This window comes from Lactuca virosa, chromosome 1 (assembly GCF_052849685.1).
Source record: "Lactuca virosa cultivar CGN04683 chromosome 1, Lactuca_virosa_CGN04683_v6, whole genome shotgun sequence".
In the NCBI taxonomy this organism is placed as follows: domain Eukaryota; kingdom Viridiplantae; phylum Streptophyta; class Magnoliopsida; order Asterales; family Asteraceae; genus Lactuca; species Lactuca virosa.
In genome coordinates this window covers 227910923-227983011 of record NC_136426.1, presented here as the reverse complement: position 1 = coordinate 227983011, position 72089 = coordinate 227910923, and the positions used below count along the sequence as shown (strand labels likewise).

The 72089-nt window shown below is 39.4% G+C and overlaps 1 protein-coding gene and 1 pseudogene across 2 annotated transcripts; both read right to left on the bottom strand.

The window, feature by feature from the left end:
• Nucleotides 1-4194: 4194 nt before the first annotated feature.
• LOC145127719 (uncharacterized) lies at nt 4195-4761 on the bottom strand. The gene has a single exon (XM_079062865.1). It carries the CDS (start codon nt 4759-4761, stop codon nt 4195-4197), a length of 567 nt encoding a protein of 188 aa, XP_078918991.1.
• A 46441-nt stretch (nt 4762-51202) lies between these two features.
• On the bottom strand, nt 51203-63307 carry LOC145165045 (small ribosomal subunit protein uS2-like; annotated as a pseudogene). The gene is made up of 6 exons (XR_013739886.1): nt 63075-63307; nt 62313-62553; nt 62052-62237; nt 61749-61962; nt 61530-61671; nt 51203-51844 (listed from the first exon to the last, which is right to left on the bottom strand). The product of XR_013739886.1 is annotated as a small ribosomal subunit protein uS2-like (transcript).
• Nucleotides 63308-72089: the final 8782 nt, after the last annotated feature.

Genomic DNA, 72089 nt, shown 5'->3' with positions numbered 1-72089 from the left:
GAAAGGAGTGATCCGATTCAGGAAGAGGGGCAAGCTGTGGCCCCGGTACATTGGTCCGTTCAGGGTGACCGCCAGGGTAGGCAGGGTAGCATATCGTTTGGATCTACCTGCGGAGTTGGGTCAGATTCATGATACCTTCCACGTGTCTCAGCTGAGGAAGTGTATAGTCGACGAGTCGGCGGTGGTGTCGTTGGAGGATATTCAGGTGGATGTGAGCCTGAAGTATGTTGAGAGGCCAGTTGCGATTATGGATCGAAAGATCAAGGTTCTGAGGAACAAGGAGGTGCCCCTGGTTCAAGTCGAGTGGCAACATCGGAGAGGGTCCGAGCTGACTTGGGAGCCGGAATTAGAGATGCGGGAGCAGCATCCAGAGTTGTTTGCAGGGCAAGACTTCGAGGGCGAAGTCTGATTCTAGTGGGGGAGAATTGTAACATCCGGATTTCCAGGTACTATGTTTGATCATTTATTTTGAGTTAAAGAGAGGGACTCGACGAGTTGACACTTAGACTCGTCGAGTAGGATCGCGATTGCTGACTGGATTAATGAATGGACTCGACGAGTCGGAAAGGGTGGACTCGACGAGTCCGCGCTGTGGGCTGAAACCCTAAATCCCCGGGCCTGTACCGTATTTAAAGGACCTTATGGCCCTTATTTGCGGCTACCTTCGTCCTTGAGAGTACCAGAGCATCTGTGAGTCTTGTGAGTGAGAAAGGAGGCCATTGTTCACCATTTCCTGTGTGTTTTAGCACGAAGGAAGGGGGAAGGACAAGCTAGGCGGGTTTGGGAGTTTGGATCTACTTCCATTTTATCAGAGGAAGCTGTTGAAGGTATCAATCTCTGCTTATTCTCGTATTTATGATGATTTAGTTGAATCTAGGGTTTCTTTATGCATTATTTAGCTTGAATCTGGAGTGTGTGAGGTCCCAAGGTGAAATGATTCTTAGATCTGGACCTTAAGAGGTCCAGAGAGTCCCTATCACTCTGCTTTATGCCATCCCTTTGGAGTTATGAGCCTAGGTGGCCATTTTAGTAGTTATTTCACCAAAAGAAGCCTTGGGTGCGTTGCATGTGAGCCAAGATTCGACCTTTACATGGTTATTGGTCGTGGGGAAGTCAGATCTATAGTTTAGAGAAGCGGATCCGACCTCAGAAGGTCATTTGAGTGTTGTCATGGGAGCAACTCGCCGAGTTCATAAGTGGACTCGACGAGTCGAGTCGGGGTTGCCCCGCGATTCGTTGTAGAGTAACCCGGTGAGTGGAGGAGGGACTCGACGTGCCAAGTGAGGCTTAGAAGGATTCAGAGGACCCGCGTGGACTCGCCGAATCGCCCGTATGCACTCGACGAGTCTGGTCAAAGTTTGACCTTTGACTAGAGTTGACTTCGTTGACTTTTAGGGTTGAGTCAATGTTTGGACTTGTGAGCCATTGGAGGGGTAGAATGGTCTTTTACCCTTCTTATAGAACTTAGAGAGGGATTAGCCTAGTCTTTGAAAGTCGTATTAATTAGAGTAATTATTTTATGTAATTAGGCAAAGGCTAGATCAGTATTTCCGAGTTCGAGGTTTACCGAGTTATCCGAGGTGAGTCTTCTCACTATACTTTACCTTGAGTGGTAAGTAGAGTTATGTGACAGAGTATCTTTTATGCTATGTATGTGATGTGTTGCACTGCGTTATTTCTATGTGATTTATGCTGTGTGTATTCCAGAGTTTACAGAGTTAGGACCGGAAGGTCCACAGAGCTAGGACCAGAGGGTCCACAGAGTTAGGGCCAGTAGGCCCACAGAGTTATAGCCTCGAGTGGCTAATATGTGTTATATGTGGTATTTTGGGGAACTCACTAAGAATTTATGCTTATAGTGTTTTGTGTTATGTGTTTCAGGTACCAGTGAGGATCGCGGGAAGGCGCCGGCATGATCAGTATACACTTGTGGAGTTTTTATGTATTGTGATCTTGGGATGAATTTTATGGATTTGATATGTGATACATTAAGATTGATAATATTTATGAATGAAATTATATTTGTAAAAGTGAAAAATTGTTTTGGAATTTACGTTGTTACACCCACGTTGCATAAGTACACAGCCTAAAGCCCTAAACCCTGATTTGAAGCGTCGCAGTAGACTATAAAGTCTTCAGTTCCCTCTGGTAATGATAGTACATGCGTACTACAAAGGGCTCGCGCCAGGGTTTGGAAGGCAATCTCTTGCTTCTCGGTCCAGTGAAAAGGTACGCCTTTTTGTGTCAGAGCTGTAAGGTGTTTGACTATCTTGGAAATGTTTTGGATGAACCTACGATAATAACTTGCGAGACCCATGAATTCGCAGATTTCTGTGGGTGTCATTGGAGTTGCCCAGCCTTCAATGGCTTTGAACTTAGAAGGATCTACATGTATCCATTCCTTGCTGACAACATGACCTAAAAAGTTTACTTTGCAGAGCCAAAACTCACATTTGGAGAGTTTTGCATACAACTTTTCAGCTCGCAGGGTCTCCAAGATTTGACGAAGATGTTGACTATGTTCTTCTTCGCTTCAGGAATACACAAGAATATCGTCGATGAAAACTATCACGAAATTATCAAGGAATGGGCGGCAGACTCGACTCATCAGGTCCATAAATGCGGCGGGAGCATTCGTTAGACCGAAAGGCATTACGACAAACTCGTAATGACCGTAACGAGTTCGGAAAGTAGTCTTTGGGATATCCTCCTCTTGGACCTTGAGTTGATGGTATCCAGACCTCAGATCTATTTTTGCAAAATAGCTAGCCCCTTGTAGCTGGTCGAATAGATCGTCGATTCGTGGGAGTGGGTAGTGATTCTTGATAGTGAGCTTATTTAGTTCCCTATAATCGATACACATCCTGAAGGATCCGTCTTTCTTCTTAACGAAAAGGACCGGAGCTCCCCAGGGCGAGAAGCCGGGTCTGATGAATCCTTTATTCAGGAGCTCGCTTAATCGGCTTGATAGCTCTTGCATTTCGGCGGGTGCCAACCTATAGGGTGACTTGGCGATTGGAGTGGCTCCTGGTACAAGATCGATTCGAAATTCAACCTGTCTATCTGGGGGTATTCCTAGAAGATCCTCAGGAAATACGTCTGGAAAATCGCACGTCATTGGGATATCTCGAATGTTGATCTCCTCCTTGGACTTATCCACAATGTGAGCTAGAAATGCGAAGTTCTTCTTGTGTAGACACTTTTGTGCCTTGATGCATGAGATAAGACGAAGATTGATGCCGGGTTTGTCTCCATAAATAATTAGGGTTTCGTGGTTGGGGAGGTGAAGGCGAACGGCCTTCTCGTGGCACATAATATCAGCATGATGGGGCTCAACCAATCCATGCCAACAATCACATCAAAACTCCTAATATTTACTAGCATCAAATTTATTTGGAATGTGTGGTTTTTTAAGGTTAATGTGCAACCTACATAGATATCCTTAGCCGATTCTGTTTTCCCATTAGCCATTTCCACCGTGAAGGCTTCATTAAGCTGCTAGGGTTGTTGTTTTAGCAAATGTTTGAACTTATTACTCACAAAACTTCGCTCGGCCTCACTATCAAACAATATGCATGCATATGTGTTGTTAAGTAGAAACGTACCGGTGACAATAGTGGGGTCTTGGACCGCTTCTCTTTGTCCTAAAGTCAGAACCCACCCGTAACAGGTATGGGTGGCCCCATCGTTGTTGTTATTGTTGTTGTTGTTGTTGTTATTATTACGGTTGTTGCTTTTGTTGTTGTTGTTGTTTCCTTGTTGTTGGTTCTGGGGAGGATAGGTCCTACAATACCTTGCCGTGTGACCTTTTCGGTTGCAACTGGTACAATGCATTTCCCTGCATTCATCGTGGTGATGGAGATTGCATTTATGGCACTTTGGGAGGCTTCCAGAATACTGTCTAGGGGCACCCGGGGTAGATGAGGCTGGTGCATGTGGTGTTGGGGGAACTTGGGTGGTTACAGCATGGGCTGTGACTGTCTGTTGTTTCTTTGACGACTCCAAGCTTTGTCGTCCTTTCCTCTTGTTATTCTTTCCCTTCTTGTTCTCACTCTCCTTCTTGCTTTCACTTTCCCTATCTTTGTCACCCTTCTTATTGTCATGATCGTACAGCTTATTGGCCAACCTCTTGGCACTGTCAAAAGTTTCTGGATTCGCAGCTATCACGTTTCCTTGAATCGGGGAGGTTAATCCTCAAATGAATCGTTCAATCTTCATCCCCTCAGAATTGATCATTCTCGGACATAACAAAGACAGCTCACTAAACCTTGAAATGTAGGTATCAATGTCAGAGTTGTGGACTGTGAGGTTCCATAGTTCCTGCTCCATTTTCTGTACTTCCCCTCTTGGGCAGTATTCTGTCCTTAGCATTTCCTTCAGTTCCTCCCATGGCATAGCATTTGCCACAGGGAGTGTCATAGCCTCCACATGCCCATTCCACCACGAGAGAGCTTGGTCAACGAACGTGCATGCTGCAAATTTCACCTTACATTCCTCTGTACATCCGCATATTTTAAATACCGACTCCACCTTTTCTATCCACCTCTTTAGGGCTATTACGCCTCCCGTCCCATTGAAGGTTCGTTGTTTGGCGTTGATGAAGTCCTTGTAAGTGCAGGCCTTGGTTGGCCCTTGGTTCATTCCCTGGTTTGAACTGTCGGCTCCGTTTCCATTGCCTCCACCATTGTTCCCATTATGGATGTGGGCTAAGGCTGTTGTGACTGTCGCCGAGACAACTACTTGAAATGCAGCCGAGTTCATTTCTGGTGTAGGCGGGGGGGGGGGGGGTGGTGGTGGTGTATTATTGTTCACTAGTGGGTGTCTTCGAGGCATCTTCTGTCATGGAACAGAAATGTCACAACTAAAAATTTTGGTGCCTTGTAAATACAACACTTATAACAATTATGAATCAACAATGTGAAAGCATGAATGATGCTTATTCAATAACAACAAAACTTCATCAAATACTTCATTCTAGCACTACAAATAGTCAACAAAGAATTGGAAACCCTCGAAATCCCGGTTTAAGTCCATTTTGGATTAGGATTCCCTTATTGGGCCTAATGGACTAATAAGTTTCCAATTTGTCTATCTTGAACCTAGAACTCTCAAATGGGCCCTAATTGGACCTATATACATGAAACTTAATATTTTTGGGCCTTATGAACCCAAAATAAACTAGGTAAATCTTAATGGGCCTTAATGGGTCACAACCAATTTAATTTAGCCCTAGTGAATCATAAAAATTATACCTTGATTTATTTTGGACCAAAAATCATCTAATAAGTCATGATATGGGCTTAAGCATGCAAGGCCTAATCATCTTCTCTTTTCCCCTCTCCATTCTCGGCCCAAGCCCACAAAGAAGGAGGAGTTGACTTTTAGTGTGCCACCTCATTTTTACTTAATGGTTTTCCATGCAATTCCCATACTTCCAAGTAAACATCTCATCAATCTTCTCTCTTCCCCTCTCTCTTTTTCCTTCGGCCGAGAGCAAGAGAATAAACACACACACCTCACAAAACTCTCTCTAAATCACTCAAGACTCATCCCTTCTTCTTCATCCAAAAATCTCGAAATTTGCTTGTGTTTCAAGAGGTTTTCATCAAGTAATTCATCATCTAAGGTAATTTGATGACTAATCCATGATCTAGCTACTTCATTTCATCAAAATCTCTTCTAAATCTAATCAAACTTGTGATCTTGCACCTTAGAAGCATCTAAGTTCGAGATCCTCCAAGAAAGCTTACTAGGATCGAAATTTCCTCATCTTCTCTCTTCAAAACCGAAAACACAAATCAAGGTGAGCTTCATACCCCTCTCTTTTCGGTTTTCATATGTTTTATGGGGGAGAATACAAGAAAATGTGTAGATCTATGTGTATGTGTATGCTATATGTGATTTTATGCATGTATGTGTTTGATTTTATGTGTTTTTGTGATGAATATGCAACCAAAAAGGAGTGTAACTCGAGATCTAGGACATGAGAAGGGAAACAAACATAATCTAAGTTATTCAACACTAAACAAGTCAAGAATAATAACTTATAAGATTTTGATGAACATATTTCAACATAAAAAACCCATTTTGGGCTTAAAATGTCAAATATGCAAAACTAGGGTCAAACATGGTCAAGTCACGGCTTCTTGAGGGTCAAAAGGGTCAAAAAAATTTCTATAATCAATTTTCTGAATATTAGAATTTTCAAAGGACTTGAAATGCAAATTTTTAGCTTAATGGGCTAAATTTGGGCTTTTTGGCCCAATAAGCCCATAATTGCGAAAATGATGTTTTGAAGGGGCTGAAATGAAACTTTCTGCAAAACAGGGGACAAAAAGTGTAATAAAACTATTTCAAAGGTCAAAAATACTTTTCAATTCCAAAAAGGATCAAAAATGTAAAGTTTTTGGATTTTGGGCCAAAACTGTAAAAGTTGCGAAAAATGGGGTTTTAACCGAGAAATACTATTTTGAAAGGGCTGAATCTGTTAACAAAATAAAATTTTGGATTAAAACTATCATTTCAACAAATTTATGATGCAAAAAGTGTCAAGAAATTGTTTTAAGGACTAAAAGTGAAGTTCTTTTATTTAAAGGACTTAAATTGTTATTTTTATAAAAGAAAGGAAATGAAAAGGTCAAACTTCTATTTAGACCAACTATTTCATTAAGTCAAAATACAAAACTACGACTACCGACAATTTGAAAGACGAATACACGTTTGACTCCAAATATCGTGATACACGAATCGATTCGGTCTCGAATCGATACAATATAACCAACGTTTAAATCAAACACTCCAACGATACGCGATACCTACGATGAGTAAACTTACAAACTTTGGGCTTATGAGTTTCAAATCATGCATGTTGGGCCTTGCAAGCCCATCAGTATGATCTTTGGGCCCAAAGGGATAACACTTATATGTTATTGGGCCTTCAATGACCCAATATTTTATAAAAGGACTTTCAATAGCTTTTATGTGCTAGTGGGCCAAAGTGTCCCATTAGAAAAGCTAGTAAGGTCACAGTAATCAAATGCGAGTTGGACCATCGTGTCTTTCGCATCGATGACAGCCTAAGGTACTTACGATAGTAGCAGGACATAGTGTTCCTCTTCTCTTCGTTCGCTAAGGCTTATGAGTATTCAAAGTAGACGAAATTAGGACGATATTCATTCGATATGACGATACAAGAACTAGTAACTACGTACATCTTTCGACATCGGAAAACGTCGGGTTTTCCGGGGAAATCAATACTACTCGCTCGAAAATTATATAACAAAAATACAAAACACCTTTCATATATATGTTTTGAAATCATTCATACATCAACTATGGATCTTCACACTTTGATAAACAAATGTCTTTTTTCTGAAAATATTGGATTTTCTGGGTTTTACAAACTATACAAATCATTTTATTTACAACTATGCTTATGAACTCACCAACATTTCATATGTTGACGTTTTTCCAAAATAACTTGTAGTCTCAGGGAACAGATAAGCGGAAGGGTAATACCAAGTATGTTAGATTATTTTGTGTTGGAAACTTTGAAACACTTTGTGTTATGATGTGTAATATTTGAAAACAATGTACTGGATGTAAAACAATATCAGTTGTAATGTATCGATGCATGGTGATGTTTGTGTTATGATTCATGTATATTCATTGTAATGGTATTCAATTTAAGTCACACGAGCCCCCGGACGTTTCCGCCGTCTGGTTTCGGGGGTGTGACAGGATGGTATCAGAGCACTGTTTATAGTGAACTAGCATATCTAACCATACATTGATATGCAACTATAAACCAAAGAGGGACTAACCCAAATCTGAACAAAACAAATAAAACACAACGATAAAACATCTTTGCTTATGTGACATAGGAAAGAGAACATAATACAAAAATCAAACAAAATAACACTGACATCTCGGTTAAGTCGGGACTGTTTATGGTTGTAGTAAGGGGTGAGTGTAGCCTGATCAACTACACTTTCTCCGAAGTGCAACTATCACAAGCTCCGAGAAAGCCTCGGTGGTCAGTAAGCTCAAAAACATACCCGTGATTACCAAGAAAAGAATATTAACTCAAATTACATAATAACTAAATCATACTAGGAGTAATAATAGTTTACTTATATACCCCCCCCCCTCAGTCGACATGGAAGGAGAAGACCAGGGCATTCAGTTTCATCAGGTCCTAGTAGCCCACGGGATGATCGAGGATGAGCCAGAGGTAGAGCAGGGAGGAGCACACGACGTGGGGCCTGACGAGTACACAGACACGGACTATGAGTTTGATGATACTGACGACGACATGGATGAAGAACAAGACTCAGGAAAGGATTCTGCCACATCACCGGCCAGCGAGACGCAGCAGGACCACCCCGCCCCACCAGGAAATTCCACAAGGGAGAATCGCTCCCCGGAAGCTGAGATTGCTGCTCTGCGGCAACAGCTATTTGCCATGGAAGCACGCGCAGTGCAAGCAGGACAGGAAAGGGATGAAGTCATTGGAGAAATGACCGAGATGGCCCAGTTGTTGGCACAACACTTCGGTGTATGACCTTACCTACCACCAGCGAGCGCATCTTAGAGTGCTAGGACTAGCCATATCTACCTTTAGTATTAGGCTTATGTGATCTATGCTATGTACCGTCGACTCTATGTTTAAGTGATTAAACTACTCATAGAGCCGTTACGCTGCCGAACTTACACCACTCATGACCTGGAACTGGGAGCAGTGGTCTTCGCCCTGAAGATTTGGAGGCACTACCTCTACGGTACCAAGTGCACCATCTTCACCGACCACAAGAGTCTCCAGCACATCTTGAATAAAAAAGAGCTAAACATGAGGCAACGAAGATGGGTCGAACTGCTGAACAACTACGAGTGCGAGATCAAGTACCACCTAGGCAAGGCTAACGTGGTAGCCGATGCCTTGAGTCGGAAAGAATACTCGAATCGTCGTTTGAAGACTCTCTCCATAACCATTCGATCCCACCTAACCTCTCAAATCAGGGCAGCCCAGTTTGATGCTATGAAGGCAGAAAACAAAATAGGCGAAGCGCTGCGTGGAATGGAGAAGAACTTTGAAGTGAGAAAAGACAGAACAAATTACTTCATGAACCGCATCTGGGTCCCTAAACTCGGAGGATTCAGGGAAGTAGTCATGAACAAAGCCCACAAGACGCGATACTCCATCCATCCAGGTTCAAACAAAATGTACTTGGATGTGAAGCAACATTATTGGTGGCCTAATATGAAGGCAGAGATTGCCACTTACGTTAGCAAGTGCCTCACTTGTGCTAAGGTAAAGGTGGAATATCAAAAGCCCTCCGGATTACTACAGCAACCAGTAATTCCAGAGTGGAAATGGGAAAGGATTACCATGGATTTTGTGACCAAACTACCCAAGTCGACGGATGGTTTGGACACAATCTGGGTAATAGTTGATAGATTAACGAAATCCGCCCATTTCCTACCAATAAAAGAATCATACAAGATGGAGCGTCTGACAAGAATCTACATCAAAGAAATCGTGAGACTCCACGGAGTACCGGTATCTATCATCTCAGATAGAGATAGTAGATTTACTTCACGCTTTTGGCAATCGCTTCAGAAAGCTATGGGAACACAACTTGACATGAGCACTGCCTACCACCCACAGACGGATGGTCAAAGTGAGCGAACCATTCAAACGCTAGAGGATATGCTTCGCGCGTGTGTGATAGACTTTGGAAAATCGTGGGATACCCACTTGCCTTTGATCGAGTTCTCATATAACAACAGTTATCACTCGAGTATCAAAGTTGCTCCTTATGAAGCATTATACGGGCGTAAATGTAGATCACCATTGTGCTGGGCTGAGGTAGGAGACACCCAGCTAGCAAGAGGGCAAACGTCGAACAATGCCTTAACGGGACCGGAAATCATACGCGAGACGACCGAGAAGATAATTCAGATCAGAGCACGACTACAATCATCACGAGACAGGCAAAAGAGCTACGCCGATAAAAGACGAAAGCCCTTGGAATTCAGAGTCGGAGATAGGGTGTTACTAAAAGTCTCTCCTTGGAAAGGAGTGATTCGTTTTGGGAAGCGGGGCAAACTGAACCCTCGATACATTGGACCCTTCGAGATTCTTGCCCGAATCGGTCCAGTGGCGTATAGACTGCAACTACCCGCTAAGCTCAGCAGTGTACACCCTGTGTTCCATGTTTCCAACTTGAAGAAGTGCTTATCCGACGAGACTCTCGTCATTCCATTAGAGGAAATAGAAATCAATGAGAACCCTCTGTTCATCGAGGAGCCAGTTGAAATCATGGACAGAGAGGTGAAGCGTACCAAGCAGAGCCGCATTCCAATTGTGAAAGTTCGATGGAACGCGAGACGCGGACCAGAATTCACATGGGAACGTGAAGATCAAATGAAGCATAAGTACCCTTCATCTATTCTCGCATTCTCAAATCTAGCTTTCAAAAGAATTTCGAGACGAAATTCCCTCTAACGGGGGGATGATGTCACAACTAGAAATTTTGGTGCCTTGTAAATACAACACTTATAACAATTATGAATCAACAATGTGAAAGCATGAATGATGCTTATTCAATAATAACAAAACTTCATCAAATACTTCATTCTAGCACTACAAATAGTCAACAAAGAATTGGAAACCCTCGAAATCCCGGTTTAAGTCCATTTTGGATTAGGATTCCCTTATTGGGCCTAATGGACTAATAAGTTTCCAATTTGTCTATCTTGAACCTAGAACTCTCAAATGGGCCCTAATTGGACCTATATACATGAAACTTAATATTTTTGGGCCTTATGAACCCAAAATAAACTAGGTAAATCTTAATGGGCCTTAATGGGTCACAACCAATTTAATTTAGCCCTAGTGAATCATAAAAATTATACCTTGATTTATTTTGGACCAAAAATCATCTAATAAGTCATGATATGGGCTTAAGCATGCAAGGCCCAATCAACTTCTCTTTTCCCCTCTCCATTCTCGGCCCAAGCCCACAAAGAAGGAGGAGTTGACTTTTAGTGTGCCACCTCATTTTTACTTAATGGTTTTCCATGCAATTCCCATACTTCCAAGTAAACATCTCATCAATCTTCTCTCTTCCCCTCTCTCTTTTTCCTTCGGCCGAGAGCAAGAGAATAAACACACACACCTCACAAAACTCTCTCTAAATCACTCAAGACTCATCCCTTCTTCTTCATCCAAAAATCTCGAAATTTGCTTGTGTTTCAAGAGGTTTTCATCAAGTAATTCATCATCTAAGGTAATTTGATGACTAATCCATGATCTAGCTACTTCATTTCATCAAAATCTCTTCTAAATCTAATCAAACTTGTGATCTTGCACCTTAGAAGCATCTAAGTTCGAGATCCTCCAAGAAAGCTTACTAGGATCGAAATTTCCTCATCTTCTCTCTTCAAAACCGAAAACACAACTCAAGGTGAGCTTCATACCCCTCTCTTTTCGGTTTTCATATGTTTTATGGGGGAGAATACAAGAAAATGTGTAGATCTATGTGTATGTGTATGCTATATGTGATTTTATGCATGTATGTGTTTGATTTTATGTGTTTTTGTGATGAATATGCAACCAAAAAGGAGTGTAACTCGAGATCTAGGACATGAGAAGGGAAACAAACATAATCTAAGTTATTCAACACTAAACAAGTCAAGAATAATAACTTATAAGATTTTGATGAACATATTTCAACATAAAAAACCCATTTTGGGCTTAAAATGTCAAATATGCAAAACTAGGGTCAAACATGGTCAAGTCACGGCTTCTTGAGGGTCAAAAGGGTCAAAACAATTTCTATAATCAATTTTCTGAATATTAGAATTTTCAAAGGACTTGAAATGCAAATTTTTAGCTTAATGGGCTAAATTTGGGCTTTTTGGCCCAATAAGCCCATAATTGCGAAAATGATGTTTTGAAGGGGCTGAAATGAAACTTTCTGCAAAACAGGGGACAAAAAGTGTAATAAAACTATTTCAAAGGTCAAAAATACTTTTCAATTCCAAAAAGGATCAAAAATGTAAAGTTTTTAGATTTTGGGCCAAAACTGTAAAAGTTGCGAAAAATGGGGTTTTAACCGAGAAATACTATTTTGAAAGGGCTGAATCTGTTAACAACATAAAATTTTGGATTAAAACTATCATTTCAACAAATTTATGATGCAAAAAGTGTCAAGAAATTGTTTTAAGGACTAAAAATGAAGTTCTTTTATTTAAAGGACTTAAATTGTTATTTTTATAAAAGAAAGGAAATGAAAAGGTCAAACTTCTATTTAGACCAACTATTTCATTAAGTCAAAATACAAAACTATGACTACCGACAATTCGAAAGACGAATACACGTTTGACTCCAAATATCGTGATACACGAATCGATTCGGTCTCGAATCGATACAATATAACCAACGTTTAAATCAAACACTCCAACGATACGCGATACCTACGATGAGTAAACTTACAAACTTTGGGCTTATGAGTTTCAAATCATGCATGTTGGGCCTTGCAAGCCCATCAGTATGATCTTTGGGCCCAAAGGGATAACGCTTATATGTTATTGGGCCTTCAATGACCCAATATTTTATAAAAGGACTTTCAATAGCTTTTATGTGCTAGTGGGCCAAAGTGTCCCATTAGAAAAGCTAGTAAGGTCACAGTAATCAAATGCGAGTTGGACCATCGTGTCTTTCGCATCCACGACAGCCTAAGGTACTTACGATAGTAGCAGGACATAGTGTTCATCTTCTCTTCGTTCGCTAAGGCTTATGAGTATTCAAAGTAGACGAAATTAGGACGATATTCATTCGATATGACGATACAAGAACTAGTAACTACGTACATCTTTCGACATCGGAAAACGTCGGGTTTTCCGGGGAAATCAATACTACTCGCTCGAAAATTCTATAACAAAAATACAAAACACCTTTCATATATATGTTTTGAAATCATTCATACATCAACTATGGATCTTCACACTTTGATAAACAAATGTCTTTTCAGAAAATATCGGATTTTCTGGGTTTTACAAACTATACAAATCATTTTATTTACAACTATGCTTATGAACTCACCAACATTCCATATGTTGACGTTTTTCCAAAATAACTTGTATTCTCAGGGAACAAATAAGCGGAAGGGTAATACCAAGTATGTTAGATTATTTTGTGTTGGAAACTTTGAAACACTTTGTGTTATGATGTGTAATATTTGAAAACAATGTACTGGATGTAAAACAATATCAGTTGTAAGGTATTGATGCATGGTGATGTTTGTGTTATGATTCATGTATATTCATTGTAATGGTATTAAATTTAAGTCACACGAGCCCCCGGACGTTTTCGCCGTCTGGTTTCGGGGGTGTGACAAGAAAGATGGTGAGTGCATAGTATATCTTAGGTTTAAGGAAATACTACCTCGGTGATTCGATTTGTGTATGTGATTAATTTCAAAATTTTTAACATGAAACAAAGAAATAAGTCACGTAGCAGAATACATAAAAGGAACACGGTACTAGTAAAGATACTATTAATCCGGTTCACACTAAGGAGTATCTAACGGTGGTAGTGAAATCATATCCCAATATGTTGTGCCAATAACTGAGCCATCTCGGTCATCTCTACGACGACCTCATCCCTCTCCTTCTCAGCTAGCATAGCTCGCGCCTCCATAGCAAATAACTGTTGCCGAAGTGTGGCAATCTCTTCCTCTAGAGAGTGAGTCCCATTAACGGGATCCCCTGATGGTGCAGGGTGGTCCTGGTGTGCTGCATCTGTAGATGGTTCGGCGGGGACCTCATCTGTGTCCCTATCATCCTCCTCATCTTTGTCAGTCTCGTAAAACTCGTAGTCTGTATCTGTGTACTCGTCGGTCTCAACACCAGGGGATACCCCCTGTACTTCCTCGGGGTTCTCCTCAAGTGTTCCATGGACCACTAAAGCTTGATGAAAATGGATTCCTTGCTGAGCTTCATCTATGGTAACTGTGCGAGAAACTTGGGTGAGAAAGGTGCAAAGAGAGTAGATTTATAGTATTATAATTTGGTTTCATTGTCCATCTCAATCACACCGGAACACATGTCAGTCGTACTTTGGATGAATGTAGTTGATCAAGCTACATTCACCCCGAATACGACTACATAATTGTTCGAGTACAATCGAAACATTCAAATCCTCCAAAGACTTTTATTAATAGTTATTATGTTATTATTCTAATATTTGCACATAAGTGTAGAAATTTTTATTTTGTTCAGAGTTATTTTTGTCCCATTAGGTTTATAGTTGCATATCATGTATGGTTAGATATGCTAGTTCACTATAAACATTGCTCCGATACCAACCTGTCACACCCCTAAACCAGACGGCGGAAACGTCCGAGGGCTCGAGTGACTACCAATTGAAATATCATCACAATGCATATACATGAAACATAACATAAACATAGCCAAACATTACATAACACAACAGCATTGTTCACATCAAGCACATTGTTTAATATTACATATTCAAAACATAAATTGTTTGAAAGTTATCATTTCACAAAAGTAGGATTCCCAAATTTCACTTGATGGTTGTTCGGCTTATCAATTACCTAAGAATACAAGTTATTTTGAAAATGGTCAACATATATAATGTTGGTGAGTTCATAAGCATGTTTGATTTAAAAACCTTGTATCGTTTGTATAACCCAGAAAATCCGATATTTTCTGTAAAATTTGTTTACGACATGATGTGATGATCCAATATAAATATGTAATTGTGATTTCAAAATATGCATAAATGAACGAATCTAAAAGTTTTTCCTTGTTCTGTATTTGATGTAAGTAAAATGAAGTGAATGATAGTATTTTCCCAGAAAATCCGATATTTTCCGATCTATAACAGCATTGTGGTACATGCATTTATCGTATGGATTGTTCTGTATCGTCACGATGTATGAATTTGATTCCCATATTTGTTTAGATGGTAATGGATCTATATGTGAGTCGTTATAACCATGCATGATAATGACTAATTCACCTGTCTTGGCATTTTTTCAAACGCCGGTTTTGATCAAGATTTTGTCACCCTAGACTGGCCGAGTCTAACTGTAGCGAACAGCTCAGGTGTGGGGGAGTCACCCCCGTATAGATCTATACACAAACTCTCGCTCTCCCTCCAGGGGACTCTGATTATAACTACAGGCTACGGCCAAACACTCGTTGGTGTCAACCGATAATTCTCACTAAATCCCAATTATTACCCCACGAATATGAATAACATTAAGTGTATTTTGATTATAACTCATTTGATGATTACATGGATATGAATAAAGCCCAACAAACACGAAAAAGGTCAACTGTGGTCCACTAGTCATGTATGTTATTTCCAAGCTGTCGAGTATGCGACGGACACGTTATAGCCCATCAAGCATATGATGATTATTCTAGGCCAAATTAGCAATGCAAGTGGGCCACTAAGGCCCAATAGCATGTAAAAGCTAATCCAGGCCCAATTAGGCATGTAATTGGGTCACTAAGGCCCAAAGAACATGTAATGATTATATTGGGCCCAAAAATCAAGCAATTGGGTCACAAAGGCCCAATATGCACGAATATGAATTTCTAGTATTTTGATCTGTTTTTGTATATTAATTGTGGTGTAGGGTTTGTTTTACATGGAGCATTTAATTACGAAGTTAAAATACTCAATGTTTGATTTATAACGATATTATTGTTTTATAAAAATATACAAATTTTAAATCCATAAGTTATAAAAATTTATATCTTTGGCCCAATAGTTTTAAATATTAACATATTTGATCCAAAATATTTATTTGACCATTTCAGCCCCTTTTTCACATGAAGTAACATTTTCAGCCCCTTCTTAGTGTAAAATGACATCTTTAGTCCTTTTTGATGAAAAATGACATTTTTAGTCCTTAAATCATTTTACTTGACATTTTTGGCCCAATTTCAATTTAAGTTGTAAATTTCAGCCCAAATTTCAATATTTGACATTTTTTCAGCCCTTATTTATGAAAAGTTTACACTTTTGGCCCACTTCCCATGAAATTTTACATTTTTGGCCCAAATTCCAAAAACTTTGCATCTTGAGCCCAGTTTAGAAATGAAAGACACTTTCAGCCCCTAAATTAGTTTATTTATGTTTTTGACTCAAACTTTGGTCAATTTACAATTTTTAACCCGAAAACTCCTTATTTTCGCAAATTTTAGGCCCAAGACCGTGAGGCCCAATTATTAGGCCCATTAAGCTAAAATTTATATTTTTGGCCCTTTTAAAAGCATGATTATCATAAAAACCCCTTTTCATTCAAATAATACCTTTTTGATCCTTGTAAAAACCGTGAATGTCATAGTTTTTCTCATCTTTTGTTTTCTTGCCAAAAATATCCCATAAACAAGACTTTTGTTTTGATTCTTTCATTTTAGGTATGTTTAACACTCTTTTCTTGGTAATAAGATGTATAAGTGTTTTGTTTCATGTATTTTACTCATTGTTATTCAAAATTTTGAGTTGTATCAAGATCTAACACTTATTCACAAAACAACCTAGAAAATCACACATAACATACACAAAACACATAGATCTACACATTTTACTTGTATTCTCCCCCAAAATCATGTAAAAACCGAAAAACAAGGGGTATGAACTCACCTTGGGGGGTTTGGATCAGTTTTGATTGAAGAATGGAAGAAGATGGTGTGGTTCTCGGCCCTAGTAAGCTTCTTGAAATGATTTTGGACACTATAAAATATAGATCACGAAAAGACATGAGTTAAGAGGGGATTTTTGGAGTAATCAAGAAACTAACCATGGATCTTAAACAAAACTTACTAAGGTTGATGATCTTGGTGAAGAATCCTCTTAATAGCACCCACAAATCTCGAAATTTTGATGGAAGGAGGAGGAGTTCTAGAGAGTGTTTTGAAGTGGCTTAAAATGAGAAAATGGAGGTGGGTGGTGGGTGTCTCGGCCGTGGGTAGAAGAAGGGGGAAAAAAGAAGAGAGTTTGCCTTGATACATGCAATTTTGCATGGTGTAAGGTCCTTGATGGAAGGATCTTCACCAGTGATTAATCAAGCATAAGAAAACAAAGAAGAAATGGAGTAGAAGTATAATGAAACTTGAGCTTGCATACAATTCACACTAGGAAATGTCTGATACAACTCAAAGACCGAAAACTAGCAGTGAACAACTGTGGATCAACTCCGACTACTAACAGCCTGACAACCTATATATACCAACAAGGACCGAAAACAGTTTTTTGTCAGCAGACCGAAAACTGGTTTTCGGTCACACCTTAACCGAGAACTTGTCTAGACCGAAAACTACAAACATACACAAAAGACTCCAAAATACAATGACAAATGCCCTAACTCATCTATACATTTGATGCCTAGCCCAAACCATATATATTGGCTCTTCAATCTCCCCCTTGGTTTGGGGCTAGCATGATTCAGTCTTTTTCAACCACCAGCACATCTGACTTTCCTATAGCTCCATTCCACATCTCCTTTTGAATGATATCAGCAACCATGGCAGTGTACTCCTTAGCAGCAGACTCAAAAAGGTCTTCAGCCACCTTGATCTGATGATGAGAAAGTTGATGTATGTCCCACCTTCCAAATTGTAACAGATCCCTCTTGTCATACAAACGAATACATCCATGTTCAAGTTTGATGACAGCGGAAGCTGTAGTTTCACCAAACACCCAGTATTGCATGGATTTTAGAGATCCATCTGGATGGTTCTTAAGGATAGGAATATGCTTTACTTGATTAGTGGCAGGCCACATCACAGACCGAAGAGGCTAATTGGTTTTGGGATCAATTACACTTGGGTATATCTTGATGATAGACTCTGCAGTCTTCATTGAGGGAAAGCCCTTCGCCACTTGATCTTCCAAAAAGGACTTGAACTGAGTCGCCTTGGGTTCATTTGATGGATTTGCAAAAGGAGCCTTAGACAACTCCGTAAGGTCAACCTTGGTCCAAGAGTGGAAGTCGTGAGCATCTTTATATAATTCGGTATTTCCACTCTTCCTTCTCACGATCCACATGTTCAGAGTCTCGTGGAATCCCCAAGAGATGATCCCGGACCTATCACCATATACGTCCCTGAAGCGATTGTCTCCAAGATCCGTAAAGGTGATGTTTGGTTGACCCCCGGGAGCATTCTGATCCGAGCTCCTCTTGAACAAAAATTGACCCTTTTCAGCAGACTTGGCAAGCTTAGCACGTTTTAACGCCACGACATTTGGAGCCTGCGTTGGTTCTTTGTCAAAACGATTGACAACAGTGGTTGTTCTTGTGGGTTGTGGAACTACGGGAGCATCTTGATTTGGAAGATAGACCCTTGGCTCATCGACAGATGACTTGAATTTATCGCCAAGTTCTTCTTCCAGTTTCTTCTTCAGATCATAATAGCTGGCGGTCAACAAACCGAAGTGCGTCTGAAGATCGGTGATCTACTTTTTATTCAGAGCTTTATCTTCAAGAAGATCGGTAACTTGGATATTGAGCTTGGCGTTCTCAGTTTGAAGGTCTGCAACCTTGATACCAAGCTCGATATTTTTCTGGTTTAGCACACCAATCTCCTTTCTCAGCTCAGGCACTGAGTCATCATCATCTCCAGATATACCTTCCTCAAAGGATATTCCCTTTCCGCATGAGGAGTGAGTTGGACTTAAATTCTGGGCCAGATGCGTGGCTAGCCTCTCAGAGGCAGCATCATGATAGACCCTTGGAGGAGACGAACTCAGGCCTGCAGATGAACCACCAGCTTCATGAATAGAGCTGGGGCCTTCTTGAATGGGCACATATGAGGACGGGGCAACTGTTGTAGATGGAGGAGTCTCTGTGGTTTGAGTTTGATCAGGAAAAATTACTCCCACCCTTGGATCAATTATGCGTCTTTTCATCGGGGGCTGGGAGGTCAGGACTGTCTGGGTATCACTTGTAATTGGCTCGGATGTAGGAACCACATTATCAAGGGGAGGAATACCTGATGATGTGTCCATATGAGTTGAAGAATCAGCCGCTTGAACGGTAACCGGAGGCTCGACTTCTCGATCGTCAGCTTTCTCCCTTATCTCCGGTGTTTGATTGGCACCATCATCGATATTTTTGAGGAAGTCATCGAGGTTTTCATTTGACAAAGGGTGCTCAAGTCCAGTAAACTGCATCGAAACATCATCTTCGTCGTAACCGGACAGATCAAGATCCTCATACTCATCCTCTTCTCCTCCTTCACGGAAATCACTTTGAACTGTCACATCCTCAAGATTATGATCTTCAGCAACAATGGTGGATGGAGTAACAGTTTCAATCTCATGGTCTGACGCATCGATAACATCGTCATTCACATTTTCATGTTCTGATGATGCTTGATCAGTTGACACTTGTTCAGACGACCCATGGGATTCTGAAGAGTCTGACAGCTCAGCGAACTTTCCAAATTTCACAAGAGGGTACTTCCCTTGGAACATGATTTTTCCCTTACGGTTCTGCTTGATGAGGCTCACAGTGTTTGGTCCGAAAGCTTTCATGTCAAGTACTTCTCCTGTCTTGACCAAATTGGGAAATAGGCTGTTGATGAAGATTTGAATAAATCTTGGATAGAGCAGGAACTGATCCTTCGACTTCTTGTTAGCATTAGTAACCATATCCTCCAAGATAAACCTTGAGAAGTTGAAGTCAATCCCGGCAGCCAATGCAACGATCGCCTGAGTATTTCTCGAGGATATTTCGTCTGAACCACCCTTTCTCCCAGATATACAGTTGACAAAAACATGGGCTAGAAACCTCCAATAGGGAGGTAATAGCTTCTTTAGGGTTGGTGGAAAGACTCCTTCGTATCCCATCTTCTTGAGATACTCATCTACAAGTCTCAGATCTACATCAGTCGGATAAGCAGCTTTGTCATCAATCTTCAAAACATCTCTGATGAATTGCTCAGAGATAACAACTTTGCATCCTTTGACAGTAGATTGGATGATTACCGAGCCATCTTCTCCTTTTTTAGTGTTAGCCGACTTCCAGAATTCATTGATCAGGTTCAGATAAATGATGGGGTTCCAGGTCAGTGCAGTTGAGATGCGGCATTCCCTTAGCCTGTACATCATTGATTTGAACTCGTTGTGTGCTACTGGAGGATCATCAAGAAGAATGGACACGTTGTGACTTTTAGCAACTTTGAGACTTGCCATTTTATCTGCACAAAACAAGCCAGGTGAGAAAACATTTGATTATAACAAATTAAAATTATTTTCTCAATTAAATCCATTGATTTTGGCCATTTTAATTGAATTTTATTAGTTAAACATGGGTTCTCGGTCAAGGCAGTTAAACCGAAAACTCATGGACCGAACACATGTTGACCGAAAGCCACATTGGACCGAAAAAGGCTTCGACCGAAAGCCGTCTAAGCCGGCTAGACCGAAAACGGCTCGGCTCGACCGAAAGCCGGTTTTCGGCTGAAAGCTTGGACCGAAAGGTCGCCGACAGTTCTTGTTTTCGCGATTTAGCCTCGATTTCACGGTCGATTCTCGGTGAAAAACACATAGCTGGGGTCGGAATCTTCACACCTTCAAGAAAATCAAGTTGATTCGAAGAAATAACACAAAAAGTTTTCGAGATTTAAAGAGGATTTAGAGGTTTTCGGCTAGAGAGGAGAAATGAGGAGGGAAGAACTGAATTCGGGGTCCCCTTTCCCTTATATGTCCGGCCCAAACCCGGTACTTCACCCATGGGCTGATCCCGATTTCATTAAGCATTGAGCCCAATACTCAAAAATTTTAAAAATAAATCACTTTGAGGATTAATTCAAAATAAAATAAAATAAAATTTTCTAAATTTACCAATCCTAAAAATTTAAAGAATAAAAAATAAAATAATAATAATAATAATAAAAATAATAAAATAAAAACATTTTCTAAAATTTATCAATCCTAAAAAATGAAAATAAAATAAAATAAAAAATACTTAAATTTTAATTCAACCTAAATTTAATCCTCTATCTTAAAATTGATTTACTTTTTGTGATATGGGATCAAAGTTGTTAGACAATCATTTTCCATTTATCAGTACTTCTCCTTTCATGAATAGATCTGGTCGATCGCCGGTATTGTGGTCCACTTAAGCACGAGAAATTGTGACAAATTTTAGGGATGCTATCAGTGACAGGACAGATTGATCCTAAGTTACTAGATAAAATTACCTAAGGACCATTTATCTGACGACGACCAAGGATATTGTTGTCCACCTAAATTGAGCAGCGAGATCTACAGACAATCTAGAATTGTTCAATTTTAGATGTACTAGAACATGTTTCCCGCTTCCTGACATACCCCAATAATCAAGAACTTCCGAGATACTCCTTACTTTAGGTGAGCAGACGATTATTCATAGAGAGGATAGATTTAGAATGCATATGATGTACACTCAGGTCGGATCTTTCAATCACGCAGAGAGTGAAACATATGACTGACTAGAATTTCAGAGGGATTGAGAAGTAGAAGGTTGCATATGCTATGTACCAGGTCAGATTGTTAATCACGCAAAGGAGACAACATATGGCTAACAGATAGGAAGAATTACATAGATAGAAGATGCAGAGAAATAGAGTTGCATATGCTGCAGTCCAGGTCGGATCTTTCGATCACACAGAGGAGGCAACATATGACTAACAGTAGGAGAGAAAGAAAATAATTTTCTATAGACCTACTTTATCGGAATTCCCTAGTCGCCCTGTCAATACCGGAATTAAGGACAGAATTCGTACATCGAGGAAAAGTTAATCCACAGTTCTAGATACGGGTTCTTTAATGTGACTGGTGGATTCTCATGTATATCTCCCTGCTCAACCTATCCAAGCGTCGTATTGTCAGGCTAAATGGAACTATCTAGGTCAGAATTTATCAAGTCTCTAGATTCCTTAAGTTCATCTGCACCTAGTCAAGTCCATTAAATTTTTCGTGCCTACCAGCGCATCGAACACAGAGCCTAGACAATTTAGCTTTGGTACTTTACACAGACTCAGATTGTCTGTTATCACAAGCTGATATCACTTCCCTATACATCACTTCTCAGTAATATTTTTGATTTTTCTGTTTTTCTAATGTTTTTTTTTGGATTTTCTGATTTTCTATTGTTTTTTGATTTTTAATTTTCTAATTTTTGTTTGGTTTTTGTTTATTTCTCCCCCTAAATTTGTGCATGGGTGAGAATGAAATTAAAATGCACAAATTTAAACTAACCTAAACAAAAATTAATCCTCAAAGCGAATCATTTTCAAAAAGTTTACCAGCACATCGAATCGAGCTTTGTTAAACGGCTTGGTGAACAGATCCGCCACATTATTAGCAGTGTGAACCTGTTCTAGCCGAATGAGCGAGCGCTCATAACAATCTCTGATAAAATGAACTTTGATGTCGATGTGCTTGGTTTTTGAGTGCTGGACCGGATTTTTAGCAATTTGGATCGCAGCCTCATTATCACAAAATATAGGGGTTTCTTGAAAGTTCAAACCGTAATCCAACAGCTGATGTTGGATCCATATGACTTGAGAACAACAAGCAGACGCAGCTACGTATTCTGCTTCTGCTGTTGAGGTCGAGACAGTAGTCTGCTTCTTGCACTGCCAGGAAACCAGCCTATCTCCGAGAAATTGACATCCGCCTGAAGTCGATTTCCTGTCAAGCTCGTAGCCTCCGTAATTGCTGTCTGCAAAAGCATAAAGATCAAATTCGGAATTTTTCGGATACCAAAGACCCAGTTTTGGGCTGCCTTTGAGGTACCGAAAAATCCTTTTAACAGCAATAAGATGAGACAGTTTAGGATTAGGCTGGTAGCGCGCGCATTGACAGACCGCAAACATAATATCTGGGCGACTTGCAGTCAGATACATCAGCGATCCCATCATCGATCTGTAGTACGTTTGATCTACGGATTCGCCTTCAAGATCAGGAGTCAGCAGTGGTCTCTCCGCCATGGGCATCAAAGCAGGTTTGGTGTCTCTGAACCCGAACTTCTCGAGCATATCATCCACATATTTGGCTTGATGAATTAGGATTCCGGCTGAAGATTGTTTGACTTGAAGCCCCAAAAACGTGGTCATTTCCCCCAATGAACTCATCTCGAACCGCTTTTTCATGACGTCCTCGAACTCCTTGCAAAGCTGAGGACTCGTCGACCCGAAAATGATATCGTCCACGTATATTTAGACAAGAATCTGGTATGCACCGACATGCTTGATAAATAGGATCTGATCAATAGTGCCGCGTGAGTACCCATGATTGAGCAAGTGATGTGTTAAGGTAGAATACCAGGCTCTGGGAGCTTGATGCAGCCCATACAAAGCCTTGTCTAACTTGTAGACATGGTTGGGAAGTTTTGAGTTAACAAACCCAGGAAGTTGGTCAACATAAATCTCCTCCTACACCTTGCCGTACAAGAAAGCTGTCTTGACGCCCATTTGGTATACGGTGAAGTTCATGTAGGAAGCATAGGCGAGGAAGATACGAATAGCCTCCAGGCGCGCCACTGGAGCATAGACTTCTGTATAATCAAGACCCTCAATTTGCCTGAACCCACGGACCACCAATCTCGCCTTATTACGTACAATTACATCCGAATCGTCTTGCTTGTTCTGAAACACCCATCTGGTGTCGAGAGATTTCTTGCCTTTAGGCAGCTCCACCAACTTCCAAACCCCGAGCTTTTCGAACTGATTCAGCTCATCATGCATGGCATCCACCCAGCTGGGCTGATTCAAAGCCATTTCGACATTCTTGGGCTCTATTTGAGAAATAAAGCAAGAATAGAGACATGTGTTGACGTCTCCACTCTGACTTCGCGTTTGAACACCGTCGCCCAGGTGGCTAATTACGTTTTCTATCGGATGATCGCGCTGTATGCGAGAGGGGATTTCGTGACAGATGTCATTGACTGAAACGGGAAGATTATGGATATTAATAGCTCCTTCATTTGCTGAAGAATCCACGGTAGAGGTACCAGCTTCGTTTGGTGAATTTGCTACAAACTCATCTGCGATTTGTTCGGGAAAGAGAAGGTCCATCAGATTTTGAGTGACAGCGGAAGCATCTTGATTCATGAACTCTCTTTCAACTGGAGTTAGAGGAGTAGCATCAGCATCTGGAGCAGATTGTTGGGTTGATGACTCAGGAGAAGCGATTGGAACAGTAGACACCACCGGAGGATTAGTAGCAGAAACCAATGGTGGTCTGTAGACAACCTCTTCATCTTCGTCTTCAATGATAGTCTTCGAGCCAAAGGTAGACCCAGCTTGCTTATCGGACGACACACTAAAAGATTTGAATAGTGATGTGTAGTCAAATAGCCAATCAGGACCCACCCTAGCGTCCGACTCATTCTCTTCAAGCCAGCGAACATCGAAAGACTACACGATTTGTTTCGTCTTCTTGTTATATACCCGGTAAGCAGTACGAGCAGCGTATCCGACAAAATAGCAATCATCAGCTTTTGCATTAAATTTTGGGTTGGATTCTAAGTGGAGAAGGGTGCAAGGGCAACCAAATACTCTGAAATGGCTGACAGACGGCTTGTGTCCATAGAGAATCTCATACGGGGTTTTCATCTGGGCTTTGTTGATCAGGACACGATTTTGAACGTAACAAGCTGTATTGATCGCCTCCGCCCAAAAGAAAACTGGAAGTTTAGAATCACAAAGCATCGTCGTCGCTGCGTCTTGTAGCGTCCGATTCCTCCGCTCAGCAACACCGTTTTGTTGTGGTGTCCGAACAGAACTGAATTGACGCACAATACCCTTCTCAGCGCAAAAATGATCAAGAACAGTGTTCTTGAACTCTGTTCCATTATCTGTGCGTAGCACTTTCACTTGGTGGTTGGTTTGGTTCTCGATCATTACAATGAACTTCTTGATGAGGTCAGCGATCTCAGCTTTGTTGGAAAGAAAGAAGACCCACGTGAAACGAGAGAAATCGTCTATCATAACGAGACAATACGAATTTCGGTTAATGCTGAGGACGTTGACCGGACCAAACAAGTCCATATGCAACAATTGGAGCACCTGACTGATGGAGTTGACCTGCTTTGGCAGATGTGGTTTCCGATAGTATTTGCCTTGAGCACAGGAAACACATTTTTCAAAAGTAATAAAATCTCTGACAGGCAGACCGCGGACCATTTTGTTCTTAGCAAGCCGGTTCAGATTCTTTGCATTTGCATGGCCAAGTCGACGATGCCACAACATTGCGTTTTGTTCGGAGACTTTGGAAAAGAGACAAGTGACTTCATCGGGTACATTGCTGTTCATGTCGATAATATAGGCATTCCCATCCCGATTTGATTTTACGAGAATCCACTCCTCCGGGATGACAATGCCTGGCTATAAGATTAGACATTCTTTATCGGTGAAGTGTGTTGAGAAACCCTTGTCGCAGATTTGAGAAACACTCAGTAGACTGGGCTTCAGCTCAGGAGCATAGTTGACATTCACAAAACTGAGCACTCCATTGGTCACCGTTCCTTTCTGCGTTATCTTTCCACCTTCTCCGCCTATGAAGGAGACATATCCCCCATTAAATTTCTGAATGTCGTGCAATTGGGAGATATCTTCAGTCATGTGCCGGGAGCAGCCGCTGTCGACATACCACGGTCTGACGACATTCCTCCGCAACTGTCCCTGCACGATGAGCGGAATTATTTAGATTTGGGGACCCAGGTCATTACAGTCCTGGGTTGACCTATTACTTTCACAGATTCAGCTTTTAATTTCTCTTTTGATTTTTCTTTTTTCGACAGGTACAGAGGATGATGATGACTGATCAGATTTTAGTTTTGGCATCCATTGATATTTAGGTTTTGAAACAACTTTCTTTTCAGTTTGCTTCAAGCCGGTGGATTTTCTACTCGAAGAGTTTGAAGATCCAGACCTACTCTTTGACGAAATCGACTTTGGCTTAGCTTGGGTCGATCTTAGCAAAACTGTTTGTGAATTTATTGAAAACCTGTTTGTTCTTTTGAAAAACAACCATTTTCTTGTTTTGATTTGTTTTCCAGTCATCATCTCGAGAGCTAGTTCTGGAGGATTTTCTAATTAAAGATCGTCCTCTAGACTCATTCTCTCCTCTTTGTGACAAATAATGCACAAACATTCGATTTAAACAATTTCTGGCAATATGACCAGCAGTACCACAGTTGAAACAAATTTGTTTATTATCATTAGAAATGGTACTGCTCTTGTCAGATTTCTTGCGTTTATTATATTTTCTAGCATTTTCACATTTGCAAGAACAAGCACTAGATTGTGTAGCAAACGTGGAAGATGTAGAAGCACTCGAATCAGATTTAGCAACTTTATCAGAAACAACATCATTATTTTCAATCTTATCATTCTGAAATAACACACCACCAGAAACAAACACATCAGTTTTAGAATTTAAGACAGACTCATCACAAAACTCAACACCAAATTTAGACACAAAATTATTCGACTCAGACTTTTCAGCTTCTTGCTCCCCCTGAACTATTGACATATCTGCACTTAAGGTAGAAATGTTAGTATCCAAAATTGTATCACTAGGCCCAGTTGCTTGTTCAGCAGCAGGCCTTCCATAAACCAGGAAAGGTTCTCTATCAATCTCTTCTTGAGATAGAGGAATGGTAGTGTAAGTATGATTGAAAGGAGGAGGGACACTCTCAAAACCTAATCCTACTTTCTTTTGGTTTCCACAAGTAATGTCCTTCCACTGCATCTGTCCCTCTATCATTTTTGCAACTACTTCACTTGACCCATCGAATTTGTTAAAAATAAATTCAGTATTTTCAAGACGATTTTCAATGCGTCAAGTTCAGGGGTTACAGCAGCAAATTTTCTTTTGAGATGATCATAGTTCTCGCATTTGTTGCTGTAATCCTCTTGCAGTTTCTTAAAGTCCTTTGTTTTATTCTCTAATTGTGTTTTTAAAGGCTTTTGATTTTTCCTAAGTGTGTAACCCTCATACTTAAGGTCCTCGTTCTCTCTCTTGATTAATTCAATTTGCTCACGTAAGAATTTAATAGTTTTTATACAAGATTGAGAGCAACCGAATTCACTGACCTCGGGTTTGGCTGGCTCAGGAGTAGTTTGCACCATGAACACAAACTGAAGATTCATCATCTCTTCTTCGGGGTCTTTCTCTGCTTCTTCCTCCACACAATCCTTGATTTGAGCAAGATGTGAATTTTCAGGTTCTGAAATATTCAGAGCCTGAATTTGATCTTCCCAATCAAAGGATTGGGCCACCATCGCTAAGTTAGCAGTCTGATTGCTTGAAGAAGATCCCTTGTTGACATAGGTCACCGGCACCATGGTTCGCTCAGAATTCTCTTTTCGATCTGGCTTTGGACACTCCCTTGCAAAATGTCCAGGATCATGGCAGTTGTAACATCTCAGCTTCCCTTTGTTGAACCCCACTTTCTTGTCTGAATTCACACTCTAATTGTTCTTTCCGGTTGTAATATCTGAGGGGACTTCCGATAGGTGGGGCTCACTGTGTGTCTCCTCAACGTCCCTTGCTTCATCTATCTCCTGGTCAGATTCGTCATATTCGTAATCAGTTACCACATACTCTTCTGGTTCCACTTCGGGTCCCACCTCCTGACCCATTGCAGGGCCTCCTCCGGGATTTTCTTCAGGCTCCACCTCCGGCTCTTCCAGCCGCCCATTATTTCCCTGGTTGGGGAAATAAGGATCTCTGGGGTGATGAAATCCGGCCATGACGTCTGCATGAAATGATGAATGCTAAATCACACATGTATTACTCCTATGGTAATTTAATTATTTATGTTTGGTTTTATAACTCCTCTTTGGGTATTCTAGAAGGGTAAGTTTTTGTTTCATTGTCCATCACAATCACTCCCAGGCACATGTCAGGCATACTTTGAATGAATGTAGTTGATCAGGCTACATTCACCCCCAATATAGCTACATAACTGTCCGGGCACAATTGAAATGTTCAAATCCATCAAGAACTTTTATAAGTAATTATATTGTTATTCTAATATTTGCACATAAGTGTGGAAGTTTTTATTTTTTTGTTCAGATTTACTTAGCCCCTTTTTTTGGTGTTTATAGTTGCATATCATGTATGGTTAGATATGCTAGTTCACTATAAACAATGCTCTGATACCAACCTGTCACACCCTCGAACCGGACGGCAGAAACGTTCGAGGGCTCATGTGACTATCAATTGAAATATCATCACAATGAATATACATGAAACATAACACATACATCACCAACATTACATAATACAACTGTCATTGTTCACATCAAGTACATTGTATAAATATTACATATCCAAAACATGAATTGTTTGAAAGTCACAAAATACGATATCCTAATACACTTGATAGTTTTCTTCAGCTTATCGGTTACCTGAGAATACAAGTTATTTTGAAAACGGTCAACATATATAATGTTGGTGAGTTCATAAGCATGTTTGATATAAAATGGTTGGTATTGTTTGTATAACCCAGAAAATCAGATATTTTCGGCAATAAAATATGTTTACGACATGATGTGATGATCCAATATATGTATGTATATGCATGAATTCAAAACATGTATAAATGAATAACTTTCAAAAGTGTTCCTTGTATAGCATTCCATGTATGTTAGATGAATGATGTTATTTCCCGGAAAATCCAATATTTTCCGATTTAAAATAGCATGATAGGATTGTATTATCGCATACATCACATTGTATAGCCACCATGTATGAAGTTGATTTCCCATGAATGATGATATGGTAATGGATCTCTATGTGAGTCTTTATAACCAAGCATGATAATGACTATTTCGCCTGTCTTGGCATTTTTACAAACGCCGGTTTTGATCAAGATTTTGCCACCCTATACTGGCCGAGTCTAACAGCAGCGAACAACTCAGGTGTGGGGGAGTCACCCCCGTATAGATCTACACACAAACTCTCGCTCTCCCTCCAGGAGACTCTGGCTATAACTACAGGCTACGGCCGACACTTATTGGTGCCAACCGATATTTCTCACTAAATCCCAAATATTACCCCATGAATTTGAATAACATTGATTAAAACCCGTTTGATGTTCACATGATATTGAATAAAGCCTAACAAACACGAAAAAGGACAACTGTGGCCCACTAATCATGTATGTCATTTATAGGCTGTCGAGTATGCTTACGGACACGTGATGGCCCATCAAGCATATAATGAATAACTCGGGCCATATTATTAATGTAAATGGGCCACTAAGGCCCAATAGCATGTAAAGACTATTGTAGGCCCATTAGGCATGTAATTGGGTCACCGGAAGCCCAATAAACATGTGTTGATTATGATGAATATCTCAGACCATATTAGCAATGCAAATGGGCCACTAAGGCCCAATAGCATGTAAAAGCTAATGTAGGTCCATTAGGCATGTAATTGGGTCACCGGAAGCCCAATAAACATGTGTTGATTATGATGGGCCCAATAATTGTGGAATTGGGTCACCGGAAGCCCAATAAGCACAAATATTAATACTAGGCCCAACCATCGTATTGTTTATTCGTTTATAGATGTAAATAGTAGTATAGGATTTGTTTTACACAGAACGCTTAGTTATTGTGTAAAAATATCCGACGCTTGAGATAATAACGATAAATTGTTTTATAAAATTTTCAAATCCATAAGTTGTAAAACTTTACATCTTTGGCCAAATTGTTTTAAGTATTAACATATTTGACCCAAAACATTTATTTGACCATTTCAGCCCCTTTTTAGTGTAAAATGACATTTTTAGTCATTTTTGATGAAAAATGACATTTTTAATCCTTAAATCATTTTATTGACATTTTCGTCCCAATCATAATTTAGATTACAATTTTAGCCCCAAAATATAAATATTGACATTTCCAGCCCCTATTTGGTAAAAGTTTTCATTTTTGGTTTGATCTTTGTGAAATTACACATTTTCTGGTTTTTGACTTTTCCGACTCGGTTATTGGAAAATTTGAAGAAAAATCATCGTAAGTCGAAATTCGGATCCGTAAACTCTGAAAGTTTGGAAATTTTGTCTACTTTGTTCACCATTTTTCTCATAATTTTTAATGGCCTCAAACAAGTGTAAAATCACTCACCTTCACAGGCTGGTCCGAGATTATTTCAAATATGATAGGCAGTTTTGTAAAATTTGCCAAAAATTGTAGAAATATTGTATGAAAACGTGAGAGTAGTCATTTTAAAGGTATAAACCTGAACGTTTTGTATGTAAAACAGTTTTGAAAAATATTATCATTAAGGTGGTCAAAACAGTCGAAGATTAGACTAAAACTTTTTTGTCAAAGGCTGATTTTTGAGTTTATGTTATCCATGTTTGTTCACAACACTTGTTTTTGCTATTTTAAGTGTATAAATCCCAGATCTACAAGCTTACATGTATTATATGTGATAACACATACTTTTCTAAAGGTTTTTATGAAGATCCAAGTGATAAACTTCATATTCTTAACATATTTTTAGATCTATCAAGTAAACAACACATAATCACCAAATAAATCATGAAAAACACACATAGCCATGCATATACACATAGATCAACACATAATACTTGTATTCTCCCCCCAAAAACAAGTAAAAACCGAAAACAAGGGGTATGAACTCACCTTGCTTAGTTGTTCTTGGTTTTGAAGAAGAAATGGGAAGAGATGAGGTGATTCTTGGCCCTAGCAAGTTTCTTGAGAGGTCCTTGGCCTAGATGGTCTCTAAGAAGCAAGATCACGAATTTGCATGAGTTAAGAGAAGATTTTTGAAGGAATCAAGAAACTAAGCCATGGATTTAAGCAATACTTACCAAGGATTGTGATATAGGTGAAAGATCCTCTTGAATACACCCACAACTCACGAAATTTTGAGGTGAAGAAGGGATTTCTTGAGAGAGTTTTTGGAGAGTGGAGATGAAAGAAAATGAGAGTGGTAAGACACTCTCTTTGGCCGAGAATTAAGAAGAAGAGGGAAGGAGAAAGAAAATATTTCATGGAAGTATGGGATTGGGTAATTACATAATGTGTATTAATCTTAATTGCATGGAGGATATTAATGAGGTGTCATATGCACAAAATCCCTTCTTTTCTCTTTTTTTTAATTAACTAAATGGGCCGAGAATTGGGCTTAAGGATGGAGATGAAATGGTTTTGGGCTCCTTTTTCTTGGCTTGCTCGAATTTATGGAGCTTAGTAATATTTTGCAGCCCATTGGGCCCTAAAGGAGGTTCACGGCCCAATTTTGCATAAAAGAATGGATTTATGGGCCATTAGGACTAGTTAGATTAGTTATGGTCCAGTAAGGCCCATTAGGAAAAACCAATTCATTTTAGGCCCATTATGGCCCAAAATGTTAAGTGTCATGAAAGTGGATCCATTTAGAGCCCAATTAAGAGTTCTAAGCCCAAAACAGTCAAATTGGAAGCATATTGGTCCATTAGGCCCAATAAGGAAATCCTAGTCCATCAAGGACTTAAACCGGGATTTGTAGGGTTTCCAATCTTTAGTTGACTATTTGAAGTGTTTCTATAGAGTTTTAGCTTTTCATTTGGATTTTTATGGAATTTTGTTGTCATTGAATAACATCATTCATGTCTTCAAGTCATGGTTACAATTGTGGTCATTGTTGGAGTTTACCAAAAATATAGAATTTCCTAGCTAATTTGCTAGCTGTGACATTCACTAAGCTTTAGGATTACAGTTTTGGATTATGTTTCAGGTACTTCAGAGGATCGCGGGAAGGCGAAGGCGTGATCGTACATCTCCTCATGTTTTATTTCACGATTTTGGGATTTCTCTGATGTTGAACATATTTTGGAAACAATTTGTAAACAATGATGGTTTTGAGTAAAATTTAAAAGTTTAAATTTTTTATAATCTTTGATGAATGTTACATCTTAATCCAACAAGGAATGACATTCAATGGGAAACGAACCAAAACCGCAAGTTCTCAAGGGAAGAAATTCCAAGTGTCAGTTGAACAAGAGTCAACTCGTCCGCTCGTAAGAACTTCGTTTGAATTTGATTTTGTCTTTGTATTATAATTTAAATGTGAATTTTGCGTTTTTTTTTTGTTTTAAAGGGGAATTTGGGGTGGGCGTTGATGCAATAGAACAACTACATTGAAGCAGAAGATGAATACATGAGAGATTTAGTGATAGCGTCTGACAACAACAAGATGTGTAATTTAGGAATTTATTTGATGTAACAAGGGAGACTTGCAGAAGCTAATAATACTTTAACATTAGTTAAACCTATAGTGGTGGATGGGCCACATGGGGTGGATTCACATCTGAAAGCATACGAAAGAGCACAACAGATGTTATGTGATTTGGAATCGGAGATGATGAGTAGCGGCGAAGATAGAGTTGAACAAAGGAAACTATTTGATGCTTTCTTGGGTTTTTATGCACTTTGGCAACCTCAACCTTACAAAGAACAGTTATCTTTTATACTTGTTTCAAACAAAAAAAAAACGAAGATGGTGTTGTGAAGGTTCTAAAGATCTTAAGCCTGACGAGGGGGTGTACCTGTAACATCCCAAAAATTGTAAGGTAAAAATTTCATTTTTAATTCAACCATTAAAACACCATTTAGTATTAACAATCATTCAAAAGTAAAATAACATAAAAACAGTTATCAAAGTACAATCCTAAAATCATAAGGTCACAGAAACATGGGTGGATGCAGTGCAGTCACATCGGGCTCTTCTCATTTGTACCGGAAGTATATGAAACGTAAACTGAAAACCATAAGCGCAAAGCTTAGTGAGCTCCCCTAAAATACCACATACCATACAAACATGCAGTCAAGCATAGTCGGGTGCTTGCATTCCCCTTCGGTCTCTTTCAACAGGATACTATCAATCATATATGGGTGCTTGAATTTCCCTTTGGTTTATTTCAACCAGCTACTGTCAATCATATCTCTGTGCTTGCATTCCCCTTCAGTCAATTTCAACCAGATATCGGGTCTATTTCACCCCCTATCACTACCACATAATATCATAACTGAAGAATCATAGAGACATCAAACAAGTACAAGCATAACAAATAATTATCACGAAGACCATCATCACACTACAAGCATAAGCTAGTGGGCCGACATTGGTGCCTTCGACCCACAGATACAATGAAGGAAACTCACCTCAAGTTGTTAAGTCTCTCAGATAAATCTCGGTCTGCTGATCCGGAAAAATCCTCACGTGCTAGCACCATCAAGTAACATTCAATTAATAATTGGATCACGACCTAAAATCAAGAATCTAAGTTACATGCCCAATAACCAAGGTAACATAACCATTTTACCCTTTTCTTACTCAACCCAAAACCAAGTCCCAAACCATTTTCTCAAAAACCCTAATTTCCTAAATGGCATCCCAAGGCCCAATACGGCCCAACTTCCTAATTAGGCCCAAAAACCATCATGGAACTAATTCCAAGAAAGCTCATATTCTATCCACAACCCAAAGTCAGAAGTCCAATGGCCCAACAGGGCCCAAACCTTAAAAGCCCAAAACGTGGCCCAATCCATGAACGTCAAGCCCAAGTGTCCATCTGTTGGGTACTCGGTGCGTACTCAGCTCGTACACTTAGCGTACTCCTTTCGGGGCCAGTACGCACAATGTACCATCTGGGTACGCCTAACGTACGCCCCAGATCACCAATCCATTCCATTAAGCACTTATTCGGTTAAGACCTCTAGTCAAACTCTCAAATCTGATTCTAAAGGGTGAGTTAATATGTAAATTTGGCAACTTTACACCCATGCATGACTTAATGGAACCCAACACTCAAAAGGAAACTTAATAAGGCTCTTAACACTTGCATGGACCAATATCCTTCATAAAGTTTGCATTTTAATAAACAAGGGGCCTCCATGGAGCTAAGATCTAACATCCATTTCTTCTGTAGTAGATCAAAAGCTCAACTTTAACTTAAAAGTCTCAAAAATGCATAAACAACACCATAACATAGATCTAGCACAAATGACCAACAAGGTGAGAGCTTTTACCTCAAAAGGATTGCAAAGGTGAAGGTAACTCTGGATCTACAAGCTCAAGCTATACATCCAAGTGTTCCTCTTCTTCTTCTTCACCACAAAACACCAACAAACTCACTTTCAAGCTCAAAACTCATCAATGCACTTAAGGTTTCAATTTCAGGGTATAAGGAGATAGAGGCTAATCAATGGATTGTCCAAAGGTGGTTTAAGATGTTTAAATAGGGAACAAACCCTAAAAATTAGGGTTTATCCCTGACTTACGTACGTGTAACACTCGTGTTTCTAGCCTAGGCATTAATATTAAGGTGATAGTCTAGGTTAACCTTTGTAACTCATTTTGAAGAAATGAAAAAGGAATTATGTGAATTTTATGTGTTTTATGTGTTTTATGTGTTTTATGCTTAATTACTACGAGTTAATTAATTAAGAATAAAAATGAGCGTCAAAATTAAATTTTAGATAAAGCCGATATCTATTAAGAAAGTTGTAGTGGTCGTGACAAGGATTACGGATATATAAAGAATGCCGAAATCCGAGTTATAACGAAGAAGTTATGACCTGTCGAAGTTTCACAACAAAACCGGCCCGGTGTTGAATGTCGTAAAAAGTGAGTTTTCGATAAACTACTTTTTAGCCTTAGTGATCTAAACAAAACTCGTAGTGTTCGTTAAACCGAGAAGTTCGATAAAAAGAACGCCCAAATCTGACTTCGTATGAGGAAGTTATGATTTTTCGAAGTTTCAGCTTAGCAGTAGACAGCTAAAAACTCGAATTTTAGATCGAGTGATTTTTTAGCCGACACAACCTAAACGAGAATCGAAGGTCTCGTCATTAGTAGCACAACGGTAAAAAGTCTGACGAAAACGGACATCGGATGAAGAAGTTATGAATTTTTAACGGATTTCCTGTCCCGGTCTGTTAAAAATAATAATATAAAAATTCAAGTCAAAATTAGCCGACGAAGTCTAAACGAAAGTTGTAGAGCGTAATTTTACAGACCTCGTGCGAGCCATCCCCCTGCGAGTTTCAGATCTGCGACGCGTGGTTCTTTCTCAGCCGTCGGATCAGGACTTCGGACCCCTATAAATAGAAGGGTCCTGCGAGCCTTCTCGGGTACTTTTGGGATTTCACCATTTTTCACCCCTTTCTTCATATTTTCTTCATCTTAACATTCCCCAAAGCCCCGGTATCTATTATAACCCTCGGAATACGCCACGAAGTGTCCGTGAAGCCCGAAAAATTTATCTTTTCGGTTTCGAAGCCCGACTTTTGCAGAGCCCGGTTTCTCAATAAAACTCCCAGTTTTATTAGAAACGAACGTTTTAGGAAACGAATTGCTGCCCGATTTTCATCGAATCAAGTGAGTGTGTAGTTACTTTCAATTTACACATAGATATGAAGTATTTACCTTAAAATACGTGTTATGTGTAAATATGTTAATTGTTTATTTGAGGTGACTGTTGAATTGATGTTTTATACAAGTTTTAAATTGTATATGTATTTTATCTACAAATATGTTGGGTAGAACATGGGTAGACAAAATAGTCGGTGGGTGTTAAAATGATGAGAGGCCTCGGTGTCGGTGTCGGTGTCGGTGTCGGTGTCGGTGTCGGTGTCGGTGTCGGTGTTGTTGTAGTCGTCTAGCGGAGTATAGATGACGATCACGGACCTTTCTAGACAGTCCAGTGGTACACTAGCAAGTTCGCAACTTGTAGGTGTTGATGAACTAAATGTTCATTGGTGTACTCCAATCCCCCTCATGGTTGCCTTTAGGACATGTATGGCTGAGGAGTCCCCTTAGCAGTAGTGTCCAACCCGATGATATTTCTTAGGCTAAGTCCTTTGTGTTAGGTGTTTAGGGACGTAAAGTGAGGACAATGGGAATGGGTAATCAGGGTTATTGTTGAGTGGTGAACTTAATAAGTTATTATTATTGTAGGTTGAAAACCCTATATGCTCACCAGGCTCCCAAGCCTGACCCACTCAGTTTTTTTATGATTACAGGTAGTGGACCCCGAGCATAGTCGGAGGACGATGAGAGATTTTTGGATTATAGGCCAGTAGTTGTAAATAACTGTTGAAAAGCTTATAATGTCTTGTTTATGCTTTTGATCTGTATCGGAACATGACATCCCGAGGTTTTGATATATATGGAAAATATATACCTTCTTAAAGAAGGGTTTTGATAAACTTTTATCATGTTTTATTTTGGGGACCTATTCCGCAACATCTTTTGAAAAGATTTCTCTGATTTTATTTTAAAAAGCATAAATTAAATCGGTCTTTTCTGGCCGAGAAATTAGGGGATGTCACAGTACGTCATGCGTACTCCCACGTACGTGCATTAATCCTGCGATCATCTTCAACCCAGTAAGCCCGACGTACTATTAGCGTACCCCCCGCGTACTCGGCTGGGGTCCAAAACCACAAATCTTCCGAATAACTTCTTCGTTCTACATCTGATTTTGATATTCTTTATATACACGGAAAGGTAATGAGAAACTCTAATTCTATCAATCCCCTTTTTCCTTAAAACCTCCCGAGCTTATGCCCAAAATTCATAAAAGTCCCGAACTATCACTTTGCAGTTAAACCCTTGGGTTCCGAAACACAACCGAACTCTCGGATCACCTAATCTATAATACCCATATCCAAAAAGGGTCTACATTTGTCTTCCCATATGGCCCAGTGCCTTATAATAACTGATCTTCGGTTCACGGCCTCGAATAATGAAATGATTCGAAACTGAGTGTTATAGTACAAGTTGAAACGACAGAAAATTTCAAACCAAATTTTTCATTTTTAAATTCATAAATCACATGTCACATTATCAAAACTCCAATATCAGTCAACAAAGTTTTCCAAACATTAAGTCAAAATCCAGGATCCACAACATAACTCCATCTCAACAGTGTGTGTACAATCATGCCGGTGCCTTCCCGCGGTCCTCTGAAGTACCTGAAACACATATTACACAACACGGTAAGCACGAATGCCTAGTGAGTTCCCCAAAATACCACATGCACATATTAGCCACTCGAGGCTATAACTCTGTAGGGCCTTCCGGTCAATGTGTCTCAGGGGGACCCTCCAGTCCCTGGCCTCGTTGGACCCTCTGTTCCGGTCTAGGCGAAAACCCTTAGGTCTCACACTCGTTAGGCCCTCCGGCCCGGTCTTAGTGAGGACCCTCCGGTCTCATAATACGTTGGACCCTCCGGTCCGGTCTAGGTATCATTCGTTGGACCCTATGGTCTGGTCTGAGTGTGATTTGTTGGACCTTCCGGTCCGGTCTAAATATCTCACAACATGTAACACATATCACATATACAATGCATAACTCGATAAGCACATAAGACCCACTTGTTACACATAATTACCACTCTAGGTAAAGTATAGTGAGAAAACTCACCTCGTAAGATAGCTAGTAAAATCTCATGCTCGAAATCCTTGATCTAGCCTCCGCCTATCACAAGGGTAATATTTCTAATTAATACTCTCGTTACACTCTTATCCATGAAAAGTTGTTAAAAGACCATTCTACCCTTCCCTGACCTCTCTCACTCATTTTGACCAAACCCTAAGGTCAACAGAAGTCAACTCCAGTCAACAGTCCAACCTTGACCAGACTCGTCGAGTGTAATCGGACGACTCGTCGAGTCTAGTCGATTCTTGGTAACCTCAGGAAGCTCCAACTCGACGGGCTAACCCTTAACTCGTCGGGTCACCGCATGACTCAGTTAATCGAGACAAACCATGGGCTACTCCCCGAGTCGACCCATCAACTCGGCGAGTCCATTCAGACTCTCATGCATTCTGACGATTTCAAGGCAGAATACTTTCCCAAACTTCAGATCTATACTTTTAGGGTCCATATAACACATAAAGTCGTGGACTTTACGTCCATGCATGGCATCTAGAGCAAGAAATGCCAATAATATAATCTAAATGGACTTCTCTCTCCAATAACCCATTCAAGCTGGATAAAGCATGAGTTCTTAGGTGTTAGAGGCCTCCTAGGGTCCAGATCTGGGGTTTACACTCCCTCATGAACCCCAATTTCACAAAACCCCAAAGAGAAGAAGGAAAAGAACCCTATTCTACCCAAAATGAGAGATCTACAACAATAACAGGTGAAAATTCGAGTTCAATACCTCCAACTGAAGCTTTGAGTGTGAATACCAGCAGATCTAACACCCTTCTTGATCCTCAAGCTTGAAACCCTCTTCTTCCTTGCAAAACACCCACCAAGAAGTTCACAATGGCTCTCTCTCTCACTCTAAGCACTAAAGACTCGTTTAGGGTTTTCTCTTCTGAAGGGTAGCCGTAATATGAGGCCTTAAGGGCCTTTAAATAGGTCACAGGCCCGAGAAATTAGGGCTTCCTTCGGCAACGCTGACTCGGCGAGTCAGCTATCTGACTCGTCGAGTCCATTCATTTAACACGTCACCAAGTCGCGACCCTACTCGACGAGTTGATGCACCAACTCGTCGAGTCACTCCATGGAATTCAAATTTAATAATTAAAATAATATACCTGGTAAACCGGATGTTACACCAGTGGAGAGAGAGAAAGAGAGGCACATTTGTATATTAAATAATTATATATTTTTTAAATAAGACAAACTTCATAAATGGTCCATGTGGTATTGAAATGATGGAAATTCCCTTCTATTAATGGCTTGAAGCTGATGGAGTGAGGCTTAAGGACCAAACATCAAAAGTTTTGAAAACACATGGACCATCTCTAAAAAATTTTAAACTTATGGACTAAACTTCAGATTTCGGAAAGGCACAGGGACCATTTATGATGTTTTTTTATAGATATTATCAACGGCAAAAATGGTCACTCTGGTATGTAATTTTTATGGGTTTTGGTCCAAACTCTAATTTTTTTGGGTTGTTGGTCCTTTTGAGCTAGTTTCGTTGCGTATTTGGTCCCTCTGAAAAATGAAATGAATATAATACCCTTGGTGTATTTATTTTCCATTTTTCTTTCATTTTTTAATTTAATACTTATTTATTTATTTTAATAATTAAAAAATAAGAGAAGCACATGACTCACATTTTTCGAATTATATAAAACGGAAATATTTTGTTTTATTACTTGATTAATACTTTTAATCTTGAAAGACATAATCCAATTGAACTTTTTCAATAACTCCATTCTCAAAATATGAAAGGCGGTGAGGGGTAAGCGCGAAGCATATTAACAATCAACATCATTAGGAATCAAAGAGACATCCTTAAACCATGCATCAAAGTGCATGAGTCTAGTCTTGATTCAGCGACAGTGTCTTTATTAACATGTGAGGACACATGTGGTATTAACGTTTTACGTAAAGTTAATAATATTATCTAATAAATTTAAGCTTTTAAATTTATATTCTTGTCTTTTTAATTTAATTTCTTTGTTAAATAATGTCCAAGATAATATTCAAATTTGATTTTGATTTAAATAATATTCAAATATAATTAATTAAATATTCAAATTTAACATTCCAATTAAATAATATTTCAAATTAATTATCAAATTTAAATACTCAACTTATTCGGTTAAAATTATATTTTAAATTTGAGGTTTATCCCTAGATTTTCAAAATCAGCAAAAATCTTGAAAAACCTGAAAACCTGATAGGCGCGTCACACAAGGCAGACCCGACGATTGACAAATTTCTTTCGATTTTCGTTTTTCACAAAGTTTTGAACCATAAATAAAACAATTAGGCATGGGGATTTTAAGCATCAAGTACACATTATATAGGTAGAGGAAGAATCAAAACTGTTATTGTAACGACCAAAATTTTCAACCAAATTTTCACTTTTAATTTCATAAAATCATGTGTCACATCATAAGTTCTCAAAATCAATAAACAAGCTTTCAAAACAATTATTCAAAATCCAGGATCATGTCTCCATCTCGATGCAGGTGTACAATCATGCAGGTGCCTTCCCGCGATCATTGGAAGTACCTGAAACACATAACACATAACACGGTAAGCACGAATGTTTAGTGAGTTCCCCAAAATAGCACATACACATACTAGCCACTCGAGGCTATAACTCTGTAGGACCCTCCAGCCCGTGTGTCTCAGTGGGACCCTCCAGTCCCATGAATCGTTGGACCCTCCAGTCCGGTCTGGGTGAAAGCCCATCCGGTCTCACTGTTCGTTGGACCCTCTGGTCCGGTCTCATGAATCGTTGGACCCTCTGGCTCGGTCTGGTGATAACCCTCTGGTTTCAATATTCGTTGGACCCTCCGGTCCGGTGTAGGTTTCACATAATATCACATACACACAAATCACACATAACATGCATAGCTCAACAGGCATATAAGATTCTCTATTCACACATGGTTACCACTCTAGGTAAAGTATAGTGAGAAGACTCACCTCGTGGAATAACTAGAAAAATCTCGTGCTCGAAGTCCTCGATCTAGCCTCCGCCTATCACAAGGTAATATTTCTAATTAATATTCCCTCACACTCTTATTTCTGAAAGGTGGGTAAAATACTATTCTACCTTTCCCTGATCCCTCTCACTGATTTTGGACAAACCCTAAAGTCAACAGAAGTCAACCCCAGTCAACAGTCCCATTTTGACTAGACTCGCCGAGTTCATATAATGACTCGCCGAGTCCCATCGACTCTCAGGGACCCTCTGGCAGACCCAACTCGACGGGTCAAACCCCGACTCATCGATTCATTACGCGACTCAGCTCTTCGGGACAAACCCTAGACTACTCGCCGAGTCGGCTGCTGGACTCGGCGAGTCTATTCAGACCCTTAAGCATTCAGACGTTTTTAGTGCAAGATACTTTCTGAAACTTCAGATCTAAACTCTCACAGCCCATTACTCACGTAAAGGTCCAATTTTTATGTCCATGCATCGCACATCTAGCTCTTTTTGATGAAATAACCACCTTAATGGTGTTTAAGACTCAATACACTTATGGAACTGCATAAAGCTAGGTTCATGGGACTCTCTGGACCTCCCAAGGTCCAGATCTGATGTCTAGGTCGAAAAGGGACCTTACAGTCTTCATATCTTAGCTCAAAAGAGGGTAAAGAACCCTACATCCATGAGATCTACCCACTACAAGAGGTTAGGTATAGATTTATACCTCTCACAGAAGCTTGGAGTGAAATAACAGCAAATCCCACGTCCTTCTTGCTCCTAAAGCTTGAAACTCTTCTCCTTCCTTGCAAATTACACCAAAGAAACTCACAAAAGCTCTATTTCTCACTCTAAGCTCTCAAGGTTGATTAGGGTTTCTCAGGGAACAATGGTGGCCGCAAATGAAGGCCATAAGTACCTTTAAATAGGTCTCAAACCCGGATAATTAGGGTTTCTCTCGTCAGCTCTGACTTGGTGAGTCATCTCCCCGACTCGTCGAGTCCATTCATTTTCCACGTCACCAGATCACGACCCTACTCGACGATTCTATGCACCAACTCGTCGAGTCACTCCAGAAAAACTCAATTTAACAATTAAATAATGTACCTGGGGAAACCGGATGTTACAATTCTCCCCCACTAGAATCGGACTTCGCCCTCGAAGTCATGCTCCACAAATAGCTCAGGATACTGCTCCCGCATCTCCGACTCCGGCTCCCAAGTCAAATCCGACCCTCTCCGATGCTGCCACTCGACCTGAACCAGAGGCCCTTCCTTGTTCCTCAGAACCTTCACCTTTCGATCTAGAATCGCAATCGGTCTCTCAATATAGTTCAGGCTCGTATCCACCTGAATGTCTTCTAGTGGTACCACTGCCGACTCGTCGGCCACACACTTCCGCAACTGAGACACGTGGAAGGTGTTATGGATCTGGCTCAACTCCGCAGGTAGCTCCAGCTGGTAAGCCACTCTGCCTACTCTGGCGGTCACTCTGAAAGGTCCGATGTATCAGGGTCCCAACTGTCCCCGCTTCCTGAATCGAATCACCCCTTTCCATGGGGAAACCTTCAGGAGCACAAAATCTCCGACTTGAAACTCAAGCTCGGATCGTCTCCTATCCGCGTAACTCTTCTGGCGACTCTGGGCCGTCTGTAACCTCTGTCGGACCTGCTGAATCTGCTCAGTCGTTTTCAGCACTATCTCAGTGCTGCCCATAACTCTCTATCCTACCTCTCCCCAACAGATGGGAGTACGACACCTTCTCCTATACAGGAGCTCAAAGGGAGGCATACCAATGCTCGAGTGATGGCTGTTGTTATAAGAAAACTCAGCCAAGGGTAGGTATGTGTCCCAACTCCAACCGAAATCCATAACACACACTCGAAGCATATCCTCGAGTGTCTGAATCGTCCGTTCACTCCGTCTGTCTGTCTGCGGACGGTATGCAGTACTGAAATGTAGGCGCGTGCCCAACTCCTCGTGAAATTTCTTCCAAAATCTGGAAGTAAAACGCACGTCTCGATCTGACACAATCGAGACCGGTACTCCATGCCGAGAGATCACCTCTCTCACATAAATCTTGGCCAGCTTCTCTGCAGAAGAGCTCTCACTAATAGCAAGGAAGTGAGCGCTCTTCGTCAATCGATCCACAATCACCCAGATCGTGTCAACTCTACACGCCGTCCTTGGTAATTTGGCGATGAAGTCAATAGAGATCTGCTCCCACTTCCACTGGGGAATCTCCGGAGGCTGTAGTCTACCATGTGGACGCTGATGCTCTGCCTTGACCCGACGACAATTCAAGCACCACTCAACTACCGATGCAACATCCCTCTTCATACAAGGCCACCAATAATCTCTCTTCAGGTCTAAATACATCTTAGTGGCCCCGGGATGGATCGAGAATCTCGATCTATGCGCCTCCTCCATCAGTATGCTACGTGCTCCGCCCGTGTGGGGCACCCAAATCCGCCCTTGAAAGGTCATAAGTCCTCGGCTATCCATCACAAACTTGGATACCTGCCAATCACTCGCTCCCTCTTGTGGTTCTCCGGTCTCACGGCCTCCGCCTGGGCCTCTCGAATGGTATCCAGTACTGGAGTCATCACTGTCATCCTCATGCATATATCTCGGATCGGGGCACTCTCCGCCCTGCGGCTCAAGGCATCGGCTACCACATTAGCCTTGCCCGGATGGTACAAGATCTCACAATCGTAATCTTTTACCACATCCAACCACCTCCTCTGGCGCATATTCAGGTTGGGCTGATCCATGAGATACTTCAAGCTCTTGTGATCCGTGTATATGGTACACCGAACCCCATACAAATAATGGCGCCGGATCTTGAGGGCGAACACCACCGCCCCCAACTCCAAATCGTGGGTGGGATACCTCGTCTCATGAGGCTTCAACTGCCTCGAAGCATAAGCGATCATGTGCCCCCTCTGCATAATTACCGCACCCAATCCCGATAAAGATGCATCGCAGTAAACCACAAAATCCTCCATCCCCTCAGGAAGGGCTAACACTGGAGCTTCGCACAATCTCTGGCGAAGAGTCTCAAACAAGGTTTGCTGCTCGGGACCCCAAACAAAAGCGACACCCTTCTGGGTCAATCTAGTGAGGGGGACGACAATCTTGGAGAAATCTCTGATAAATCTCCGATAGTAACCAGCAAATCCCATAAAACTCCTGATCTCGGTGGGGGATCTCGGCACCTCCCAACTAATAACGGCCTCAATCTTGGCCGGATCGACCAAAATCCCATTCTGATTAACGAGGTGTCCTAGGAACTGAACCTCTCGTAACCAGAAATCACATTTGGAGAACTTGGCATAAAGCCTCTCCGATCTCAACACTCCAAGGATCTCCCGCAAATGCTCCTCGAGCTGCTCCCTGGACCTCGAATATACTAGTATGTCATCGATTAACACGATCACCGACCGATCCAGCATACCCGGTTCATGAGATCCATGAACGTTGTCGGTGCATTGGTGAGCCCGAAAGGCATCACCACGAACTCGTAATGACCACAACGAGTCCTAAATGCTGTCTTCTGAATATCCTCATCACGCACCCTCATCTGATGATATCCTAATCTCATGTCGATCTTGGAAAACCAAGACGCAGCCTGCAACTGATCGAACAAATCGTCGATCCTCGGTAGTGGGTAACGGTTCTTGACCGTCAACTTGTTCAACTCCCGGTAATCGATGCACATCCGGTGTGAACCATCCTTTTTCTTCACAAAAAGGATCGGAGCTCCCCATGGTGAGCTATTCGGTCTAATGAACCCTTTCCCCAGCAGCTCCTGAAGCTGAGAGGATAACTCCTGCATCTCTGGCGGCGCAAGGCGATAAGGTGCCTTGGCAATCGGCGCCGCACCCGGAATCAGGTCAATCCGGAACTCCACCTGCCTCTCAGGAGGCACACCCGGCAACTCCTCGGGGAAAACATCAACGAACTCACACACTATCGGCACCTCTGAAACAGAACGCGGTCTGGCGTCAGCAACCCGTGTATCCATCACATACGCTACGAAACCCATACAACCCTGCTGTAAACTCTGTCTCGCTCGAGCAGCAGAACAGAAAGCTGATCCGGACCTAGTACCTTCTCCGTACACCGTAAGAACTCCCCCACTAGGGTCTCGTATGGTCACAAACTGACGCTCGCAGTCTATAACGGCTCCGAATCGGCTCAACCAGTCCATGCCCACAATGACACAGACATCTCCCATCGCAATCGGTACCAGGTCTATCGGAAACTCAACACCGAAAATCTCAAGTACACATCCCCGAATCACATCAGTAGCATAAACCGCGCGCTCGTCGGCTATGGAAACTCGCAGAGGTCGACTCAACGCCTCTCGTCGGATACTAAGGTGACGACTAAAAGCTATCGACACAAAGGATCGACTCGCACCCGAGTCAAATAACACCAACGCAGGTACAGAATTCACAAGAAAAGTACCTATAGATATCATAATATAAGCATAATATTTTCATTAACAGAGGAACACAGAATACATACCAGCCACTACATCGGGTGCCGCGCGGACGTCCTCCGCCGTCAACTGAAAAGCTCTGTCGTGAGCCTTCGCTGGCCGACTATCTGTAGCACGTGCAACAATAGGGGCAGATCCCTGTGCTGATCCCTGTTGCAGCTGCTGGCACTCGGCCTTCCGATGGCCCGTCTGGTTGCAGTGAAAGCAAACCGAAAATCCCTTGGGTCAATCTCGTGCGATATGCCCCTCCTTCCCACACTTGTAGCACACACCTGCCCGACACATCCCATCATGACTCTTGCCGCACTTTCCACAAGTGCGGCCCTTCTGGCCTCCGGATTTCGAATCTGCGGGCTTCGCCCGCTTGGCTGCCGGCTGAGACTGTTCCAGCCGCCTATCCTTCCTCTGAGACTCTGCCTCCTCCCTGGCCTTAGTCTCTAGCTCAATCTCCCTCTTCCGAGCATTTGCCTGGAGCTCGTCAAATGTCTGGTATGTCGAGTTCGCCACGAACTCCCGAATGTCTCTCCTCAGTATGCTCAAGTATCGGCTCATGCGTGCCTGCTCAGTAGACACGTGCTCAGGGCAAAACAGTGCCCTCTCATGAAACATCCTCGTGATCACCGTCACAGACTCAATCCCCTGCTTGAGGGACAAGAACTCCTGGGCCAATCGTTCCCTCTCCACCGGGGGAACATACTCATCTCGAAACATCATGGTGAACCTCTCCCAGGTCACCGCGGTAAGCTTTGCGGGCGTGAAGTTAGCTGTCACAAACTTCCACCAGTCCTTCGCCCCCAAGCGAAGCTGGTTCAATGCGAACCATACCCTTAAATGCCCTGGACAGGAACAAGTATATAAAAACCCCTCAATGTCATAGATCCATCTCATCGCAGCTATCGGATCCTGCGTCCCATCAAACTCTGGTGGCTTCGTGTTGCTGAACTCTCGGTACAGCAACGAGTCACCCCCCTGTGGTCTGGCAGCAGCGACGGCTGCGGTGGCTGCAGCAGCAGCCGCCTGAGTAACAACAGCATAACGCTCGTCAAACGTCTCGATCAGTGTGGTCTTAATAGACCCAAACATCTCTGGGATAGCCTCTCGGATCGCTACGGCCACCTCATCATGAATCATCCTGCGGATCTCCTCATCACTGGTACCACTGCCCCTGTTGTTGTGGCGCGTAACCACCATGATGCCTCTGAAACACGACATAGAATCATCAGAGACTCGAACGAGATTAATCACACTCGATCACTCGTACCTACTTGATCCCTAGTACCCTAAGGATTCTTACTTTGACTGCTCACCGACCCGGTGTTTCCACTAGTACGGGCCCAATACTACCTTCCACACCGCAACAGTGTTCATCCCAAGTTTTCATCCTAGGATCCTAGCTCACAAGTACTCTACATCTCGCTCAACATCAACTACTCTCATAGTAGATCTATCATATGCTCATTCCTGCTACCTACTCGCACTCAAGCAAATCACAGATAGCAACTCCTAGGCTAAGGCATCACAAATCAGGCCACTCTAGTCCTAAGTCATGAAATACCTAGCCTACTCTCTAGCATGCATATCATATCTTATAACAACTTATAACACATAAAGTAAGGGTATTTTGGGAAATCACCGTTCGGGCGCTGGCTGATTGTACACACTGCTCGCTTTCTCTTTCTCTTAAATCTCTTTCTCATTTTTGAAATCACTTCTTTTGAAAACTTTTCTCAAATCCTCAGTTTGAGTCCAGACATACCCGAAGGTGTATCCGAATCCCTCAAACCAAGGCTCTGATACCAACTTGTAACGACCAAAATTTTCAACCAAATTTTCACTTTTAATTTCATAAAATCATGTGTCACATCATAAGTTCTCAAAATCAATAAACAAGTTTTCAAAAAAATTATTCAAAATCCAGGATCATGTCTCCATCTCGATGCAGGTGTACAATCATGCTGGTGCCTTCCCGCGATCCTCGGAAGTACCTGAAACACATAACACATAACACGGTAAGCACGAATGCTTAGTGAGTTCCCCAAAATACCACATACACATACTAGCCACTCAAGGCTATAACTCTGTAGGACCCTCCAGCCCGTGTGTCTCAGTGGGACCCTCCAGTTCCATGAATCGTTGGACCCTCCGGTCCGGTCTGGGTGAAAGCCCATCCGGTCTCACTGTTCGTTGGACCCTCTGGTCCGGTCTTGTGAGGACCTTCCGGTCTCATTAATCGTTGGACCCTCTGGCCCGGTCTGGCGAGAACCCTCTGGTTTCAATATTCGTTGGACCCTCCGGTCCGGTGTAGGTTTCACATAATATCACATACAAACAAATCACACATAACATGCATAGCTCAACAGGCATATAAGATTCTCTATTCACACATGGTTACCACTCTAGGTAAAGTATAGTGAGAAGACTCACCTCGTGGAATAACTAGAAAAATCTCGTGCTCGAAGTCCTAGATCTAGCCTCTGCCTATCACAAGGTAATATTTCTAATTAATATTCCCTCACACTCTTATTTCTGAAAGGTGGGTAAAAGACTATTCTACCCTTCTCTGATCCCTCTCACTGATTTTGGACAAACCCTAAAGTCAACAGAAGTCAACCCCAGTCAACAGTCCCATTTTGACTAGACTCGCTGAGTTCATATAATGACTCGCCGAGTCCCATCGACTCTCAGGGACCCTCTGGCAGACCCAACTCGACGGGTCAAACCCCTGACTCATCGAGTCATTACGCGACTCAGCTCTTCGGGACAAACCCTAGACTACTCGCCGAGTCAGCTGTTGGACTCGGCGAGTCTATTCAGACCCTTAAGCATTCAGACGTTTTTAGTGCAAGATACTTTCCGAAACTTCAGATCTATACTCTCACAGCCCATTAATCACGTAAAGGTCCAATTTTTATGTTCATGCATCACACATCTAGCTCTTTTTGATGAAATAACCATCTTAATGGTGTTTAAGACTCAATACACTTATGGAACTGCGTAAAGCTAGGTTCATGGGACTCTCTGGACCTCCCAAGGTCCAGATCTGATGTCTAGGTCGAAAAGGGACCTTAAAATCTTCATATCTTAGCTCAAAAGAGGGTAAAGAACCCTAAATCCATGAGATCTACCCACTACAAGAGGTTAGGTATAGATTTATACCTCTCACAGAAGCTTGGAGTGAAATAGCAGCAAATCCCACGTCCTTCTTGCTCCTAAAGCTTGAAACTCTTCTCCTTCCTTGCAAATTACACCAAAGAAACTCACAAAAGCTCTATTTCTCACTCTAAGCTCTCAAGGTCGATTAGGGTTTCTCAGGGAACAATGGTGGCCGCAAATGAAGGCCATAAGGACCTTTAAATAGGTCTCAAACCCAGATAATTAGGGTTTCTCTCGTCAGCTCTGACTCGACGAGTCATCTCCCCGACTCGTCGAGTCCATTCATTTTCCACGTCACCAGATCGCGACCCTACTCGACGATTCTATGCACCAACTCGTCGAGTCACTCCAGAAAAACTCAATTTAACAATTAGATAATGTACCTGGGGAAACTGGATGTTACAGTTATACCTAAGTGCACATGCAACTTAGTATTTATGTTTTACTATTATAGCATCGTACTGTGAAAAACAACATACATAAGGAATTACTAACCTCTTGTTGACTTCCTTTTGATCTCGTACGTGCCTGCTTAGTTGTAAGATGAAGGATCTAAAGGATAATCCCTCTAATGGAATCGAACCCACACACCAAATAGAAAAAAGGAAGAAACCCAAAAACTAGGGTTTTTTTTTAAAATCTAGACCATATGAAAGGTGATGATAATTCAGTTATGGAGAGAGAGAGACAGAGAGAGACAAGGGATGGACGAATTTGAAGAGAGGAATAATCGACTCTAGGGTTCACCCTAGCAATCTATTTTATAGGTATTTTTTAGAATCTTAGATGGATACAAACTCTAGGGTTTATCCTTATCTGATTCAAACCAATTTTATGCCTATCCATAGGGCTTCAAAACCGTCCATTCTAAGAGCCCCTAGGATGTTCTGGAATATTCCAAAAATCCATATGATTAGTTAATATTTAACCTCTTATAATTAATTTACCAAAATAATTTTTAATTAATTTATTATTTCCTTAATAAATTAACACACTATTAAACTCCATTTCCTTATAGTATTTGGGTCATGAGGCCAACCCAAAAGTCCATGCTACTATTAGAAATATTATCAAAACAATTAATGACCTTGAACACTATTTCCAATACTTTTGTAGCGGTTGAAGTGATTAGAGAATGATGAAAGGCATATTTGGCTATGGTGATGAAGGTGACAAGCATGAGGAGGAGGAGGAAAAAGAATGAAGAACTGAAAGCCATCGATCGGAGATTCAAGAACTATAGACAAGTAACATAGTCATGTGTATTTTCAAACTCATTGAATGGATATTGAAGAAGCCGATGTGTTTTAAAAGCATGGTAAATCATTCTTTTGATCTATAGTGGGGAGTAGGAACACAATAAAGAAGACCCGATATCAAAATTTCATGTGATTTTACTTGGAAGATCAAATGACATAGGACACTGGTGATCTTCATTTTTTTATTAGTAAAAATGCACTCCTTCCGTTATATCAAAGATCAACAAGTCGATGATGACCCTATAAAATTCCAGCTCAATCCGACCATGTTTACCCTTCAATCCAGCCACTTAATTAAGACCATGCAGTGATGCCGAATTTCCAAAAAAATATTTACATCATTTTCTTTTTCTGTTTGATCACGGATTGTTGCTATGCGATTTCAAATGTGATTGCAAGGCTTTCCACAAGACTTCTATCCGTGCTCAAATATATCATTACCCAAACATGTAAAATTGGACCATACTAACGATGTAATGAAATGTATGAAATTCATGCTAAATATACACAACATAATAAATAGGCTAAAATGATGCGTAAAATGAACCTAACAAGGCTCACCATTAATGTCTCAATTAACCTCCTAATTGTTTAGCCACAACTTTATATTTCACCAAATATGATTTATTGGCCAAAAAACAAAAAAATTTCACCAAATGATTGTACTCTAGGGATCAAATCTTGGAGAATTTAATTTGGTTATGGTTTCAGTCGTGCCCATGTCATCAAGCATTTCATCTCTTCCGTTGTCTTTGCCAACAATCTCAATGATTGTGCAACACAATCATAGTATTGAAAGACAAACAGACTTTACAAAAATTATGTATGTTATTAGGAAATTGAAAAGAAACCAAAGTCCTATAAGGCATTTATACTTTTATTGGAAAATAAAACAAACAGTTTATTCGAAACAAAGTTAACCTCCATCTCACTTGCACTTCACACTTTTTACTAATTATTTATGTTTTAATTGGTGAAGAATTTGGTGTTTAGATTATCATTAAAAACTATTTTTCCTATTTTTTAAGAGGAAGACATTATGTATAGTTTTGCTATGTATTATTGAAGAGAATTTACAAGAGGATATACACGCCTTATCTTTTGTCGAGTAACGGAGTAAGCCAATAAAACAATATATAATTTGTCATTCGAAGTCAACAAACCAATTTATGTTCTTGAATTCCATCAACTACTCTTACTCCGCTTTACCAAAGTCTGTTAAAGTTCTCGAGTTTATTTATGTCAATTTAATTCAAAAAGATGTGTTCATAAGAAAATTGTAAAAGTTGTATTATCATACGAAATAATATGTAGGGCTAAGTAAAAATACCAATGCATCTTCAGAATACTGTTATTATTATGACTATTATATTTTATAATTTTCTCATAATATAGTATTTTTAAGTTATATCTTATTCTATAAAATATATATTATAAGAATAAGTATAATTAGAAACATATTGAATTGAATTTTATGACATATCAGACCCCTTTATACATGCCTTTGAGTGTTTATAAGAGAGATTCATTGGTCATCAGAGCTGTTAATAGGTTTTTGTGGTGTGTGAGATCTGAATGTGTAATATATTGTTAAAGTGGTAAAAATAAAGGACAGATAACACAAAAGGAATCTGATCCCCTTCATTTAACATGAACCTCCTATACAAAGTTGCAAATATCCTTCATCGACATCCTCCAAGTTTAGCCATTGCTGACGTTATGGAGGTTTGTTATCTGCTGAAATGTGTTTTCTTTGGATGTGAAAAAAAGAGGATGAAAGGATATGTTTGTAAATTAGCAGATATATAAAGAAAAGAGCTACTGAATTGAATTCCAATCCAAATATTTTCAACCAAACAACCAGAAGGATTTCAATCTCCTTAAACTCCAAAATACATGCAATTCCATTTCCTTGCGTAAATTCCAAATCAGTCAATTGGAAAGTTTGATCCAAACGCTCCCTTACATTGTTAGTCTATATTCTTAAGAGGAGGGTCCTTGTTGGTTTCCAAACAATCTGGAGAAAGGTATCGAACCATTAACATCTTCTTCATCTCTTTCCACTTAATCAGATAATATTTATCGATACGATAGTCTAGGTCATAGATCTGTTTCCACCATGAGAGAACCCCCCCTTCTTCCGATGGCAATGTGCCGACTATAAGTGGTACTTGTTTATACTCTGAGATCATATTCTCCTGGAAAAAATTTTCCACATTCGCCACCCACTCACAAAAGACATCAAGATCTTCAATATTCTCAGGGAAAGGGGGTGGGACGAAGGTTTCCTCTTGGGGCTCCTCATCTGAGATAAGAGGAAACTCAGGTTGATTTTTTTGAATTTTTTGCAACTCCTCCTCCATATGTTGTACACGGCTGCTCAGATCTTCGAGCGTGTTCGACATGGACGCAATCCCCCTTAGAATTTTATTTATATCATTCGCCACACTGAAAAATAAACCATTGTCGTTCATTATAAAAGAGTCCAAATCTTGATCAATTAAAAAATAACTAGTTATTCCCTCTAATGCCCAAAATACCTAACCTTTGTTCTTGATCCATGTCTTCTTGTATCAACTTCCCTGCATCAAAATTTTTAAATTCATGAGAACTTGTCTGACTGGTTTAAGCTTTTTTGATGCAGCAGACGACATACATACGCTCATGGTATGTATGTATGTATGTATGTACACATGTGCATAAACGTATGTAAGTTGTTAATTGTGGATGCAATCAAATGTTAAAGGTTTGCGGGCTGTGTTTAATAATAGCAGTAGCAGTAGCAGCAAAGCAAACATGTACAGAAATGAAAGGTGTCAAGAAAGTTGAAGCAAACATATAAATATATTGAGCTTAACCAAACATATGTTAATCCGAATTTCTGCAATACAACTCTAAAAGAGATGTCTATCAATATATTCAGAATATCAATGAAACTTATATCAGAAAAACCAAAATAGAAAATAACTAAACACAACTGAAAACCAAGCAAGGGTTCTCGAGTAATCAGAATCACAAATCACACAGCAATCAAATAATTAGTAGAGTAAGAAAGAAATTACCGTTAATCGTCCCGTCTACTCGTCCTCAGGTATCGATTTCTGAAATCGCCTCATTAATTTGCTGGCTCCCTTCCTTTTCACCGCCTCTCTACGCTGTACCGGACCCCTGAGGTGGAGCTGGATCAATCTTTGGTCCGAAAATATTATAACATCAATGTTGCCGTGGGTGCCCAGGCTGATCTTAATTGGTTTTTTTTTTTTGCAATATTTTTATATTATTTAGATGTATACCAAAACTAGGTTATATCTACAGAAACATATAAAAAAAATACATATAAAGTTATAAAAACGACACAATAAAAAAATAAAATAACATAAAGAGACTTAGTATTATTGATTATATGGAAACCACGGGTAAAAGATCAATAATGAGAATAAAGTAGTAATCTATTAACATATACTAACTGTATCTATCAATATAGCAATGATAGTGACTTTGATATAAAAGGTGAAAGTTTCTGAACGATTCAAACATTCTTGTTAATTATCATTATACCCCTAGTCGGTTTTGAATATATAAATGATGTAAAAATTAAATCAACTTCATTGAGATAGACTGAAGTGATATCACTGAAAAAGGTTATATTTTATTACCGAGGTGATAATTATGAATGAAGGAGACATGGGGAAAAGCTACTTAACTCAATTCAAAAGTTGAAGGTCCTGTAAATTTTTTACAAAAGGAAACAAAAAAGTATATCGCTTCTTTGTATTTTGGCCATTGTAAACTTTGTAAAGTGTTTGCTTTTACCGTGTCTTTACAATATGATAAGGTTAAACGAAACCTAGTTTTGATGGCTCAGAAGATGACAGAACAAAAACCATCAACCCAGGTTTTAGTTCGAGAACAAATACTGAATTTGTGGTTGAAAAATATCAATAACAAAGTGAGGATGACTAAATGGTCAATTCAAAGATGAAGAGGGCAGCCCTTGACATTTAAAGTTTCAGCTCTTCAATTAAGAAAAAGCTTTATATAGCGCTTGAAATTACAATGATTTAATAAGAAAAAAAAACATAACTCTTTTTAAAATAAGAATTATGCCACAACTGGCATTTTAGGGCTAGGATTTCCTATTCATGTACAAGATAGTTATGTGTGTAACTATATGACGCTATGTTAAATGTGAACTAAACTTCAATGTTATATCAGTTTATACATCCAAAAATTTTCTCCAGTCGAAACTTCTTTATGAAAGCTCTAAACCTAATCCAATAAGCTATATCCATTCAACTTTGAGCCTTAACTCAAGTTCTCTCGGTCCAAACCCTCTTAATGGACTAAGACCCTCTTATTGGGCCTAATGGGCCGGTAACCTCTCGCTTTGGCTCTTTTAGGCCGAACAACCACTATTGGGCCATTGTTGGGCCGTAAGGAATTATTTTAAAGCTTAATGGGACACAACTCACTATTAAACTTCCAATTGGACCTTGAAAGTCCGGAAATTTAATATTGGGCCCCTTTGGGCCGAAAACACTTCCATTTAGTGTAATTGGGTCGAGAACCCAATTATGGGCCCTAATGGATCAAAAATCTCTTTTGGGACCTCTCACTGAACCAAAAATCTTTATTGGGCCAAAAATTGGACCCATTATTGGGCCCAATCCAAGCCAAAAACACGCATAGCCGAAAAATCTTAGTGCGCTTGAGGTGTTTTTGGCCATTCGTGAAAAACGAGTCCCAAATCCTTTCCCCTCTCCTATTGGGTCGAACGGCCATCATTTTAATAAAAAAAAATGGCATTTGCTAAAAATGTGACACCTCATAGTTATCTTGCATGTAAACATGCATATTACACCTCATGCATCTATGCAATTAGGTGTTAGCCATTAAGTAATAACCATTAATCCTCTCCCTCTCTCTCTCTCTCTCTCTCTCTCTCTCTCTCTCTCTCTCTCTCTCTCTCTCTCTCTCTCTCTCTCTCTCTCTCTCTCTCTCTTTCTTCCTCATTATCGGCCGAGACCACCATCACCTCCCTCATTCTCACTTCAAACTTACTACAACTCTCTCATTTCTCTTTCAATCCTCAAGAAAAAATTTCTCATCCTTCACTCTTTCCTCTTAAAAGCCGTGGGTTTTGGGTACATGCAACAAGAAGTTCACTTCAAGCTATACACTTTTGGTAAGTTCCTATCAAATTCAAGTGGTTTTGTTTTAAAGTTATGCTAATATCACTCCTTAAACCATACAATTTCGTGTTTTGCTCCCTAGAACTCTCTTGGTTTCGAAAAATCTCTTCAAGAAAGCTATCTAGGCCGAAAACTTCCTTCCTTTTCCTCTTCACAACCGATAAAACCCAAGGTGAGCTTCATACCCCTTGTTTTCATGATTTTCCATCTTTAGGGGGAGAATACAAGCTTGGTTTTGTGTAAAATCTTTGTATTTATGCATGCATGTGTATATTTTCATGATATGTTAGGTGAAATGTTATGAAACTATGATAAAACACTCATGAACTCGAAATTTCATCCAAGTTTTGAAGTTATTAGTAAACAAGTTACTTTATGTAACTTCCTTTGATGCTTGGAAAGATTAAACATGTTAAAAGTTACTTTGAAACTAAAGAAAGTATACAAAGGGGCCATATTTGACAATAAAGATAAAAATGGGCTTCTATTGATGTTCTCGGTAGTAATGGGCCAAAAGTGTCATTTTTGATAAAAATGGGCTTTTATTGACATTCTCGGTAATAATGGGCCAAAAGTGTCATTTTTGATAAAAATAGGCTTTTATTGACATTCTCGGTAATAATGGGCCAAAAATGTCATTTTTTATAAAAATGGGCTTTTATTGACATTCTCGGTAATAATGGGCCAAAAGTGTCATTTTTGATAAAAATGGGCTTTTATTGACATTCTCGGTAATAATGGGCCAAAAGTGTCATTTTTGATAAAAATGGGCTTTTATGTCATTTTCGGTATTATTGGGCTAAAATGATCATTTTTTATAAAAATGGGCCTTTCATGACATTTACGGTATTAATGGGCCAAATTGTTATTTTTGATAAATATGGGCTTTTTATGATATTTTTTATTTAAAAAGGGCCGAAAATGAGGCAATTAACAAAATTGGGCATAATATGACATTTTTATATAAAATGGGCCGAAAATTGATTTTTTTGGCAAAAATGGGCCATTATTGACATCTTGGATCATATTGGGTCATTTTCAAACATTTTAGTAAAAATGGGTCATTTATAACAATTAGAACAAAAATTGGGCCTTATGTGGCAACCCTATTTTAATTGGGCCATATATGACAATCCTATTAATTGGGCCATATATGACAATTCTATTCTAATTGGGCCATATATGACAATTCTATTCTAATTGGGCATTTTATGACAAATTTTATGTTAATTGGGCCATTAGTGACAATTCTAATAAACTCGAATCTTTCATGATATTTCGGGTAACAATGAGCTATTTATAATAATAACAGTGAAAATCAGATAGTTTGACCATTTTGATAAAAACAATTATATGTTTATCACCTATGGATTTGTAGTCAAAATATACACTCGCAACATTATTTATAACGTTAAATAATGAAACACACTATTTGCGTAAATTTCGTTAAGGCTCTTGTGAGGCACTCTTTCACTCGTACCTACCTAGTGTGCATAGAAAGTCCTGTAGTTATAATCAGAGTCTCCTGGAGGGAGAGCGAGAATTTGTGTATAGATCTATATGGGGTTGACATCCCACACCTGAGCTGCTCGCTACAGCTAGACATGCCAGTCTAGGGTGACAAATGTCTTCTCAGAAACTGACGCCTGAAGAACGTCAAGACAGGCGCTCTCGACATATTAGTATGGTTATAACGACTCACATAGAGAATAACAATACAATAAATTTACAAAATACACATACTCTACTCATAATACGAAGTACGAACTATACAGTCACTACTTTATGTTTAAGTTTTCACTACTCAGGTCTTAGGGTTAAGACCGTACTTTTTCATTAAACAGAAAATACAGGATTTTCTGGGGATCTCTCTTTATACACTATCAAACAAGAATACACATGCTATAATACAGGATTTGAGACAAAACTCACAAACTGTTTTTACAGAAAATATCAGATTTTCTGGTGCTTACAAACTAATACAAAGCATTTATTATAAACTTAATTATGAACTCACCAACATTTTATATGTTGACGTTTTTCAAAATAACTTGTATTCTCAGGACCTCGTTAAAAACAAGTTGGCAGCCAAAGAATGTGGATGTTTGTTGTATTTTTGTTCTCGCCATATTTGATAATTTTGGATGTAATGTTATGCACAAATACAATGATGTAAACTATGTTGGTTGTTATATTTTTATGTATGGTGATGATGATGTCTATGTTTCATTTATATACACTTGTAATGATATTACAAAATGAAGTCACCCGCCCCCGGACGTTTCTGCCGTCTGGTTCGGGGGTGTGACAAATTATAAATAAAATTTTGATGCTATATTTCATAAACAAAATGGGAGTATGTTGCTATATCTTGCATTTAACCTTCGTCGGTCGAGATGTAACCAATAGTAATGTATTTTTATCTCTTTCTGTACTTATATCATTTAAGTTTCATATGTAATTGTCACTTTTACATTTTACAAGGAAGAAAATAGTTAAGGACACATTTGGAAATGTGATGATGAAGTATTTGTCAATCAAATGCAAAAATGGGTAGAGGTAGGGACTACAGTGGGTAGGGTATGATTAAGTATAAAATATGGGATTGAGTTTTGAGCAACAAGCTTTGTTTATACTTATTGAATGCAAACATGTGGCCAGAGTTTAAAAAGATCCATATTATACACCATAATTATCCTTCATGTGCTAACTATTAGATGTGTGACGAAAGAAAACTCATTCATTTCATATGTATATATTTTTTTTATAATAACTATTAATAATGTCAATACATATTTAATTGCAGTATATTTAAGTAAAAATGGTAAATTGATAATGTTATATGAATCAATTAAGTGAATATAACAACTATATCCCTATTATTAGAAAAAAAAAGGAATAGTACATTGCTATATTTCAAAAACAACAAAAGCAATCAACATACATATAGGTGAATAAAATAACATTCACCACATTGGTTTTATTTGTAAACATAAATGACACAATTTTTTCATAGAAAACAAATTGGATGCATTAATGGCTTAAAAATAAATTTATTAAATTCTTCAATGCATATATTAAAAAAATTAATATCATTAAACAAAATAAAACATGAGTTGACAATTAAAACTATAAATTAAAAAAAAACAAAGTATTCAATCATGAACTAATATAAAATAGTAAATATTTTCTTGATAAAAACACAACGGTTTTCGAATGCAAATTAAAATATATACACTCATACATTTCTACTTGGCATAGTCACTATCTCAAAATCTGAACAAAATGAAAATACTTCATGAGAATGATGTGCTTGAAAGATATACTCAACCGTATTTCCTTTAAAGAATTAGGGAAAATGACATAAAAGCCCTTAAGCTTTCACAAAAATGTCGGTTTTACCCTTGGACGTGTTTTATGTCCGGTAAAGCCCGAAGTTTTGTTTAATTTGTTCATTTTTACCCTTGTAGCTGGTTTTCAGGTAACCTACCGGTTACCTAATGCCAGTAAAGCCCTTGAATTTTCAAAAATGTTCAGATTTACCCTTAAGTTTTTCAAAAATGTTCGGATTTACCCTTACATTGATTGTTGTTGTTGTTGTTGTTGTTATTATTATTATTATTATTATTATTATATAAAAATATTTTATACATACATTTTTAAATGTATAAAAATATTTTATACACACATTTTTAAATGTATAAAAATATTTTTACTAATATAAATATATTTTTAAAAATATATGTACTTGTATTTAGTATTTATATACATTTGAAAACCCTAAATCTTCATCTATAATTGTTGAATCGAACAGAAAAAGCTTGATAAAGTAAAAAATGTCGCCAATGACTGATTTTGCAAAAACAAATGCTTCAAATCAATATAAAAAATGATCCATTTCGTGATCTTTTTTTGTGAACTTACAACAAACATAAATGAAGTTTACAATCGTATTTGACATTTCGTTATCAATTTTTGAGATAAAAATAGTTAATGAATGATTTTAAGTTGATAATACTTAATTTTTATAGTGATCAAGTGTTTTTGTCGAGGGTTTTTTTAATTATATTATGTATTTTCCATTTACGAGTGTTATTTGTTGATCATTTATTGTTATCTACTCACTATTAACCTAATATAGTTGAATAATAGAGGTTTTTTCAAATTTTATACTAAATCTTATCTGTAATCGAGTGTTTTTATTGAGGTTTTCTAATTACGAGGGTTTTATAATTGTTACGTTATGTTTTTAATTAACGAATATTTATTTTGCTTATCTATTTAGTATGTTGTTTGATAATAAATACATATTTATACTTGGTAATATGTACAAATACATATAATTATATCTTTTATATAATATAAACCATATAAATATGTATTTTTATATTTATATGTATATAATATATTTTTATATGAAATAAATATATATTTATACTTATACCTACTAAATACAAATAAATATATTTTTAAAAATGTGTGTATAAAATATTTTTATACATTTAAAAATGTATTAAAAATAATAATAATAATAATAATAATAATAATAATAATAATATGTATAAAAATGTATTAAAAACGTATGAAAATTTTTTATTCATTTAAAAATGTATGTAAAAAATATTTTTATACAATTAAAAATGTATTAATAATAATAATAATAACAACGATAATAATAATAATAATAATAATAATAATAATAATAACAATCAAGGTAAAGGTAAATCCGAACATTTTTGAAAAACTTAAGGGTGAATCCGAACATTTTTGAAAATTCAAGGGCTTTACTGGCATTAGGTAACCTAGGTAACCGGTAGGTTACCTGGAAACCGGCTACATGGGTAAAAATGAACAAATTAAACAAAACTTCGGGCTTTACTGGACATAAAACACGTCCAAGGGTAAAACCGACATTTTTGTGAAAACTTAAGGGCTTTTATGTCATTTTCCCAAAGAATTAAAGGAGATTGTTTCGATCATCTTACCATTCATTTGCACCGTCATTGTAATTACTAACATCTACTTTAGTCTACCGATTCTGAATGAAAGCCCAAATAGCCCACAAATGACCTCTACTTATAGAAAAACATCTCAATTTTCCATCAAACTTGATAAGCCTCGATGCATATGAGTTAAAATCATTAATAACAAAAAAAATGTTTATCCATTTAATTAAGACAAAAAAAATGGTTAAATGTAAATATTTATTAAGAAAGAAAAATGTTTTAGGAATATGTTTATCCATTTAATTAAGACAAAAAAAATACCAAGTTGCTAACCATCTAACAGTTAACAAAGAACATCAAAGAGCAATTATTGAGCATGTAGTTACATACACTACATATGTTAAGAACCACATAACATATATCAACAGAAAGTAAACCATATAACAAACCATCAACTATTATGAAAATGAAGTATGAAGGGGATAAAGATCTACATTATATGAGTTTTGAAAACAAGCAGTCAATTGTTTGTCTTTATTTTTTTTTTTGGGATCGACTATTCATTAAGTATACTTTTGTATTTTCTCGTTAAGAACAAATACTAACTGTTCATTAATATGCCATTGATGATTTAGAATTTAAGTTGGACTTCAAACTTCTCCTAGCCACAAAATATGCTCATACAAACTATATTAAAATCCATCCATTTAATAGTGAATAAAAGATCTATAAAAATAGGCATTTAAACTGGGAATAATTCACATGATGTTTCATAGTTGCAAGACATAAATCACTAGTTATAGCAATGTACTCTCTAAGTACATTGCTATAAATGGTATAAATTGATTTTATTATTAAATTACAGATTACCTTTTGAAAGTAGGAAAATATTTAATTTAATATATATATATATATATATATATATATATATATATATATATATATATATGTTAAAATAAAGGTATCATAAATTGTTGTTTTTTTTTTTTGTTTTGAATTTGAAGACCAAAGAGGGGCTGGTCACCCTGTATGAGCTATTCTCTCAAAATAGCTAATCATACTTGGTATGTTTTATGAAAAAAAGGGTTTAAAGGAGTCTCCTCCCCTTCATTTAACATGAATCTCCAAATAAAGTTGGAAATATCCTCCGAGTTTAGTAATTGCTGATGTTACAGAGGTTTCAATCCAAATATTTTCAACCGAACAAGCAAAAGGATTTTAATTTCCTTAAATTCCAAATACATGCAACTCCATTTCATTTGCTAAATTCCAAAACAGTCAAATAGAAAGTTTGAACCAAACGCCCGTTACATTGTTGAGTAGTTTTGAATGCTAACTAGTTGTAACCGAATCAAAAGTATAATATGGTTAGTCTATATTCTTAGGAGGAGGAGACGACCGGTCCTTGTTGGAAAGCAAACAATCTGAAGAAAAAAATTGAACGATAAACATCTTCTTAATCTCTCTCCACGTAATCTTATCATCGTTATCGATTCGCTGGCTTAGCTTTTGGATTTGTTCCCACCATGGGAAATTCTTTGGGAATGTCTCGGCTACAAGTTGTCCTTGCATTTCGTATGGGATTTCACGACCCTCAAAACACGAATCTACACGCTTCTTCCACTTACGAAAGACTTTAAGATCTTTAAAATTCTCAGGGAAGATAGGTAGAACTAAGTTTTGGTAGTCAGGTAGAACTAAGTTTTGGTCCTCTTTGGACTCCTCATCTGAGATAAGAGGAAACTCAGGTTGATTTTTTTGAATGTTTTGCAACTCCTCCTCCATATGTTGTACACGACTGCTCAGATCTTTGAGCTTGTTTGACATGGACTCAGCCCCCCTCAGAATTTTGTTTATATCGTTGGCCACACTGAAAAAATAAACCATTGATTGTCATTCGTTATAAGGTACCTTACTTATAGGAGAATAAAAGAGTCCAATCTTGATTAAGTAAAAAATAACTAGTTATTCGCTCTAATGCCCAAAATACCTAACCTTTGTTGTTGATCCATGTCTTCTTGTATCAACTTCCCTGCATCAAATTTTTTAGATTTTATGAGAACTTGTCTGACTGGTTTAAGCTTTTGTGGTAAAGGAGCAGCAACAGCCTCCCATCCATCACCACCACTAACCAGAGCTGAAACCCCAAAAGTATAAATATAAATATTAATAATTTCAAATAACAACAACCAATGAGGGAATAGAAATCCTTACCTTCAGCACCAGTCCACCCAGTGGCACTTGCAGCCACAGGGGAACCAGCAATTGGTGGTGGTGCCATGTCACCAACCCATTGAGCATCAAGAATCTGAGCTGACCAGTTGCTACACATGCCTGCTGCAAAATCTGTGTAATCTGCAGGGATATCAACATCATTTCTGTTTTGTTCCTTAGCCTCTTCTGGTTCCCTGTAGAAAAACAAATCAACCTGCAAACACAACAAATTCACATCATCAAAGTCAAACCATAACCTTTACAAAATTCCCTCCATTAATTTAAAACCACCAGAGTCCATACCATGACATGCCATTTATGCCCTTGGTCAAACACACCTCTCATCTGCAACACCATTCTAGCTAAAAGCCAGAACAGACACCCAATGCTGTGCTTTCCTTTGTTGTTAGCAGGGATACCAATATCAACATATCTCATGGGAGAATCAGTATCACAGAAAGCTATTGTGGGGACAGCCTCCTTGATTGGCTGTAAAGAAAGATCATAAATTTTAGCAACAAAACAAGATTGAAATGTGAGCATGATCATAAATTTGATATTAACCTGGTGATCTGTTCTTGGGTCGGTCAAAATAAGTAAACGGGGCTCACTGAACGATGTCTGGAGCTGATTTGTGAAAGTACCAGGAGTGTGACGGCCAGCAATGGCTTGACAACCTGTGTGCTGAGCAAATTTCAGTACAGCCCTTTGTCCATATGGTCTAGCAGATTGGACAATAATGTCTTGAGGGTTTTCAATTGCTACAATCACTCTGAAGCTTCTCCCATGTTGATAATGTAAATTCCTGTAAAACAATGTCTCATTAATATAAAAGAAAATAAGCACTTTTCAATTCAGAATATCACCTTTTACCAATAAATATTATCAGCCAAAGTTAAAATGAATGAGCTCGTATTACTTTACCAAAATGGTGCATCTAACCCTTAACACAACCTTCGAAAAGATAACACCCAATCTTAGATGAGTTTAGATTAAAATGCAAATTAACCTATGGAGTAAACATATGAGTCTGTATCCAAACAGACAACTAATGTTGCCTAGTCCAATCAAACAACTATCAAATCACACGGTTTGATACCATTTAGACCGTATGGCTTAAGTTGCATCAGACTGTCAGAGTAATATTTCACAAAAAAATGTCAACTGGAATCCATGCTTGGGATGAAGGAAAGTAGCGCCCGAGAAACCCCCGAGCATTCTCCAGACAAACCAACGACAGATCAAGAATCGGAAACAAAGAGACTAAACAAATCTATGATAGATAAAGTTTTGAGCACGCCAAAACATGGAGTATGCAGTTTATACCGTCGTTGCGGCGCTTAAATACGTAACGTTCCATCTGAAAATCACAATTCTTGGTGCCGAGATGGACTTCAGCAGACAACATCATTTGTATATCGGCCTCCTTCGTCGACAACACTTTAGGTTGTGCCATTTGTTGCTACTTCGCTCTTAGCTGCTGTGCTTCTTAGGGTTTCGGTACTTCGCCGTTGCAGCTAGACTAAAGCAGGAGGGGGAGATGAATTTTTGACAAAACTTCAAAAATGATAGGGGCGTATAAGAAGCATTTCAGGTAACTATGAAAACATAAGAAACAATAATAATCTTAAATTTTTTTTTTTAATAAAATAGAAAAACTCATAAAATAACATTAATAAAAATAATTCAAAATAACTATAAAATAACATTTGACAAAATAAATAAGTGTGACAAATAGCAAAAAAAAAATCTTTATATATTAGAAATGATTTTTTTTTAAATTAACTCATGTAATACATGAGTCTCACAACTAATAATCAAACAAAATAAAAAAGCCAAAAGACATAAAAGCATTTTTTTAAGTTTTTAAGGAAATATCTGGTTTTTATCTTTTGATGAGTTTTAGATTTTATTAATGCTAGAATTTCTCACTTTTAGTGGTGGCTAAGTGACCCGGTGACCGAACCTAAAATTCACCAAATGGTAAAATCAAACATTTCTTGAATACTTAAAGGCTTTTATGTCATTTTTCTAAGTAAAAAACATAAATCAATTGAGTAATTGTGTATATTTAAAGAAAAAACAATTGTGAAAAAAAAAGATCACACTAAATAAAGAATGGATTTAAACAGTTAATGAATAAAGGTATAGAACAATTAAATATATAGCAGTAAGGATCGATTATTGTAACGAAATTCATATCGGTTAATGAATAGATTTAAACAGTTAATGAATAGAGGTATAGAACAATTAAATATATAGCACTAAGGATCCATTATTGTAACGAAATTCATATCGGTTAAAACCAGGTGGCTAAGAAAACATGGAATTTATACTAGGTAACTAACAAATCGTATGAGATAGTTAAATATATAGCCGCAAGGATAAATAACAACCGGAAAATTCCAAAAAAAAGTTCACAAACATGAAATTCATATCAATAAGGATAAACCACAAACGTGAAATTCATATCCCAAACATAATCTGCTTCGAACACTCTTTTGGAAGGATATATAGGCATTGTTCTTATTTTATACAACAAGTCAATAACTCTAGTGATTCATGAAGAAAAAAAACGATAAACGGAAATCACAACAATGGATTAGTTATTGCAATGAAAAAATTGAGTTAATAAATGGAAATCGATTCTTCAATGAGCAAGTAAATGAAATGGATTATTGGAACGATTACAGAAAAACAATTTTATGAAATCGATTATTGCATAAAACGATTTTAGAAATCGAGGGCAAAAAACAACTTACACGCGATCAATTTAAAAAATATGAGTTCAGTAAGAAAAGAATCTGACTAGTTGATTGGAGAGTAATCGTTCATGGGAATGGCCAATCTTGCCCTCTTGGTGAACGACTTGAGAAGAAGAAGAGTAGCCTAGATTCCAATTTCCTCAGTCTTGAATCGAATATTTTTGCTAATTTATTATAAAAGGATAGATAGGTAATTGAAGAAATTTGGAGACTGGAGTTGAAATCGAAATGCCATGTAGGAGAAGTATTCGTCTTATCGTGAGTTGCATGTGTTCCTCAAGAAGGTTTTCTTCAAGCCACACAAACTAGGTAAGTCTTTGCAAACCATATCACCTTGTTCCAAGATTTCACTAATAATCCTTTCTTATATCACTTCATTTTCATGATTATGCTCTTAGAACACCAAAGCTTCACAAATCTCCTCAAGGAAGCAAACTAGGGCCGAAAACCTTCTTCCTCTTCCTCTTCAAAACCAAAAAGCCCCAAAGTTAGCTTCATACCCCTATTTTTCAAGTTTTCTTTCTTTTGGGGGGAGGATACAAGTCAAATCTTGTGAAAGATCTATGTATATTTGCTTGCGTGTGTATGTTTTGCATGATATGTGTGTGAAATGTTGTGATCTTATGTTAAAGGTCCATAAACTCGAGACTTTGAACAAGTCTCAAGTGGATGGAGCTTAGTTATCTTAATATTGTTATATTAGCTTGGTGTTTGACAAATATGGAAACATGTTACTTGGTGTAAATGGATTTTCTTGTTTGTGTTAAAAGATTACCAAAAATTTTGTCTAAGAAGATGTTAAAACAAATTTTGGCATGAAAACTTAAAAAATGGTGAAATACGGAAACTCTACTAAAAATGGACAAATTTCGGCCATAAGCACAAAAATGGGCCTTTCATAAACATTTTGGTAAAAATTGGGTTATTCTTGATTTTATGGTAAATTAGACCAAAAATGGACTTTTTAGCAAACATGGGCCATATTTGAACATTTTAGTAAAAATGGGCCGAGAATGGACATTTTTGGAAATATTGGGCCACTTATTACTTTTTTGGTAAAAATGGGCCTTTTATGACATTTTCGGTACTAATGGGCTAAAATTGACATTTTTAGTAAATATAGGCCATTTTGTAACGCCTGTTCCAGATATTGGTTGATATTGATAATGTTTAGGGAGTTTTGTGTCTGGACTCGGCGAGTTGGGAGTCCAACTCGTCGAGTAGAGACGTTAATTCATGGACACGAATCGGGACCTACTCGGCGAGTCCAAAGGGCCGACTCGGCGAGTTGGAGCTGTAAAAAGAAAACCCTAATTACGGGGTTTGCCCCTATATAAAGATTATTATCTGCCCTTGTGGCCTCCCTGAGCACCTCAGTAACCCCAGGAAAGACGTTTGCGTCCGTAAACTCTCTTTAGTGAGAAAAAGAGCTTGGATTAACAAGCTTGTTGTGTGGAAGAAGAGCTTTAGGAGAAGGAACGAGAAGGGAAGCAGTAGATCTGACATCTACACTGTTTTGGTCACCATTTTAAGGTAAAAAGACGTTACCTTGAGCTGTAGATTCTTAGACCTCTTCTCTTTCAAAGTGTAAGACCATTTTGGGGTAAGGTTGTGTCCAACTCAGATCTGAACCTATCATAGGGATATGGTTCCAGATCTGGACCTCTTTGGGTCCCCAATGACATAAAGTGGCTTCCTTTACGTAACCTTATCCCTTTCCATGCATTAAAACCTAGTAGGAAGGCTAGTTTTGGGTGATATATCCTTGCATGCACTTAAAGTTTACAACTTTATGTGGTATCTATGATAAGGAAGCTTGGATCTGAAGTATGGGACTCTAGATTCCACTAGAAAAGATCGAAAACGTGATGGATTAAGGAGAACTCGTCGAGTCGTTTAGTGAACTCGGCGAGTCAGGAAGGGTTTTCCTGTTACGGTTAAGGGTTTACGGTTAAGGGTTTCCGGTTATGGGTTTTCGGTCAAGAGTTTTCGGTTGAGAGTTTGAGGACTCGACGAGTCACTCAAGTGACTCGGCGAGTTGATGAGTCATGCAAGGAACTTGGCGAGTGGATGGATAAGCTCGACGAGTTGAGGTCAACATGGACTGTTGACCTTGACGTTGACCAGGGTTGACTTTGGGGGTAATTATGGGATGGTGATAAGTTAATCACTTGATGTTTATAGGCAGTTGAGGAGCAGCGTGTGGGAAATACCTGACCTTAACTTATCGGTTCAACGTTCAAGAGGTGAGTCTTCTCACCATACCAATGGGTTTAAGGCATCAAGGCCGGCCCATTTTATGATATGTGGAATATTGATTGTTTATGCGTTGTGATTAGTATGATATTTAGTTGGAAGACTCTGGGGGGTTCCCGTGGCATCGGTATAAGACCTTGGAGGGTTTCCATGGCATCCTAGTATATTTGCATGATTAGTATGTATGATATTACTTGACAGGAAGACCGTGTGGGGGTTCCCATGGCAGGAAGACCATGTGGGGGTTCTGATGGCAGGCAATAAGACCACGTGGGGGTTCCAGTGGCACAAGGTGTAAGACCCTTGAGGGTTTCCATGGCTTCCTTATATGTTGTATGCATGGCTTACGTGTAGAGATAGCTTTATAGCTAATATGATATGTAATGTGTGGATTGTGTATGGGGGTATGCTATGGGGGACTCACTAAGCATTAGCTTATAGTCTGTGGATTTGTTTCAGGTACATCTGAGTCCAGAGGCAAGGACATGGCTTAATGGTGCGGCGTGCACTCTCTCCCTGGCTTTTGATGGGACACTCTGATGATTTTAAATAAAATTGTGTTGGATGTGAATTTTGTAAACAATGATTTTGTGAATTCATGAATTATGGAAATGTGTTTTGACTAATCCAAAATAAAAAATTTCTTTTGAAAATTTGGGCGTTACAAGTTGGTATCAGAGCCTTGGTTTGAGGGATTCGGGCACACTCTTGGGTGTGTCAGGACTCAAACTAAGGAAATGGTAAAAATTGTTTCCAAAAGATAAAGTAAAAGTTAAAGCTTTTAAAGAATGGAAAAAGAGGAGAGTGCCACGCGCGTGATCGGCCGAGCCAAGTAAGTAGTTCCCTAATGTATGTTAGCCATGTTATACTAATATTCGAGTTATGATAGTCATATGGATCTTGCTATGTGTATGCTTCTAAAATTGTATATGGTTAGGAGCTTATAGCCTTAGAATGATTGATTTGGTCTTATTTTCTGTTCCTTGTCTGGTTGTGGTCCTAGGGTAGAATCTTTTATTCGAAAGTCTATTTGATCCTTTTCGGTGTATAATTTGCATGCATAAGGCAACCGAATATGATTGGGATGGGTAGAGAAAATCTTAGGACAGCCTAGGATTTGGGATATGCGGTGGTATGAGAGATGTGATTTATTTTGGGACGAATTGAAGTTATCAGGTGGAGCATGGGGAAAGGTACAGGTAGGTGTGGAAGGTAGTATTGGGCCCGTACTACTGAAAGCACAGGACTTGTACCCAAACCAATGTTATACTTGACGGCTCCAAGGAGTACCGGTGTGGGAAGATCCCTTGTATGGATATTCTGATCGTTATGGTTTATGACATTACAGTTCAGCATGGTGGTAACACGATTTGGAGCAGGAGGATCAGGATCGAGTAACACTACCGCGCCCATTGATGAGAGGCTGCGTGAGCTCATTGCAGCCGAGGTGACGAAGGGAATCCTTGACACTACCCCAGTAATCTTTGGGATGGTCAAGGAGGGTATAATGGAGATCATGGAGGACCGGCTCAGGTCATTCAGAGCCGAGTTTGCTGCGGACCAGGCTGGGGTCCGCAACTCCCTCGTTCCGGGAGTTCAAGGCGTGTGGAGCGCCGGAGTTCTTCGGGGTCCGAGACCCCACCATGAGTCGACGCTGGGTGGCAGACGTGGAAAATGCCCAACGCACGAGTTTTTGCTCAGATGCAGCAAAGGTGAGATTTTCCTCATGTATGTTGAGGGATCGTGCCTGGGATTGGTGGGAAGAGGTGACCAGACAAGTGGGAGCAGCCGGTGTGGCTGAGATGCATGGACCGAGTTTGTTCGGCATTTTGATATGGAGTTTGCACCACTCGTTGAGGTGCAACGGCTGGTGAAAGAGTTTCACGACCTACACCAGACCACTGAGACGGTGGCGGAGATCACCGCCAAGTTTCGGGAGTGAGCACTGTTGATGAGGATATGAGACGAACAAGGTATCATTCCATGTTGAGGGATGATATCAGGGAATTTGTGAGCTTTATGGGGTGTAAAACCCTGAATGAGATGGTAGGGAAGGCCCGCGAGCGGGAAATGGAGTTGGACTCCCGCACCAAGCGGAAGTATGAGCAGGCACAGGCTGTAGTAGGTCAGGATAAAAAGCCTAAGACCTCGGATTCATCTGGTAGGGGACAGCAGGGACGTGGCCGATGTGCCAAGTGTGGGAGATTCCATGGTGGAGCTTGTCGGGGGTCGAGCCCGGCATGTTATACGTGTGGCCAACAGGGCCATGTAAGCAGGGATTACCCCAAGAAGGGCTTAATTTGTTTCCACTGCAACCAGACTGGACATAAGAAGGCCGAATGTCCAAGGTTGCAAGGAGGAGCAGGAGCGGTGGCGGCGCCTGCGCCCGTTACGATGAGGATTACGGATGGCCATCCTATTAAGGCAGATGCTACCGCGGTGAAGAGCCGCACATTTTAGTTGACCACCGAGGAGGCTCGGGCAGAGCCAGACGTTGTAGCTGGTACATGTTTTCTTTTCTCTGCTCTGCGGTTATTTACAATGCTTATGTATATATTGTGATTATATAGGGACCTTCTTGGTCAATGGTATGTATGCTCACGTTCTATTCGATTCGGGGGCTACCCGATCGTTCGTGTCTCTTGCGCTTAGCAAGAAATTTCGGGATGCGCCGAGAACTTTGGATTCCCCGCTTGAGGTAGCGATTGCATTTGACCGCACTATGAGTGTTGCGAAGGTGGATCAGAACTGTATCTTGAATGTGCTTGGAGAAAGGTTTCATGTTGACCTAGTCCCGATACCACTGCGGGGATTGAAGGCGATTATTAGGATGGATTGTTTAGGGGCCAATGGGGCCATGATCGACTGCGAGCGCCAATTGGTGAGGGTTTGAACCCCAAGTGGGGGAGAACTAAGTATTCATGGTGAGAGGGCCTCGCAGGGACCGATCCTTTGTTCAGCCGCGAGGGCTAGGATATTTTTACAGCAGGGATGTACGGGATTTCTGGCATATATCTCGGATACGAGGGTTGAGACCACGACGGATGTGGGCAGTGTGCCGGTTGTATAGGAATTTCGGGACGTGTTTCCCGAAGAGTTGCTTGGGGTGCCTCTGGAGAGGAAGGTAGAGTTTCGCATTGATTTAGTGACGGGTGCCGTACCGATAGCAAAAGCACCGTACCGGCTAGCACCGCCCGAGATGCGGGAATTATCTGTGCAGCTTCAAGAGCTGCTAGATCGAGGGTTCATCCGTCCGAGCAGTTCCCCGTGGGGAGCACCGATCTTGTTTGTGAAAAAGAATGATGGATCACATAGGATGTGCATTGATTACCGAGAGCTGAACAAACTAACGGTGAAAAACTGTTCTCCGTTACCGAGGATCGATGACTTGTTCGACCAGCTGCAGGGTGCGACGTGGTTTTCCAAGATTTATCTTCGGTTGGGGTACCATCAGATGAGAATTCGGGAGGAGGATATACCGAAGACTGCTTTCAGGACTCGGTATGGGCATTACGAATTTGTGGTGATGCCGTTTGGGCTTACCAATGCCCCAGCAGCGTTCATGGATCTCATGAACAGAGTATGTAGACCGATGTTGGATCGGTCGGTGATCGTTTTTATTGACGACATCCTGGTCTATTCTAAGACTAGGGAGCAACATGAGCAGCATTTGAGGGAGGTGTTGGTGACGTTGAGGGCAGAGAGGCTTTATGCTAAGTTCTCCAAGTGCAATTTTTGGCTGTGAGAGGTACAATTTTTGGGGCACATCATCAACCAGGAGGGTATTTCGGTGGATCCAGCCAAGGTGGAGGCAGTAATGCGGTGGGAAGTACCGAAGAATGTATCTGAGATCCGAAGCTTCTTGGGTCTAGCGGGATATTATCGTAGATTTATCCAGGACTTCTCCAAGATTGTTGTGCCCTTGACCCGCTTGACCAAGAAGAATGTGACCTTTCGGTGGGGAGCGGATCTACAATCAGCTTTTGAGACTCTGAGACAGAGGCTATGTGAGGCTCCGATTCTAGTACTACCGGAAGGATTGGATGATTTGGTAGTGTACTGTAATGCATCATTCTCAGGTTTAGGAGCGGTACTGATGCAGAGAGGGCATGTGATAGCATATGCCTCGTGGCAGTTGAAGCCTCATGAGGCGAATTACCCCACTCACGACCTAGAATTGGGGGCAGTAGTGTTTGCCCTCAAAATTTGGAGGCACTACTTGTATGGAGTGCGGTGCACCATCTATACTGATCACAAGAGTTTGAAGTATTTGATGGATCAACAAAACCTCAACATGCGACAGAGGAGGTGGTTGGACGCTCTGAAGGATTTGTTGGATTAGTGTCTAAGTCCATAACTATTTTGGTATTTACTTGACCCGATTGTGAGCATGGTCCTTTTGGGTTGCCTTCACACTGGTGACTAGACAGGATGACAGTTGAGGAGAGAGGTTGATTAGGGCATAAATATGATTTATTTATTATATTATATGATTAATATAATAATTTGGAATCATATTATTAATTAGTATTTAATCAGAAATTAATTAGGAATTAATTTCGGGATTAAAGGAATTAATTAAAAGTACAGGGGCTGTTTTGTAATTATTTGATAGTTGAGACTTTGGGCTATTGGATCACTTTTATTAAGGCTTGAACGAAAATCCTAGAAGGATCTAGGAGTTTTCGTCCAAGGGCTTAAGGAAAGGAGTCCATGGACTTGCTTAGGCCCTAAGCTAAGGGATTAGGGTTTCCACCTTGAAACCCTAGCTAGCCTCCAGTATAAATAGCACCCTAAGGCACTAGAATTCGTCCAAGCCTTGGGAAACCCTAAAAGGGACGAATTTTAGGGCAAGATACCCTTCTCTCATCTCTCCCATATTCATCCTTTCACCTAGTGTGTTTGTGAGCCATTAGAGGTACTACACTTGTGGTACTTGCTTTCAAGAGCTAAGGAAATTCAAGGAACTAGTTGTTATTGCTATATAACAACAAAAGGTATGTATTCTATTCTCCTATGTAGATTTCGAAAATTAGAGGAGAATTCCAGGTTTCTTTTTGTGTTCATAAAGTTGTATGTCTAATAGTGAAAACATAGATCCAATTAGGGTTGCATGCACACATAGGATTGTTTGTATAAAGCCCATCAGTGGTATCAGAGCCTTTGGTTAACTTGTTTTCAATTAGTATTATACAATTGTATGAACTTGACATATTAGGGTTTATTGCCAATAAACCCTAGGAGGCTAGGATTTTCGAGATTAGGGTTTGCAAACCCTAATTTGCAAGAGTTTGAATAAGATCTTCAAATCCTTTCCTTA

Coding starts and splice junctions, on each gene's coding strand:
- LOC145127719 (XM_079062865.1), bottom strand. CDS start 4,761: ATGAACTCGGCTGCATTTCAAGTAGTTGTCTCGGCGACAGTCACAACA.